Source organism: Chanodichthys erythropterus, chromosome 7 (assembly GCF_024489055.1).
Source record: "Chanodichthys erythropterus isolate Z2021 chromosome 7, ASM2448905v1, whole genome shotgun sequence".
NCBI lineage: Eukaryota > Metazoa > Chordata > Actinopteri > Cypriniformes > Xenocyprididae > Chanodichthys > Chanodichthys erythropterus.
The window spans coordinates 1,795,386-1,867,474 of NC_090227.1; the positions used below are offsets into that span (position 1 = coordinate 1,795,386).

The following is a 72,089-nucleotide window of genomic DNA, read 5'->3' on the forward strand; positions in this document are numbered from 1 at the left end:
TACTGTATGGCTTGCTTAAAATGAACCCAAAATAGTTATTAATGTTTAATAAATGACAATAATAAACATTTATTAAATTGCTTATTAATAAATGTTCACCTTTTGATTATTATTGTTGCCTTTATGTGTCTGATTTTTAATTTCCAACCTATTTTGGGTTCATTTTAAGTGCAATACAGTAATATTTAAACAGTAGTTGAGTTAAATAAAAATAACCAGCACGGTGGGCAAACATTTAACCCAACCGCTGGGTTAGATTTCAGATTATTTTGTCGCTCTTTTGCTTTAATGACAGATGTTTGTGTAAAACCTGATGATCATGTTCTCCAGAATGATCCAAAGAGCGATCAATAACACAAATTTACTTATTTGATTAGTGACCCAGAAATATTGCAGAATTGGGATCAGAAAGATTTTTGGAAAGAAGTCTCTTCTGCCTGCCAAGGATGCATTAAATTGATCAAAAATACAGTAAAAACAGTAATATTGTGAAATATCATTGGAATTTAAAACATCTGTTTTCTATGTGAATATATAGTAAAGTGTAATTTATTCCCGTGATCAAAGCTGAATTTATTGGATTACAAATACAGTAAAAATCACAAAATATTATTGCAATTTAAAACATCTGTTTTCTATGTGAATATCTAGTAAAGTGTAATTTATTCCTGTGATCAAAGCTGAATTTTCAGCATCATTACTCCAGTCATCAGTGTCACATGATCCTTCAGAAATCATTATAATTTGATGATTTGCTGCTCAAGAAACATTTATGACTATTTTAAATGTTTCAGTCTTTGGTCTTTTTTGATAAATTTAATGCATCTTTGCTGAATAAAATTGCCCCAAAAACAACTAAATACCCAGAACTTTTGAATTATTGTGTATATATAGTGCTTTTCTAATCAGATATTCCCAGATATTAATGTGGTTAATAGATAGTTGTTTATTAAAATGACATGCACTTTTTAATTTAGCTTGGCATTGCAATGGATGACAGAATGAGGGGAAAAGTGAAAGAGAGGAGCGCAGCTCTCCTTGACCTGCCGTTGTGTGGCCTCTTGTGTAGGACGAGTGATTTATCGCCGTTTCTGTCTCTCTGTCTCTATTACACAGCCTGCGTGAGCTATAAGTGTGTCCCAGCTACTCTGTTAACACGTGCAGCATATCATTACAGCCATGCTATTCTGAGCTTTATGATTAGCAAGTCAAATAGTCTGAAGTACATGTTATAACACCACAGAAAGTACCTTATCCACTGATGATGGAGGATTCAAAATATCATGAGAGAATTCAAGAAGAAAAACAATCAAAATATGCTTCATGGTCTGCAACAATCTAAGCAACATCCACATGGATGTCAGGACACAAGGTTTCCCAGCAGAACATTGCCCAAAGCATCACACTGCCTCTGCCGGCTTGCCTTCTTCCCATAGTGCCATGTGTTCCCCAGGTAAGAGACGTACACGTGATGCATCAGACCAGGCCACCTTCTTCCATTGCTCCATGGTCCAGTTCTGATGCCCACTGTTGGCTCTTTCAGCGGGGGACAGGGGTCAGCATGGGTCTGCAGCTCCATACACAACAAACTGAGATGAACTGTGTATTCTGACATCTTTCTATCAGAACCAGCATTAACTTCTGGAGCAATTTTGAGCAACACGGGCCAGCCTTCGCTCCCCACATGCATCAATGAGCCTTAACCACCCATGACCCTGTCGCCGGTTCACCATTGTTCCTTCTTTCAACCACTTTTGATAGATACTAACCACTGCCTACCGGGAACACTCCATAAGAGCTGCAATTTTGGAGATGCTCTGATCCAGGCGTCTAGCCATCACAATTCGGCCCTTGTGAAACTTGTTCAAATCCTTACGCTTGCCCATTTTTCCTGCATCTAACACATCTCAACTTTGAGGACAAAAGTAATTGGGAAATATTTTCTTGAATACAGAACATACATAGAAATGCGTAATAGATGATACAACCTTGAAGGAAGATTTAATGTTTCCCTAGTGACAACGTGAGCAGGAACAATCAGCGAATCTACTGTTTAACAGAGAGGCTCTCAGTGTGCTGTTGGTTCCGGCCTGTTCTCACACACAATACGTGGGATTTCACAAGCTTAACCACCTGAGGTTGGTGTCTACTCCGAGTGTCTGGTTTCTCAAGTATGTGGGTGTGTAAGGTGAGGGAGCGTGTCTTTGAGACGAGGTGAGTGTGTGGGAGGTTGGTTTGCTGTTTTGTTGAAATTGTGTGGGTAGACATAATGCACTTTTAGAGTCATCGAAGAATGAATGTGTGTGGATTTGTGCGGATTCTGAGTCAACATAGTTAACCTGTCAGTCGCTACAATGCCATTGTTGTTCAAGAAAACCATTGACTGTTGCATGACTTCAACGGCCAGTGAAGTATCAGTATTAGTGTTAGGATCTTTTATTTTGCTTCTCTCTTTATTTGTCATCTCTCATTATCATCTTATACTGCATGGAAAACACTATAAAACCACATTGAATTTATTTAATATACAGTACAGTCCAAAAGTTTGGAACCACTAAGATTTTTAATGTTTTTAAAATACGTTTCGTCTGCTCACCAAGGCTACATTTATTTAATTAAAAATACAGTAAAAACAGTAATATTGTGAAATATTATTACAATTTAAAATAACTGTTTTCTATTTGAATATATTTCACAAAGTAATTTATTTCTGTGATGCAAAGTTGAATTTTCAGCTTCACTACTCCAGTCTTCAGTGTCACATGATCCTTCAGAAATCATTCTAATATGCTGATCTGCTGCTCAAGAAACATTTAATGTGTACAATTGTACAAAATATTTGTGTACAATATTATTTTTCAGGATTATTTGATGAATAGAAAGTTCAAAAGAACAGTGTTTATCTGAAATCTAATCTTTTGTAACATTATAAATGTCTTTACTGCCACTTTTGATTGATTTAATGCATCCTTGCTGAATAAAAGTATTCATTTCTTTAATTTCTTTTAAAAAAAAAATAAAAATTCTTACTGACCCCAAACTTTTGAGCGGTAGATTATAATGCTACAGAAGCTTTGTATTTCAGATAAATGCTTTTGAACTTTCTATTCATCAAAGAATCCTGAAAAAAAAAGTACACAACTGTTTTCAACATTGAAAATAATCATAAATGTTTCTTGAGCAGCAGATCAGCATATTAGAATGATTTCTGAAGGATCATGTGACACTGAAGACTGGAGTAATGATGCTGAAAATTCAGCTTTGCATCACAGGAATACATTACTTTGTCAAATATATTTAAATAGTACACAGTTATTTTAAATTGTAATAATATTTCACAATATTACTGTTTTTTACTGTATTTTTAATTAAATAAATGTAGCCTTGGTGAGCAGACGAAACGTATTTTAAAAACATTAAAAATCTTAGTGGTTCCAAACTTTTGGACGGTACTGTACGTTTATATGACTTTTATGTTGGGTTCAGGTGGTTTTTAAAACATTTATACTATTATCAATAAATGTTTTAGTTGCCTTGTCATTTTACCACTTTTACCATAGTGCACGATTTGTAAACTAATACATTTTGAAGTTTGCATCACATAACCAGCTCCGTACGTTCAGCGGCATAGTAAACTTGCTCTGAAGCTCAGCTGGTACAGCATTGAACTTGTGATGTGAAGCGCTTGGGTACAAGTCCAGTAAAAACTTGTAGAAGCAGCTAAAATGGCACGTTTACTTCAGCAAATGTGTTTTTGTTTCACGTTTGCTTTTGTTATCACTACTGGTCAGGTTTAGTGTAGGTGGTGTGTTATTTTCAAATGTGATAAGAGCATTAACCTTTTAGCACCACTCACCGGACGCTTCATTTCCAAACTGACGCACAAACATTCATCTGTGAAACTGAATGTGCTTTTGGTGCCACAAACTGTACATTTCACATTTAAAGTGTCATGAAACATGCTAGAAGCATCATAACGTCATTTTGCACAAATGTTGCCATAGGAACGGGTTTTCCAATGAGCCTGGGTTGCATAAACAGCTTAACTGCAGATTTGACTTTATATATTTATATTTACAAATATATTTTTCTAAGAAATTATAATAAAAGAAGCAGGACTACTTAATAAGAATTGCAGATTTGTAAAGCCAATTCTTTCTTCATTATCATATCAGAACATTTGCATTATTCTGACATTTTTGACTTATGATTTATTCATTTTGATTTATGTCACACAAAAACATGCAAAAGAGCAGCTTGGACATTCTGCAAAACATCTCCTTTTGTGTTCCTCAGAAGAGAGAAGGTTATTCGGGTTTCGAAAGACACAAGGGTGCATAAATGATGCCAGAATTTTCCTTTTTTGGGGGGTGAGCTAATCCTTTAACATGTCTTTAGGCCACTAGCTGTCCTTTTTTTCCCTCTATATCTCTTCCAAATCTTGCTGGAACAGAGACCAATCATTATCCCTGGAAACTCTTTCTCTAGCCATGGGCTAGAAAGAGAGAGTCAAAAACAAGAAAAGAAAAGTGTTTGTTTGATGTTTGCCAAGTAGAGAAGTGCCAGTGTCTAACATGACCGCTAACATACTTCCGCCTCAGCTGAACGCGGAGTAACCGGAGGCGAACTTCACCCGAGCATTAGAATTCCAGTCCATACTGGGATCCGGCTCCTGCAGCCAAGGGAATGAAGAGATGTTCGTTTTTACTCACACATCCATGCTAGTTAGCACTTCTGAAATTTAATAACAAAGACCTCCTGAGCGATGATAATTTGATATGAATCTCTCTCTCTTCCTCCTCGCTTTGTGAGGAAAGATCGGGCCTTCGGATTCAGAAAGAAGCCTCATATAACAGGCTATTCACGCCGGGCCAGACTGAGACGTTGCACAATCGCATTCATTTCCTCGCTATGACTGTAGACGTACAAGGTCTTATGGATGGGCAAATGAAGTTAACATGTACAGATTGCATCCACTATTGCAGGTGTCTTGGATGTTTTCACACAAACCTTTCTCTAGTGTGTAGGTGCCCTTATTTACTCTCTGTATATCTACTACTTTTTTTTGACACATCTGAAATAGAAAAGTATGGTTGGGAGGAGGTGAAATCGCCAATCAAAGTGAGTGTTTACTTGCTGTGAGGTCTGAGAGTTCGGCTGAGGTGAGTGTTTTCATCCGGAGGCAAAACTGTTCCATTCTGCAGCATTTTTAATATGAGACATGAGTGTGTCTACAACTGTTGTGTGCTTTATGCCTTGATGATTTGCACCGTGTCCTCCTTGCCTTCGTCCTCTGGCGAAATAGCACACGTCCTACAGAGCGGTTCAAATCCTCGGGCGAACCACCACTGCTAAACAACTGCGACAACAGCATTGATGCAAAAGTCACAATCACATCAGTCCTCTGTTGCTCCTGCTGAGCTTATATGATTGCAACTAATGTTGACTGTAGTTTTACAAATACATGATGTTTAGCTAATTATATCACTACAGGAAGTGAATTATATCACCACAACACAAGTAAAATGAGTATATAGAAACTGTTTTTGTGGGTCAATGACAATATATTCAAAAAGGCAATAAATACAGATCTCCTATGATGAGCATGTTTTAGATTTGAAATTAAAATTCATTTTTGATATTTTTTTGGTGCACAAAGGCAGACATTTCAGGATGACACCCTATTATAACATCCACTCTCTTAATGCCATAATGAAGAAAAAGGCTTCATTACACTCTAAAAAATGCTGGGTTAAAAACAACCCAAGTTGGGTTAAATATGGACAAACCCAGTGATTGGGTTATTTTGACCCAGTGGTTGGGTTAAATGTTTGCCCAACATGCTGGGTAGTTTTATTTAACTCAACTATTGTTTAAAAATGACTATATGGCTGGCTTAAAATGAACCCAAAATATGTTAGAAATTAAAAATCAGACACATAATTACTAGAGGCAACAATAATAATCAAAAGATGAACATTTATTAATAAGCAATTTAATAAATGTTTATTATTTAATTATTATTAATTAAACATATTAATAAATGTTATTTTCCAACCTATTTTGGGTTCATTTTAAGTGATCAATAAAGTGATTTTTAAACATCAGTTGAGTTAAATAAAACTACCCAGCAGGTTGGGTTAAAGATTCAACCCAACAGCTGGGTCAAAACAACCTAATCGCTGGGTTTGTCCATTTTTAACCCAACTTGGGTTGTTTTTAACCCAGCATTTTTTAGAGTGTATTATGATTATTTTTAAGAAAACATTATTAAGTAGTTTGGCATAACAGTTTATTATCATTTATCATGTGGTCTAACAATGTTAAGACCCTCACAAACCTGACCAGTAAAACCAGTAAAAAAAAAAAAAAAAAAGGACCCCAATTTTCACTCAGAAATTGCTAGTAATTTTCTTAAATAATTACAAAGAATTTACAGTTTTACACACTGAATTAAACATGAAATGTTAAAGTAGAAAGACTGATCTTTGCTTTATTTATAACCTAAAATCATTATTTTTACAGTGTACATTCACAAGTATTCAACAAAAAATATTTTTATTTGCCTGATTGTTACACCACAAGACATTTAATGCAATTGCATTTTTTAAAAGTTATTAGTTTTTTTTTTTTTTTTTAAAACCTTATGAGACCGATATGAGTAAAAAGAGCACATTTCTAAGAACTCATGTTTTACTGTCTCACACTGCTCTGACACTCAGGTTGAAGATCCATATGCAGCTTTATTAGGACAATGCAGAATCATAATGGCAATGGGTCAAACAGTCCAAACATAAAACAAGGTCCATTAGACAGGCAAACAAGAAAACACCGGTAACCAGAGAAGAGCGCTCAGACATGCAGTGTAACACTTAACAAGACTTTGCAATGAATGACAAAAAACACAGGGATTATATAGAGGGTATGCATCAACGTCACTTTCCCGTCGGAATGCGTTCCCTCAGCTGGACTGACTGGCAAAAGAACCTGCTGCGTTACTGGATTTAATAGGGGAAACAAATGATTACACTAAAGGTTGGACTTGAAAGTGTTTCTTACAACTTGTCAAATGAACCTAATCCATGGATATTGACATGTAGCCAGGAGTCGTGTTTCCTGACATTTATATGCGCCTGATTTGACGCCGGGGAAATACATAAAGCAAATCTGCCTGTGAATATTTTATATAACTACAATATAGGTAGGTTTAAATCCGTGTAATCGCTTATATCAATGTTATATCGTCATATTGTCCAGCCCTAAAACATATATAGTTTTATAGTATAGTTTTTGTCAGTGTTTATTTTGAAACACACAATTATGCCGAATATAAGATGGTAAATATTTAGTTGATGTGTTGTCAACATAATATATAACAATACAATATATACGGTATGATTTTACCTCAAAATCCAACAATATGACACAAAATAACTGCAAATCCATGTTTCTCTGCTGGAGTGCAGCTGTTTCTGTGAATTGCAGCGATCCATTTGCTTCTTTTTTCCGTAGCTTTCAGCAGTCTTTAAATATATACCTCAGGGTTTGTGTCAAAGCTATTTGTACAGTCAATCACAAAGCTCTTTTTCGTTTTGGATGTGTTTTGTGTGTTTTTTGCACATTCACGCTGAAAACCAATGCCGCTCAGTCTTTTGCCACTCAGCGGGCGTGACTGCAGTAATAACGGTCAACGGTGACGTCACGTGCATACCCTCTATAGGCAGGGTTAATCAGAATAATGAGACACAGGTGGAAGTAATCAAGCATAATGAGTCCAGGCAATGGGTTGTGGGAAATGTAGTCCATGGTGAGATAACCAAGATGGAAGGAGTGCCCTCTGGTGGAAGTCAAGGGCACTGCAGCTGGTGGATGTAGCATTTACGCCATTGACTTTTGCATCAGTCCCTTTTCATTGGTCTGACCTGAGGAGGTTTCTAAAAGCTGGAGACATCCATCCATTAGCATTTCCGTTCATCTCGATGGCAGTTGCTTGGCTGGATCGTGGATGTGCTTGGAGGGGATGATGATGAAGATGATGAAAGTAATTAGCAGTTCTAATAGCATTTAATGTTTTGGCAGTCATGACTGCGACGACTCAATCCCGTGACTGACGTCCCCTGTGTTTGACAGTCTCAGCCCTGTGTCGTCGGAGGCCTCAGTGCACGCGAGGTGCAGGCTGAGCGACGGCGGACGGCAGGCTGGAGACAGCGAAGGACGGAGAGGTTGTGTGGCTGTTTGTGTAATCGGAGTGACATACAGGTCCTGGCAGCCATGGTAGCGGTGACTGCGAGGGAAGGCAGCGCTGATGGATCTGTCAAGCGTGTGTCCGTCGCATGTGTGTCACAGCAGGAGTGTGTTTCTGCCCCTCCTTAGTAGATCTGCCTGTTTGTTTTGGCTAAAGAAAGAGGAATTGTTTTGTGGGGTGAAAGGGTGCACTGAAACAGAGAGAAGGTACAGTTATGCTCTTGGTTTTTGAGGTGACTGTTGATTTTGTTTGTTTAACTGGGACAGTCTTTTTTTTTTTTTTATAAAGATTTTAAGAATTGGCTACATGAATATCATGAGAGTTTGAATTGAACTGGTCACTTGCTATGGGACATTGAAATGGAAAATGGTTTGAAGTCACAGGAAGATAAATATACTGAAGCGCAATTCAACATTCACACAACAGAGACGTTTCATGACAAATATTCATTTATTTGGACAAATTGGGTTTGTTTGTTCCCTGATAAGTAGATATTTCATTGTTGTATTCTCAAACACATACATATGATCAGAGCTGAATAATCCTGTCAATCAAAAGGGGCTGGAAAAACATGTCAGGCTGAAACCTATTTCGGAGTTAAAGGTGCCATCGAACGTTTTTTTACAAGATGTAATATAAGTCTAAGGTGTCCCCTGAATGTGTCTGTGAAGTTTCAGCTCAAAATACCTCATAGTTTTTTTTTTGTTTTTTTTTAATTATTATTTTTTTTAACTGCCTATTTTGGTGCATAATTAGAAATGCACCGATTCAGGCTGTGGCCCCTTTAAATACTCGCGCTCTCCGCCCATGGAGCTCGCGCTTGCCTTAAACAGTGCATAAACAAAGTTCACACAGCTAATATAACCCTCAAAATGGATCTTTATAAAATGTTCGTCATGCATACTGCATGCATGCGTTGGATTATGTGAGTGTAGTATTTATTTGGATGTTTACATTTGATTCTGAATGAGTTTGAGGCTGTGCTCCGTGGCTAAAGCTAACATTACACACTGTTGAAGAGATTTATAAAGAATGAAGTTGTGTTTATGAATTATACAGACTGCAAGTGTTTAAAAATGAAAATAGCGACGGCTCTTGTCTCCGTGAATACAGTAAGAAACGATGGTAACTTTAACCACATTTAACAGTACATTAGCAACATGCTAATGAAACATTTAGATAGACAATTTACAAATATCACTAAAAATATCATGTTATCATGGATCATGTCAGATATTATTGCTCCATCTGCCATTTTTCACTATTGTTCTTGCTTGATTACCTAGTCTGATGATTCAGCTGTGCACAGATCCAGATGTTAATACTGGCTGCCCTTGTGTAATGCCTTGAACATGAGCTGGCATATGCAAATATTGGGGGCGTACATATTAATGATCCCGACTGTTACGTAACAGTCGGTGTTATGTTGAGATTCGCCTGTTCTTCGGAGGTCTTTTAAACAAATGAGATTTATATAAGAAGGAGGAAACAATGGAGTTTGAGACTCACTGTATGTCATTTCCAACTCTTGTTATTTGACTATGCCAAGATAAATTCAATTTTTAATTCTAGGGCACCTTTAAGGCTCAATTTGACCCATTGAATCACCTGTAGTTCAAGTCAGGGTTGCCAGGTCTGTGTTTTTTCCCTACACCAAACATTTGTTGCACCTCCCATTCAATAATGGAAAATATCTTTGTGCTTTGTTATTTCTGATAAGAAGCAAAGTCTCAGCTTTCAAATTCTGTCCATTTTATCATGAAATTTGAACAATAAATGGCAATTTGAAGCTCTTAAATGTGACATGACAGATTGCTGTAACGCCTCAGTTTAAGCGGCAGTCTTTTTCTTTTTCTCCACTTTATTACAAGTTATAGCATGAAACATGCATGAACATCAGAAGGTATGTTGAAAGATACAGTACAACTTACCGAATCATGTCTCATGTGATCAGTGTTTCAAACGCAGAAAGATGTAAACAAAAAAAAGCTTGTGATATATATATATATATATATATATATATATATATATATATATATATATATATATATATATATATATATATATATATATATATGGGGGGGATTTCCCCCCTTCTGGTCTATGTATCCCTGCCCCCCCCGGGTGATGCTACTCCACAAACCACCAACAGAACATATAAAATACCAAAAAAAAAACTTTTTTTTTAAAACATCGCCAAGTAAAATTCTGCGTTTATATAGAACTGTCTCTTTACGACCTCAACAAATGGGACACTTTTCAGACGTGCTTTCCGACTTCGCCTCAGCGCTAGGCACAAGTCAAATGAGCGCGGAAAAGGTAGACTACAGGTGACGAAGAGGGAGCTTCAGTTGAACAACAGTGAACTGCGGACAGATGAGATGATGTCAGGCTATGTCGGTAAAACTCAGAAAAATTAACACGACTGTCCAATCAGCGCTATACTGTGCTCATGGTGCGCACTCAAGAATTGCATGCGCAAATGCGCCGGAGCGCTGCATAATTACTTTATTATAGCTTAAATAAAGCACAAAAGAAACTACGAGCAATGACCATTGTTGTTTTGTTGTAAGTCATGAAGTTGCCACACATGCGATGAAAGCTGCCTCAAAACTGCATGCATGTATTTGTTGACATGGATTTAAAGCTTTTGTTATCCAATTTGTTGGCCTTAAAACGTCTTAAAAATGCACATATGTACACCAGGGAAATCTAAATTTTCTCGCACCCCCCTACCAAACTACATTTTCCTACCTCAGTAATATGATACCCTGCGTACGGCCCTGCTTATATTCTATCTAATGAAATCTGAGGTAAACGTGTATTTCTACAAATTTGCGCACTTTTTGACTAAAAGTTTGTATGTGTATGCACTGTGTTCAAAAATAAACGCGACTGAATGTAAAGGGTTGTGTCTCGTTAATAACTACTTCTTCACAAATTGCATATATATACTGTTGTGTTAATGTATATAAATGTATATGTTGAGTATTTGTTAATGTATACGTATATTCTGCTGTGTATGATAACATGCTCATGCTTAATACATAGTGAATTCATACATTTACAGCAGTTGTAGGAATTTCTACTTCCATAAATTCAATTTCGATTGATTTTCTGTTTGCTTTCATAATGAAGATTCAACAACTGAAAGAGATTCTCAGTTCAGTTTCTCACAGCGCTGCTATAAAGGGCCGCGTTGAGTTACGGATGTTTTTGAGGTGTGATGGTGTGTGTCTTTCACAGAGAAAGGGTGACTTTATAGACTATTAGATATCTCATAAACATTATGGATCTCCATTGCAAGAGAATATTCAGCAAAGGTATAAAGATGCTGTGAAATCTGTCATGTAAATTCAACTACAGGAGGAATAAATCATTGCGGATTTTATAGCTTTATTTCATATCCCCACAAAACCCCATGAGACTATAAACTAGGCTCACTATTTAAATAAAGGTTACTGTACTATTATATATTACATTTTTTATTTCATTATTATTATTATTGTATACTAATACATACATACAGTACAATGGTGTCAGTCAGACCAACACATACTCAGTTCATAAAACATGTTGCAAATCAAGAAACAAGGACACTGAAGTTTATGGATGTTTGCTAACGGTAGGAGGCATTTTATCGATTTCAGCGAGTGACAAACATCTGGGCTGTAACAGCGGTGAAATATTCACCTTTGAGCTTTAATGTGCAGGCTGTGAGGTTTAATGCATGCAGGTGTTGATGCCCTGTGTTTAATGCACTGCAAAGGCTAATTGCCTGGCGAGCGTTTACTCGACCCGTTCTCTTTTAAAACCCCAATTATTCAACACACAAATGGTCAAAGTACAGCAGCCTCGGCCGTTTCCAAACCTCCCACCTGTGTGCATTAAAATCATGGATGGCTGGCCATTACAAGCTACTAGAGAACAAAGCTGACAAAGTCAATCAGATGCATGAGGAGGGAATAGTCAGTTGTACAGTCAACGTTGCATTGGGTAACATGCATTCTAGTACAGTGAAGTCTGACAATCATCCTTTGATAGTCAAGTGAAAACAGCCAGTCCTCTGCGGGACACGAAGTCAGCTAGGGTGGAGAAGTGAAGAGGTCTGTCTTTGTTTAAATATCACAGCCTACTTCTGCTGTTTACTCTGCCGTAAATGAGCAAAGAATAGGCAGAGCAGGGGGGAGAGATTGCGAGAGGGACTGAGGGAATAAGAGCAGTACACAGACACAATCATCATGCATCTTTTTTTGGGCAGGTTAGAGACCTCTGTGTAATCTGCATTACATTAGAGGGCTGTACACACACACACACACACACACACACACACACACTGAGCAAGACGACCTCTCGGATGAAAATGTTATTGCTGTTGTGTTGCACTGTATCCTCTGGAGAAATAAAATACACATGAAGTTATACAGCTGATGTGGATAGCACTGCTCAGATCATTTAGTTTTTCGAGTAAAGCATCTACTATATAATGAAGTGTAAGTGTGTGTGTGTGGTCCTGGTAAACTATATGTTATGGGGACCCTACATGGATAGCAATACCAGTCATTTTTGACCTTGTGAAATGAATTCTTTAAATAAGGGCATGAGAGACAGGAACTGTGTCTATCCTACCTTGCAGCTATTTCTCAATGATAATAAATCCCTGATGGAAAGAACAAAATGCTGAAATATGTTGAACCATTGTGACAGGAAGGACAAATTTGTAGATTTCTTGCACCGCTGCAAATGAATGGCCTCTCATGTGATGACTGGAATAGCATTTTACAGTAAATCTAATTGTAAACAGTAATAGATGATGTTTGAATATCTTTTTGTCCCCCTTTTTTCAGGCAAGCCACCACAGGTTAATATAGGGTGACCATTTTAACTAATAGATATCATCATACTTCCACAGTTAATTAATCACAGTACATTAACATTTTAAATTTTGAATTACAAGTTTAAATATGCAAATGAGGCATAATGTGATTAAAAAGGAACTGATTTGCATATATTTCCAGAACAGAAATCTGAACATTGGATAAAGCCAGATTTAAAATTCTTGTTGAAATTTGTTGACATATTGTAGATATATATAGTCTCTAAAAATGCTGGGTTAAAAACAACCCAAGTTGGGTTGAAAATGGACAAACCCAGGGTTGTTTTAACCCAGTGGTTGGGTTAAATGTCTGGCCAACATGCTGGACAGTTTTATTTAACCCAACTATTTTTTAAAAATGACTATATGTCTGGCTTAAAATGAACCCAAAATATGTTGGAAATTAAAAAATCACCCACAAAATTACTAGAGGCAACAATAATAATCAAAAGGTGAACATTTATTAAGCAATTTGATAAATGTTTATTGAGTAATGTTCATTTATTAAACATATTAATAAATGTTAATTTCCAATATACTTTGGGTTCATTTTAAGAAAGCAATACAGTAATTTTTAAACAATAGTTTAATTTAAAAAAACTACCCAGCAGGTTGGGCAAACATTGGGTTAAAACAACTCATTCGCTGCATTAAAGCAACTCATTTGCTGGGTTAAAACAACCCAGTTGTTGGGTTAAAACAACCCAATCGCCTGGTTAAAGCAACCCAGTCGCTGGGTTAAAGCAACCTATTTGCTGGGTTAAAGCAACCCAACCGCTGGGTTAAAACAACCCAGTCGCTGGGTTAAAGCAACCTAATCGCTTGGTTAAAACAACCCAATCGCCTGGTTAAAGCAACCCAACCGCTGGGTTAAAGCAACCTATTCGCTGGGTTAAAGCAACCCAACCACTGGGTTAAAGCAACCCAATCGCTGGGTTAAAGAAACCCAATAGCTGGGTTAAAGCAACCTAATCGCTGGGTTAAAACAACCCAATCGCCTGGTTAAAGCAACCCAGTCACTGGGTTAAAGCAACCTATTTGCTGGGTTAAAGCAACCCAACCACTGGGTTAAAGCAACCTATTCACTGGGTTAAAACAACCCAACCACTGGGTCAAAACAACTCAACAACTGGGTTAAATCAACCCAACCGCTGGGTTAAAACAACCTATTCGCTGGGTTAAAGCAACCCGACCGCTGGGTTAAAACAACCTATTCATTGGGTTAAAACGACCCAACCATTGGGTTAAAAAAACCTATTCATTGGGTTAAAACAACCCAGTCACTGGGTTAAAGCAACCCAATTGCTGGGTTAAAGCAACCTATTTGCTGGGTTAAATCAACCCAACTGCTGAGTTAAAGCAACCCAACCTTTGGGTTTGTCCATTTTCAATGCATCTTGGTTTGTTTTCAAACCCAGCATTTTTTGAGTGTATGATATATACATCAGGCACATGATATATGAACAAATCCCTCTGTCAAAGCCTCCAGAATATAGATAGGAATAAAACTGTTTGGTGTATATAGAAAGTGTACCTTTTATTACAAAATAAATACGTATTTTGAATGTGTTTTTATACTATAACCTTTTAAATAAAGGTATAACCTTTATAACACCCAAGCTGATCAATGACTATTCGATGACCACAATAAATATTGAATAATGGCCCGGTTTCACAGACAGGGCTTAGCCTAAACCAGGATTAGGCCTTAGTTCAATTAAGGCATTTAAGTAGCTTTTATAAACGTTTACTTGAAAAAAACACATTACTGGTGTGCATCTTGAGACAAAACAATGGAACTGACACATTTTAAGATTTTTAATGCACATCACATTTTTCTAACCAACAAATTTATGTCTGTATAAACCACCTTTGCTGTATAGTCATTTGGCCTTCATAGTCACAAAAATGTCATTTGAATGATTATTTATGACTTAAACTTTCATCACCCGGATGTGCATTTTTTCTGCCTTCCGATCCTTTTGTCGTATGTTACCATGTTTTATGTCTGTACTGTTTTTATGCACACCAAGACAAATCTCTTGTATAATTATACTCCAAAGTCTTTATAAAGTATTCATACGGATGATAATGCATTATGTGTGCTTGCCCTTCATTTGCCGCAGAAAGGCAGCAGTGCAGTACGGTTAATTTTTACACACTGTGTCAAATACCCAGAGCAGCCTGTGTCCTCTCTGAAATATTAATGAATCCTGTCGATATGCAGAGAGAGAGTGAGAGAGAGAGAGAGAGATGCCAGGGCAAAATGTTGACCATGTTGACATTTCATCTTTGCCTAATTAGAACCGCTTCGAGGTGTTTTTAACCACATTTTTGTCCACTTGCACTGAAATTCATTCATGCGTTGCAACGAATTAAATTGATATCCATTTATCCCATGCAGAATAAATCCATTTATTCTCGCATTGTCATAATGACACAACACAGCACAGTATCACGTTGTCAGCGTGTTTCTGGAATTAAACGCGAGCATGGGGCGTCCTAAGGAGGCGGCTGCGTGTAATCATCCTCCGTTTTTCCTGTAATCCTGCCCGTGCTGTGTTTGACTCACTGACTGAGACTGGGAAATAAAAATATCACTGGTCTCAGCCACGGTGCAATATTTGTAAGTCTGTCATGCCTTTCCATTTATACGTGAGGTGCATGTCTATATCCGTGAGGGCAAATGCATATGGCTCTAAAAAGCCGATGCAAACTAAAGTGAGAGACTGCTTTAGTGCTGTTCTTAGTTAGTTGTCTGGATAATGGCTCTCTCTTGAGGGTTTCCGTGACTCTGTTTTCTGTGTGTAATGGAGAGAGGGAGCTTAAGCTCGCCTGAATGCATCACACTGCCACTACACCATCTTGCACTCAAGCACTCCTGTGTCACACTTTACCCGGACTATAGCTCAATGTTCCCTCCTACTGGTTGAGAGAGGTAAAGTACTCCTGGAGATGGGTGTTATAGTCAGAGATCCCTTGGCAGATAAACCGCAGGCCTGAACCTCTTGATATTCAGGATGGATTTGCGAGCAGTGAAAAATAATTGCATTTATGTGCTTTTACATAAAAGTTATTAAAATGGAATGGTATGCACACGCAATAAACAAAGAGCCACAAATCAGATATTAGCATTCGTGCAAAAGCAATGGCATAGAATAATAATTCATATTCTCACAGCCTTTTTTTATCGCCTCGCTGTAACCACATATGAATTTCCAGGGGGGCAGAGGCGGGTGTCAAATATCCTGACTTTCGCACAGCGAGGGCTATTAAAACCAGCCGTCTCCGAGGGTGATGTCCTCCAACTCTTTCTCTCCTTTTCGTGTTCTTTCTCATTGGTTTTGTGTGAAATTATAGCAGCCCCTCCTCTTCATCTCTCTCTCTCTCCCACTGCAGATCCTGCATATGTTACTGAAGGCAGAGACAGCAGTTTTATATAACACGAGAATAGATGCGTGCATTAACACATCCAGACTGCGCGATAATATCTAGTAATCTTGTGTTCAACATCAGCTTTACGAAATTAAATAAGTCTCGCAGCGACTGTGCCAGCACTAGAAACATAATCTTTAAAACATGCAGGTAACACTTGATAAAAGATGGAGTTCACCTAAAAGAAAAAAAAAAAAAATATATATATATATATATATATATATATATATATATATATATATTTTATCATCATTTAGTTACCCTCAAGATATTTTAAAACTATATGACTTGTAGGGCCTGAGCTACCTTTTCCCCATGGAATGTGAGTGGATCAAACTCATTAATGGAGGAAAAAAAGTGTCAAAAGTTGTTGACGGGATTTGCGCAAAGTCTTACAGCTTTATGTGACGAATTTAATTTGATGTGATTCCCTGAGAATCTTGCTTGACAGCCATTCACTTCTATTGTATGGAAAAGAGAAGCACCTGGTGGGACATTTTACTTTGAACTCTTTTTCTGTTCAGTGGAGAGAAAAAAAAAAAAAAGAGAGTCATACAGGTTTCCAAAGACATGAGCGTGAAAGCCTGTTCCTGTTTTGCACTACTGTGCAAAAGTCGTAGGCATGTCAGTATTTCCACCCCCCAAAAATGGTTTTAAGCCAGTTATTTATATATTTTGCTGTAGTGTGTCAGTAGGAAATATCAGTTCAGATTTCTAAACATATATTTTGCTATTAATTTTAATAATCCAGTGAGATTTTTGAATGCACAAGGAGTCTGAAAATAGCCGATCTGATCTGATCTCACCATCATCGAATGACAGATGAAACTGAGACAAACTAAACCCAGAAGAACTGTGGCCGTGTCTCCAAGACGCTTGAAGAAACCAACCTGCAAAGTGAGGATGCATTCAAAAATAATGCCATAAATAGATTGTATGTATCAATTAACTTCTATTAGCCAAATCAAATCAATATTTGGTGTGACCACCGGTTGCGTTTAAAACAGCTTTTGGCTTTTTGTCCAGGTACACTTGGGCATCATTTTTCAGGTAGCTTTGCAGGTCTGTTTCTTCAAGCGTCTTGGAGACACGGCCACAGTTCTTCTGGATTTAGTCTGTTGAAACATGCATCCACCTGATGACAGAAATGTATTTTTTGGGTGTATTGTCCCTAAACAATACAGCTAGAAGAATGGTTTCGTGCATAAAATGCCAGTTTTCAACTCCAGATGTGGAAAAAGCATACATCATGTTGTTATAAAAATGTTAATGTGCTAATTTAATTAGGGAAATGTGCATAAGGAGCAAATACAAGTCCAGTTGGGCGTTTGCTAATTTTTTGATACATGCAAGTAGATATCAAATAGTATAACCTCACAAGCAGCTGCAATGTCTACTCAGTTTAAGCTTTTCCTTAATGTGTCCAACAATCTTTGCATGTTTAATACAATCCTTCCCTTAAACGTGCATGTGAGAGTTTGTGTGTGTGTGTGTGTGTCTGGGAAGGTTATAGAGCGCTAAGAAAGATTCCCAGACAGAGGGAAGAGACTCAGCATGAGAGCTAAACCGTTTTTCTCTGTGCTCTGATTCCTGCAGGAGTGCACCCATGGAGCAACTGCTGCTGCTGTGCCTGGCTCTGTTCTCCATGCCATCCTATGCCATGCTGTGCCCCAAACGCTGCACCTGCCAGAATTTGCTGCCCTCATACACCGTGCTGTGTGCCAAAACCGGCCTGCTTTTCGTACCACCTAATATCGACCGGCAGACCGCCGAGCTGCGACTGATGGACAACTTCATCACCACCCTGCGCCACAGAGATTTTGCTAACATGAGCAGCCTCATACACCTCACGCTCTCCCGAAACACCATCAGCCAGATCCAGCCGTACGCCTTCGCCGACCTGCAGGATCTGCACGCTCTGCATCTGGATGCAAACCGGCTGACGGTGCTGGACGACACCCATTTGCAGGGGTTGGTGAATCTGCGCCACCTTATACTTGCAAATAACCAGCTTCACAGCATCTCAGATGGAGCCTTTCAAGATTTCCTAGAAACTCTGGAAGATCTCGATCTTTCTTATAACAATCTGGTGGATTTGCCATGGGACACTATAGCAATGCTGGCCAGCGTCAACACCCTTAGTTTGGACCACAATCTCGTCGAGTTCGTGCCCGAAGGGATATTTTCGAATCTTCACAAACTGGCTAGACTGGACATGACGTCCAACAAGCTGAAGAAGATCCCCCCGGATCCTCTGTTCCTACGCATTCCCGTGTACGCGAAACTGAAAGGCTCGCCGCTGACCGCGCTGGTGCTCAGTTTCGGTGGGAATCCGTTGCATTGCAATTGCGAGCTGGTTTGGCTACGGCGCCTCACGCGGGAGGACGATCTGGAGACGTGCGCGTCCCCGCGAGAGCTTGCAGGCAAATACTTCTGGACGATCCGCGAGGAGGAGTTTGTGTGCGAGCCGCCCATGATCACTCGGCACACGTCCAAGATGTTCGTGATGGAGGGTCAAGAGGTTAGTCTGCGATGCCGCTCCGTCGGAGACCCCGAGCCGACCGTCCACTGGGTCAGTCCGGACGGGAAGCTGATCGGCAACACCTCGCGCACCATATGTTACGATAACGGCTCCCTGGATATCTTGACGGCCACTGTGAAAGACTCCGGCGTGTTCACCTGCATAGCATCCAATGCGGCCGGTGAAGCTACGGCTCCTGTGGAATTAGTCGTGAACCCTTCGCCGCATTACGACCCCAAACTGGAGCCTGAGCCGGGACCCTCGGACATGCCGACTTCCATAAAGTCCAACAGTAGTGGTAGCGGAGGCCAGTCTCGAGCTGATCAGCGGGTCAGCGTCTCAGAAATAACCTCAAGCTCAGTGATGATCCGCTGGCCTCCACAAAGCCACATCCCTGGAGTCCGCATGTACCAGATCCAGTACAACAGCTCCACCGATGACATCCTCATATACAGGTGAGTTTCATCTCAGAATCTAGAGATTACAACGTAGCTTTCTGTGTATCTGTTATCTTTGATTTGCACCAGTGTTCTTTTAGTCAGGGTTATTATAATTAATTAAAGGGCCTTTTACACAACACCATTTCCAACTAAAAACGGAAACATTTTTGTGTGTTTTGGGCGTTCATTTACATGACAGTGACGTTTTGGGGGCCTGGAAATGCAAACTTTTGAAAACGATACCGTTATCATGTAAACTGCAAAAACGTGAATTTGTGAAAATGGTGATGTCACACGCATGCATGTTACTCGTTCAGTCTATCATGACATCGCCAACTACTGGCCTGACAGCAGAATGCAGCGTTTTTAGACGTTTTCAGATCCGCGTGGACTGGGATCGTTTTGACAATGTTGTCGTCTGTTCCAGTGTTGGGGGTAACGCATTACAAGTAACTTGAGTTACATAATTAGATTACTTTTTCAAGTAACTATTAAAGTAATGCATTACTTTTTCAATTTACAACAAAATATCTAAGTAACTTTTTCAAAAAAGTAACAGCTCTCCTGTCTCCATGTTGAGAGAAAGAAACTGCAGAGTAGTGATGGGAAGTTCGGTTCTTTTCCACGAACCGGTTCTTTCGGACAGTTTGATTCAATAAACCGGTTGAAAAAAAACGGTTCACCGGTTCTTTTTCGCTCCGATGTAATGACGTCATCCGCGATGACTTCGTCTATCGCGGGCCGGGTTGAAAAAACAAGTGATTCAAATATATAAAGTTAGTAATCATAACATCAGTCAACTAAAACATTATAATCTGAAGCGTTTCTTACAATGTAGTTTTGCACCTAAAGCATCCAAACACATATACAGGCAGTGATGTGCAAACAAAGTTTTACAGTTATAAAGTGAATAAATTAGTCTTCATCATGATCCTCTTACATTATGATTAAATAAACTTATGTTTTGGCCCCTCATTCGAGTCCTCTCATAGCATCAGGTGTCCTAGTTAACCGGTGCTGTGATGTTACTGTTCGGTAGCTTCAGATCACAAGCTGAATCACGCGTGTGCAGTATCATCAGCTCACCGGTTCTCAAATCGGACACGTCCGAAAAAAGTGGTTGTTCGGTTGTGTACTGATAATCCGAAAACCGTTGCAACTGATTCTACTCAAGAACGAGATTGAGATTCGAGAACCGCGAGAGCGATTCAAAAGGAGTCGCCAGTTTGCTCTCGCTGTAGTTTGATTACGTCATTTTTTATCTTTATATCACCTTGTTTAGAAATTAAAGCTGTCCATGGATTATTTATGAAACAAATAAATGTTTAGTTTGATAAATCTAATTGTTTTCAATCTTAAAAAAAAAATAAAATAACTTGAAAGCACTATATGCTATTAATCTGCTATGGTGTATTTGGAAAAGCATAATAAACGTTATATTTTCTGTATGTTTTATATTATCACACTGTCCGATATTCAACAAAACATGACTAACGTGCTTTTCGTTCACTTGAAAAGTTAAACGCATGCGCAGTATCATCAGCTCACCGGTTCTCAAATCGGACATGTCCGAAAGAAGCGGTTCTCGGTTGTGTACTGATGATCCGAAAACTGTTGCAACCGGTTCTTGACTCGAGAACGAGAACCGTGACAGGCCGTGTATGTTTGTTCGTGTGCGCCATTACGCATTACAAGTAACTTGAGTTACATAATCAGATTACTTTTTCAAGTAACTATTAAAGTAATGCATTACTTTTTCAATTTACAACAAAATATCTAAGTAACTTTTTCAAAAAAGTAACAGCTCTCCTGTCTCCATGTTGAGAGAAAGAAACTGTTCAGAGGTGTTGGGTGCACTGTGTGAACATGATGGTTATTGTAGTTCTAGACTAAATATCTCACATGCATGAAAACATTCAGTATTCCTCAAAATGAATGAAAACAGTGAAATGCAATCTCAGAATTTAAGGCAAACCTGTAATACTTAACTATATTAAATTACAGAAATATACTTTATGTATTTAATCTCACTTTATTTACCAATGTCTTTGCTGCTGACCTTCAATTACCTAATTCAGTCACACTTAAAAGCAGAAATTACTTTAGATTTAGAAATAAGAGTGTTGAACTTCCTTCTCTTGTATCCTATTCGTCTTTAATCCAGAACGAAAGGTTTGTTTGAGTTACACCCTCTACTGTACAGGCGTAAATATGCATTTTCTTGAGCCTGAGGTTTATTCATTTCCTTTTGATGTGAAAGGGCCTTCACACAAAAATAAAACTTTTTTTTTTTTTTTTTGTCATAAAGGCAGGAGTATTGTTGTCATCATTCCACAAACCTTTCCTACATTGCACTGATTTTATTCATGATTAGACTGTAGACAGTACTCACATTAACGTCTAAAAGGATGTGAGCTGCATGTCAGAACGTGTCGAGGCTAAATTGCTTTTATTTTAATCAATACCGTCTACACTGAAGGTTGTCAGACGCTCCAATGGTATTTTGATGCACTTCTCCAGATACTTTCCCTAAGAAATACAATGATTTTACCAATAATAAAGAAATTATTTGCAGATAGTGTGTAATTTATTTTATTTTTTTAATCAGAGCCAGTTCATGGTTTCTCTTCCCTCTGATCTACTTATTTAAATCAACTTGTGTTTCTAATGTATTCCCAGTTGCAGCAACATCAACATAATAATTATTATAGAACAAAGTTAAAAATAAAGTGGCATACATAGTTATTCACCCATTTTGCTGTTGCTTAAGTCAAACATCGAGCTCACAGCTGATTTTTTTACTTTCTGAAGTATTTTGAAAATATATTTATGAAAACACTGCAATGTGACATGGAGATTACAGCATGCAGTTCAAGATTCACATAATTCTAAATCAAAAATTCAGGCTTGAATGTCCAAATTACAATGAAGTTTAAGTCATAAATGCAAGACTTGCCGATTGCACATTGTTCAAAGCTTTGTAGTAAAAATCTCTTCTTTTGAAACGCAACATTTGAGAGAGCACTGTGTATGGTCTATCCCCCCAAATGGGTTTTGAATCTGGGTAATTCTGCATTAGATAAACAAATTGATTCTGTCTTTGTTCAAAGGGAGAGGCTGGCATCTGAGACTGGGGGTGTTAATGGCTTATGGCGGAATCCTATTCAGATAGCGGATGAAACATTGCAATTCCTCTGATGAATACAAATGGACCTCGATGATTGCCAGCCAACAAAGACACAATAATATCATGAATGCAATGTATGAAATACAGCCACATTTTTGTTCTGTGCTAATCAAAGAACCCTTCTCAACGGGACCAGCTGTTTTAGGGTATCTGTTCTACATGTCAGAAAAGCTCTTGAAGGATTTTCATTAGTGCACAGACAGATTGGCTTCCACTGTAATAGTTTCACCCTGATGCAATTCAAACTGAATTTTGCACAAGCAGACGCATTGACACCCTTCAATAAATCACAGCGCTTGAGGTGCTCTGAGGAAGACAATAATAACAGAATAACAATAGAAGCTGCATGTCAAGTGTTTGCCCCCGTTTCAGATGCTCCGCAAAGATTACAATGAAGCCGTATTTGCATTGATGTTGAAATATGTCTCAAATTCAAAACCCAATCTTTTGCTTTGTACTATATTAAGAGGACAAGCAACCGTCTGGAAATCTGCCCTATATTTTGGGTTGCATGTTGACAATGACGGCCTTTATGCAGAAACGACTACATTAACGCTCCCTTTTTAGCATTCAGTCATGGCCCCACTGTCGGTGACGACCATGATTTCTCATTGAAGGGATCTGTAAGGATGTAATTAACTCCTGCAATAATCCCTGTGGATAGATTAAGAGAGAAGAAAAGATACATACAGAAAGCAATTTGCTATTAATTATGGAAAAGGCGAAGGGAGTTCTTTGGTTTATAGAGCTGCGGAGTAATCTAAAAGTCTTTCAGAATCAATTAAGAATGCATGTGCCAGGCTCCCTGTTGACAGCGAGCCGGGTTAGAGTAGAGATGACTTCGAGATGGTGGCTGAGGTGAGAATATAGAGTGTAAACTTTGAGCTGAAAAGACAGGTTAAATTTGAAGTGATGTCTGGGTGAAAGAGCGCTGGAGGCGCAGTGTGCATGGTGCCAAATGAAGACCTGAATGAAGTGCAAGGTGTGGTGTCAGATGGAGTACATTTACATCAACGTGCATTCTCTTCCCAGACGCTCTCTTAAAGCCACTGACTGGAAAGTGGAGACTCTTCTTGGATGACACTTGGAAGTTTTACTCTACAATGTAAATTTCACACTCCCATATCGGAGAAAAAATAAATAAAAATGATGATGTTTTGTTTATTTAAAAAAAAAAAAAAAAAGTATGTTTCTGATCAGTAGCCAGATAAGTTGTTTGGGGTGTGAGTGTGTGCAGGTTACAGAAAACAAAATGTACAAGTATTGTCAACGTAAGCTTACCACAGACCTTATTTTACTCATAATTTGTAAAACCCTTTATAAAAACCCATACGTAAATGTCTTTCAGGCTTTGACGTCATCCCTTACATGATGTTGCAATTTTAATAAATTTAAAGTACTTTACATGTGCTTCAGTATGTTCATCAACACATCAAAATAAGTGTACTTCTTTAAAGCACGACAGAAAAGTATTAAAACATATGTAAAAAGTACTTTAAAGTTAAACTGTTTTAAAGTAACAATTTGATATTATTACAAAGTGCACTTTTAAAAGTGCACTTAAGGAACATATTCATAGTTAACAACACATAAGTGGCCTTTTATTTTATTAATATATATATATATATATATATATATATATATATATATATATATATATATATATATATATATATATATATTAAGGCCATTAAGTGGTTAAAATCTAATCTAATTATTAATTCCTCCAATTAATCTCAAATTAATCACACATAATGAAACATCAAAGTCATTATTGTGTTAAAAGAAAAAAAGTGAAAAGCATCAAATACATATAAAAAAAGTTATTTATTTATTTATTAAATTGTTATGTAGATATATTTACAGACAAAAACAGTTTTGGTAAATAAATTCTTCAAAATATCTTCTTTTATGTTCCGCAAAAGAAAAAGTCATGCAGGTTTGAAACGATATGAGGGTAATTGTGTAATTGTGTGTGTTTTATTTTTCAAGAACTGAAAAATACTAAGACTCAAGTAAGAATAAATAAGTAGTTGCTGAAAAACTACTGAATTTACTACGTTACAAAGTACTTTAGTGTTATTTTTCTATTTTTATACACTCTCATGTAATTTTTCTGTTTCATTCATACTGGAAGCCAGAGGGCGCCCTCGCCCACAGAAAGTCCACAAGTGAGATTCATAGAAATATTAAACATATGACGTTCCAGGAAATCCCTTATATGGACATCAGATATTGCTACAGCTGAATAACATGCAGATAGAGATGTTTTGACTGATAAAACATCAAACATGAAAAGAATAACACATGATTGTGAGGATATGCCCGTGCTATCTATTTTCAAAAGAATAATGTCTATAATGCTGCATTAATCGTCATAGCCTTTATCATAGAATTTTATATTTTATATATCTCACTCTGTGTTAAGAAGCAACATTGACCACAGAAGTTATTTAAAACCAATTGATGTGTATATATAGGCTATATACAGTGATTTTGGAACACAACATATCGATATTAATCTTATAAATTGTTGTGTTTGACACTATGCTAAGCAAATGTACTAGCTATCCCTGTTGCCAAGAGTGATTGTTTAATAATTATGAAAAGTAAGTCCATTTAAGATCATTAAAAGATGAAATCATCAGAAAGGCAAAAGCAAAGAAGGGTAAGTGAGAGAGACGATCAAACAAATGAGGGATTAAAACAGTATGAATAGAAAAGTGCCAGTAAATACATTTATTTACATATATTTAGTTTAACTGTATTGTTAAAGAGGGCAAGCTTTACATCTCAGCTGAGGTGTGTACATGCATTTAGACACTTAAATTGTTATTTCTCCAAATTGTTTTTTATTTACTTCAACTGCTCAGTGCTCTGATAATATCAATTGTATGACCCATTTCAGGAGCTGCCAGAATATGAGCATACTGAGCATGTAAGTGAGCATACACTTACACTCATTAAATATTGAAATGTTAGCGATTCTGATTCAAAACACGATTGATTGTCAAAGCGTGGTTTGAACACCCCGCCCCCTAGCTAAACTGGAAGTTTTGATTGGTTCCGCACTCAACATCAGACCTGTCTGTTATTGGCTGAAGCGCAGAAAAGTGCCAGATCGCCCTGTTGCTCTGTCGGCACATTTGTCAAAGTACAATAAATGTAGTGAAGTTGAATACTTTATTTTTATTAAACTCAAATAAAATACCACAATTTAATAATATTCAATAAAGTAGAAAAAAAAATGACAAGGGTCTCTGCTTGAGAATGTCACTGTTAGCTGTCATTATGTTTTTCACATTCATCATTTTTTCTCTCTTGTTCCCTTTATTATGTCCCTCTTTATTTGCATGTTTTCATCTTTAATTTAAGCCGCTTTTAAGTGGGTAATTAAGCTGTACGAGCTCCTTCAGAAGACAGTGAGATGACAGGGTCTCTGTGCCAAGTGACACATCTTCAGAAGAGCTCGAACCCCCTTCTCCATTTACAGTGACAGCCCAGAGACAGAGGTGCAGCAGACTGACCCTCGGCAGCTTAAAAGGACCAACGACTGCCAGAAGTGAGAGGAATTTTTCTCAATATATATCCATCAAATGCCCTGTGAGAGGATCCAGAGGAACAGACTGAAGAGATTCCTGTATCTGCTCATTAGCACATGGCGGTGCAGAGTTGTAGCTGCTCGAAACCTAACACTTATTAAAACTCACTGACAGTGCTGTTAACAGTGTTTAACGCTTACGAAACATGAAACAATGTGTGTGGATGAACATGCAAATGCAGTTAAACAAATAATAGGACAGCTAATCAATGGTCACTTAAAGTGTAAAATCAGACACATTTACAGTATTAAGTTAAGCATGGAAGTTTTACTGATAATGCATATTCTATTTCTAAATCTAGTTTAATGAATTATTAATAATTGTATTATTTATTTTAATTATTTTATCAAATTATGTATAATTGTGTATTTTTTGTATGTATAATTGTGTATTTATTTTAATAACTTATTATATATATATTATATTATATATATTATAAATTATTTAAAACACAATTATATTACATTAATTTTAAATGTCCTTAGTAAAATACTATAATAATGCTCTCCTATTTATATATATATATATATATATATATATATATATATATATATATATATATATATATATATATATATATATATATATATATATATATATATATATATATTTAAAATGTCTTTACTAAGATGTTATAATATTCAGATTAGATTTCAGATTTGTCATGCTCTGGTTATTTTTAATTAATTTCTTTCATTTTTTATTATTTATTTTTATTTATGCTATATTTTTATTATTTAATAAAACAATAAATAACATACTAAATAATAATAAACAAATTTTATATATGTATATATATATATATATATATATATATATATATATATATATATATATATATATATATATATATATATATATATATATATATATATATATATATATATTGTTAATATATATTAACATTTCATTAATAAGCTGTTATAATAACATTCAGATTGGATTCAAGATTTGACATGCCCTGGTTATTTTTTATTTATTTACTTACAATAATTTATTAAATAGTTTTTAATAAATTATTATATTTTTATTTTTAGATTTTACAAAATGTTTTTTAACATAGTTAAAAAGCCTTAGTAAGCTGTTATAATAATACTCAGATTTGATCTGACATGCTCTCGTTATTGAAACATAACACTAAAACATAATATTTAATGCATTGGCATGCATTACAATCTCTGATAAAAGTGTATCCCCATCAAAAAGAAAACATTGGCCCGAATCACTGCTGATATGTAATTTCATATGTGGCTGTTTGTCAATAGCAATCAAAACGATCAAGCAGCTCTCCACAGTGTCTTAGCAGTTACCAGTACACACACACACACTCATGCACCGTTACCCTGACCGTCAACCCCTCGCTCGCGAAAGGAGCTCGGCCAATTACCCACGGGGTCAAATGCAAAAATATGCGGTCATGCTCACGGTCACACAAACACACATCACACATACACAGCACGTCACCCAGGGCGAGCCGCGCGGCGTGATTCAGGTCTTCATCTTCTCACCTCAGTGCACCAGAGCCAACCGCAGAGCTGGACAGAGCCTCGCAGAATAATGCATGCTGCACATAACTTCAGCAAACCTGCAAAAACATGATACTCATGCTCACAGGATTAGGGCTGCGTAGGAAAAAAAAATGGTAACACTTTATAATGCCTTTTAAATGCATTAGAAATTTACTCATAATGAATGTTGCAATGCATTAACAGTTAATGCATTATAATATCTGCAGATTCCTTGCTACACACACTTTGTTTTTGAATGCATAATGTATCATAACTGTGGTCACAATTACTCATTAAATCATAATGCATTATAAGGTGGATTAGAAACGTCTCAGGTAACAGATGTAACCCTGGTTCCCTGAGTAGGGAATGAGACGCTGCATGGTAACGCATTGGGAACCTTCTGCGTGATGTCGTCACTGAAGCACTCATGTATCTAACCAATCACGTAGCGAGACGTCAGAGACGGGTGACGTCACGGACCAGGAAACTATAAAGCATACCCGGATGCAGAGTAAGCTAGCTTCTGGATAAGTCTGAGACAAATGCTCGCAAGTATGCAGGGGGTACGGCAGGAGACGCTGCGTCTCGTTCCCTACTCAGGGAACCAGGGTTACATCTGTAACCTGAGACGTTCCCTTTCGTGGGAACTGTCGACGCTGCGTGGTAACGCATTGGGAACGCTATTCCAACTGTGCCGTAGCGGCAAATACTTGCCAAGTTATCTTGACAGAACTGATGACCCCGGAGTGGAGCCGACATCAAGGTTATAAAACCTTACAAACGTGTGCTGGCATGACCAGCCAGCCGCGTCACAGATGTCACCGATGGAGACACCTGACATCAAAGCTTTTGATGCCGCCAAACCCTGCGTAGAATGGGCACGAACATTTAAAGGAGAAGGCTGTCCGGCCGCATCATATGCAAGTGTGATGGCCTCGACCACCCACTTGCTCATCCTCTGCTTAGATGCAGGGCCCCCTTTCTTAGGGGACCCATAACAGACAAAAAGCTGATCAGACTTACGCCACAGGGCAGCTCTGTGGACGTAAGTATCCAAAGCCTTTACAGGGCAGAGCAGATTCAGTCTTTCCTGATCCAAGGATTTAAAGGGAGGAGGATAGAAAGCCTGGAGCACAATGGGACCTGGAACGTGGGTAGGGACCTTAGGGACATAGCCCGGTCTAGGATGCAGGAATGCTTTCACCATTCCTGGGGCAAATTCGAGGTATGAAGGAGCAACTGACAGTGCTTGTAAATCTCCTATCCTTTTCAAATAAGTGATATCAAGTAAAAAGGTAGTTAGAGTGAGGAACCTCTCAGGGACGTCCTCTAGTGGTTCAAAGGGCGCCTCAGCCAACCCTTGTAAAACCACGGACAGGTCCCAGGCCGGAACCCTTGTGTGCACTGGAGGCCTCAACCTCAGTGTGCCACGGAGGAAGCGAGTGACCAGGGGGTCTCGACCCACCGAGAGGCCACCTACAAGGGGAATATGAAAGGCAGATATAGCCGCAACGTAAACCTTCAATGTTGAAGGGGATAAGCCCTCCGAGTTCTTTTTTTTAGAAATGTAAGCACATGACTAACTGAGGCGTGGACAGGGTCCACATTAATGCGTCTGCACCAGGCATAAAACAGATTCCACTTGTATGAATAAAGCTTCCTCGTGGCGGGAGCTCTGGAGTTTAATATGGTTTCCACAACCTCGGTTGGGAGACCAGCATCTACGAACCTGGCCCCCTCAGAGGCCAGGCCCATAGTTTCCATAATTCTGGGCGAGGATGTATTATCAGACCGCCCGCTTGTGACAGGAGGTCCTGTCTGAGGGGAAGCTCCATTGGGGAGCCGTCTAATAGGGACACTAGGTCCGAGAACCATATTCTGGTTGGCCAAAAGGGGGCCACCAGTATTAGGTTGACCCCTTCCCGGTGTACTTTCTCTAGAACTCCCGGGAGCAAGGCAATCGGGGGAAATGCGTACAGACGCCGCCTCAGCCACATCTGTACCATGGCATCCAGCCCCAGAGGTGCTGGATGGGTGAGGGAGTACCAGAGTGGACACTGGGTTGACTCCCCCGAGGCAAAGAGGTCGACTTCTGCGCGACCGAAATTTTTCCATAGGAGATCCACCACTTCTGGGTGAAGTCTCCACTCCCCGGGCCTCGGGCCCTGCCTCGACAGGGCGTCCGCTTCCATATTTTGGCGCCCCGGGATGTAAGGGCCCACGGGAGGATCTGACGGGCCAAGTAATAAAGTTGGCGAGACCACAAACCCCCCTGATGATTTATATAGGCGACCACAGCAGTGTTGTCCGTGCGGACCAACACATGATGGCCTCTCAGGTCTGGGAGAAAGTGTTTTAATGCCAGAAACACTGCCATCATCTCCAGCCGATTTATGTGCCAGGAGAGCTGATGGACCTCCCATGAGCCCTGAGCTGGACGGCCACTCATGATCGCCCCCCAGCCCGTGAGGGAAGCATCTGTCGTAAGCATTACGCGACGACCAGAAGTCCCCAGCACGGGTCCCTGGGACAGGAACCATGGATCTTTCCACATGACCAGAGCACGAAGGCATCGTCGTGAGACTTTGATCATGTGAAAAAGATTTCCCCTCGGGGAAAATCCCCTGGTCCTGAGCCACCACCGTAAGGGTCTCATGTGCAGAAGGCCAAAAGGTATCACGTTGGACGCAGCTGCCATCAGACCCAACAGTCTCTGGAACTGTTTTACAGTGAGTGACTGACCTAGTTTCACCCCTTTCACGGCTGCTAAAATGGCACTCACACGAGCGGGAGACAGATGTGCCCGCATCGTGGTGGAGTCCCAAACTACACCTAGATAAGTGATAGTTTGTACCGGAACTAGCACACTCTTTTTGGTGTTGAGCCTCAACCCAAGCCTCTCCATGTGACGCAAAACAACATCTCGATGCTGGACTGCCAGTTGCTCTGACTGAGCTAGAATCAACCAATCGTCGATGTAATTCAGTACGCGGATGCCCTGAAGCCTCAGCGGGGCCAGAGCCGCATCCACGCACTTCGTGAATGTGCGGGGTGATAACGATAGGCCAAACGGAAGAACCTTGTACTGGTAAGCTTCGCCCCCAAAAGCAAACCTGGGGAACTTCCTGTGAGAAGGATGGATGGACACATGAAAGTATGCATCTTTCAGGTCTATCGCCACAAACCAGTCCTCGGACCTGATCTGTGGGATAATCTGTTTGAGTGTAAGCATCTTGAACTTGAGCTTCTGGATTGAGCGATTTAACACGCGTAAATCTATGATAGGACGTAGTCCTCCATCCTTCTTCGGACCAATGAAGTAATGGCTGTAAAAGCCTGACAGCTTGCTGGGAGGAGGGACCCTTTCTATAGCTCCTTTTTGCAAGAGTGTCATAACCTCTTGTCCCATCACCAGAGACTGCTCGGGGGTCACCACTGTGGGAAGGACCCCGTTGAATATGGGCGGGTGAGACCCGAACTGTATTCTGTAACCCTTTTCTATCATGAGCAGCACCCAATTTGATATATTTGGAAGTAGTTTCCACTCTGCCAAAAAATCTACTTAGGGAACCAGTCTCTCGAGACTGGTCTCTGGTGTTTTTTGAGCACTTGGCTCGGTGCTCTGACGCGGCGCCAGCAGATGACAACCGAATCAAGTGGCCGGCCCTCCTCGAAGGACCGGCGGGGACCGCCGTGCCCTGACGCACACTGATTGGCAGGGTTGACGGACTGATCCCCTGAGGGTGCCGAAGGGGAGCGGGGATTAGATGTACTTTTTCCTGGCTTCCTCCGGAGGGGACCACCCTCATTGGGTCTTGACCCACAGATGTCAGGACCGCTTTGAAGCCTTCCTGGCGATGATAACGGCCCGCAGGTCCGTTTTGCCCTTGGAAGGCTTCTTGTGAGCGGACCGACCCGATCCCCAAGCTGTTTGCGGGGGAGCTCGGGTGGCCACGCTCACTTTTTGTTGCGCTCTGTGGTGCGCTGAGGAGCTCGTGGACGGCCGAGGCTGCTCCCGCTCAGCAGCCTCGGGGGGAATAGAGCGGCGGGGGATGAACCTCTGGAACGCCGCTGACTGTTTTTTTGCCTCCTGGAACCTCTCGACGACTGTATTTACAGCGTCGCCGAAGAGGCCCGCAGGGGACAGCAGTGCGTCCATAAGGGCAGCTTTGTCTCGCTCCCTTTTGTCCGAGAGGTTCAGCCAAAAATGTCTCTCCGTTGCCACCAAGGCTGCCATAGACCGGCCAATTTCTTTGGCCGTCTCTTTGGTGGCACGGAGAGCGAGATCAGTTGCCATCCTGATCTCTTGGATGCAATCATATGTGGCCTCCCCGCTCTCATCGATCTCCCCCAGCAGGTCCGCTTGATAGGCTTGAAGCAGCGACATGGTGTGTAGACATGCCACCGCCTGACCTGCTGCCGTATATGCTTTGCCCACCAAGCTTGATGTAGTTCTTAAGGGCTTGGTGGGCAACGTCGGGGCTTTTAGCGACGATGCCGACTTGGGCGAGAGATAGCCCGCGAGCGTCTCTTCAACCCGGGGCATCGCCGCATAACCGTGCCGTTTCAACCCCACTATATTGCTGTATACAGATGTTTGGGGGCTGAACACGCGATGTTGCACGGGCCTTTTCCACGACCTCGACACCTCAGTGTGGAGGTCAGTGAAAAACGGCAAACCCCGACGCTGGGGTAGCGACCGAGCGGTGCTGGCTCTGCTGGCCAATCGATTTTTAACTTGGCAACAGCCCTGGTCACTACCTCCAGGAGCTCCTCACATGCTGGGGAAAAAGGATGGCAGGTCCACTTCCTCAGTCTCGACGCTCACCACATCAACCTCCTCGGAGGAAGAGAGGTGAAGCGCCGGTGCCTCTCTCTGGGGGGAAGAAACCGCAACGCGTGCTTCAGCCGCCTGAGAAGAGACACTGGGGTCTCCATCTGCGAACCCCACGACGACAGCCGGCGCTGTGCCTCAGCAGCAGCAGGACCCGACCCGCGGGGAACGCTCGCCGAGGCACCCTCCTCGAAGAGTGCCTGGCGAGATCTCAACACTCTGAGGGTCAGTTTCTCGCAATGCACGCAGACAGCTCCCTCGAGAGCTGCCTGGGCATGCTCAACCCCCAGACAAACGTTCCATTATAACTGTCTTTTTTATATATATATATATATATGTGGTGTAGTGCAACTCTTGTCCTCAGACGAAGAGATATTTTGTCAGTAATAAGGAGACAAACAACACCAAATAAGACAGACAAGATAACATAGAGCGCTTTGTTGAAGGCACAGAAGCTAGCGTGCTCTGCATCCGGGTATGCTTTATAGTTTCCTGGTCCGTGACGTCACCCGTCTCTGACGTCTCGCTATGCGATTGGTTAGATACATGAGTGCTTCAGTGACGACATCACGCAGAAGGTTCCCAATGCGTAACCACGCAGCGTCGACAGTTCCCACGAAAGGGAAACACAATTAATGCATTAAAAATACTTTTATAATATATTATATATATAGAGGCTTCAAATTAAGCGTTATCAAATATTTTAATCTTTGAAAGAGTTATGCCGGGAAAATATAGTGCATGTTTAATCAGTAAATTTAAATCAGTAAATCTTTCCTTTAAAACATTTAAAACACCTGCATTATTGAAAAGGGGGAAATCTTTTGTCTGGGCACTTGGGTTGTGTTTTCATATATATGATCAGTGACCTGTTTGATTACTGTATGTTTTTGGCATGAAGTGTCATTTTTTATTGATATGCAGTATAATACAGTATTTATTGTACACTACATGAAGTAACTTGAAACAGTTGAATGAGTTTTATACTAAGTTAAAATAGTTTTCTTTACTAAGCAGTTTGTGACATCATTATGTCATGTTACATTAGCGAGAGTCTGATTATAATTCTTACAGTCCAACATGTTTTATTTACTCACCAAAGCTTGCATTTGCTGCTTGTTGAGTATTCATTTTGGACCTTGATAGTTAAATATAATTACAATTATATTCAAAACCCCCTCTCCTTTTTTGCTAGCGTATCAAAGTTCAACCTTCTGCGAACTCACTGACCCCGATGTAGCCAGTGGAAGTCTTCCAACACTGTTGCACTTCCTTACTCTGTCCTGTAGCACAAAGGTCGGCAGAAAATGCAAAAAAAAAAAAAAAAAAAGGAAGAAAAAAAAAAAAGCGTGCATCCCAGGGCAGACACAATCTCTCTGCTGCAGATGGCACAGAGCACATGTTATGCTTAAATCTACTTTGACACGTGTCTCCCTTTGGACAGCATGGGCAATATTGTAAACTGTGTGTTCATGACAACCATCTGCCCTCAATTGAATTTTGTGGAGTTTAAACTAACACTCTCAGAACATTTGTTCACTTAACTTTCACTTTTATTTACACTACAGTTCACAGTTTTTTTGAAAGAAATCTCTTCTGCTCACCCAGTTTGCATTTATTTGATGTAAATACAGTAAAAACTGCAATGCTGAGAAATATTTATACCATTTAAAATGAAAAAAACATGAAAAATAGGCCTACTTTAAAAATACTTTTAACACATTAGAAATTTAGGTCAGAAGACTATTAAGGAGGCAAAAAGTAGTTTTATAAAGGAACAAATACAAGCAAACTAGGAAGATCCTACATCTTTGTGAAGGTGCTGAATACTGAATACTTTATTAAAGTTAGGATTAGATTTCGATGGTGAGATAGAATTTGATAAAAGTAATAAATGCTAATACATTTGATTCATCATTTGCATCAATTTATTTTATTTAAAACTAGAACTTTTGCCTAACTACTTTTTTTTTTTTACTAAAGTTACAGTAGATGACATTACTAAGATGTTAGAAGATCTTCAAGGGTTCAAGTCAACTGGCCTGGATGTTTTTTTTCCGAGATGCTGCAGATATTATAGCTCCAACTGTTACGTTTATTGTGAATCTTTCTTTGGAAAAGGTGACATGAAGATAGCCAAGATCATTCCATTATACAAGAAAGGAAATAGATATGATCCTTGAAATTCTTAGTGTGGCTTCAAAATTTTTAGAAAGGTTTGTGTATAAACAGATGTATCAGTATGTAATAATCTCATTTATGATTTTAGGAAATCTTATTTGACTGATACTTCTTTATTTGACAGATTTTATAAGGAAGCAGATTGACGAAAGGTGAAATGTGTGGTTCGGTACTCTTGGATCTCCAAAAAGCTTTTGACGCAATTAATCATTCAACACTGTTAGTTCAGACAAGACTACTTTGGCAACTTGAGTTTATTGAAACACAATTTATCTTTGGCGGTATGGTTCCTTGTGGGGGTTCTTGCTCCAAAATTAATTGAACATACAAGAGCTTTAACATTAACCCCCCCGAACCATCAGCTTGGAAATACATAGACAATTACGACACTTAGTAATGTCTTTAAAAGCGAACATGGTAATCGTGTAGATGTGGCAGTGGGATGTCTATACTGCAGCTTGGTTATGAGGATGAGTGTCTCTCAGCAGTGAGGTCCATGCCAGCCAGGATTTGAAAGCCTTAGTGATCGGAAACAAAAGAAGATGACAACCAGAAGGTGCACAGTAATATGCTCATGCTTATAATGGAGAGGGAGGGAGGGTTTGAGCATACTTACCGAGCAGTAATGCCATGTATATATGTCCCGTGTCTAATAGGAGAATGGTAGTGATTGGAGAAATATGACAGCTGACCGTGTCAGCTGGTCGCAGCACTATGCCTACGTGGCCTGACTGAACTAACGCTGCGCTCGGTATAAATTACGTATCATGTTTTTTTGAGTATAGCGAAAGCCTGGTTCAACAGAGGGTAAAAAACAGGGGAAAAGTTGGCACACCAGTGCTCCAAAAATGCAAAAAATGAAAAATGTACTCTCACACAACGGTAACGTTATGAGAATGCAGGCTCTTCATCAGACAATTAAAAATTGAACCAAAGATCACATGACAGGATCACATGACAAAAAATGAAAGAAAGAAAGAAAGAAAGAAAGAAAGAAAGAAAGAAAGAAAGAAAGAAAGAAAGAAAGAAAGAAAGAAAGAAAGAAAGAAAGAAAGAAAGAAAGAAAGAAAGATTCATGTGATCCTTCACCTGTTAGTATAAAGGCTTGTTGGTTCAATTTTTAATTGTACTGATGAAGAGCTTGCATGCTCGAAACGTTACCATTGTGAGAGTAAGTTATTACATTTTTGCATTTTTGGAGACTTGGTGTGCCGACTTTTTTCCTTTGTCGAGAACCCAACTTTCGAGAACCAAGCATTTTTGACCGTGATGTGCGTGCTTTGGTCCTTATTCTGCAGAGTTCAGAGGGTAGAAATTTATGTGATTCTCTCAGACAAAACCATTATTAATAATGGAGTTCCTCAAGGATGTGTCTCAGGCCCCCTTTTGTTCATCTTATACATAAATGATATACAAGCAGTTTGAATGATTTCTGAAGGATCATGTGACACTGAAGACTGGAGTAATGATGCTGAAAATTCAGCTTTGATCACAGAAATAAATTAAAATTTTCACATAGAAAATTAAATTCTAAAAATATTTCACAATTTTACAATTTTTACTTTTACTTACCTTGGTGCAAAAACAACTTAATAGAGTATTTATTTAACTTTTTAATGATCAAGGTGTCATCTTTTCTTTCTCTCTCAGGATGATTCCCGCCTCCCATAAGTTGTTCATTCTGAGCGATCTTGCCTCGTCACGGGACTACGAGCTCTGCGTCCTGGCCGTCTACGATGATGGCATCACGGCCCTCACCGGTACACGTCTGGTCGGTTGTGTGTCCTTCACCACTGAGCGTGAGTTCCGCCACTGCCGCTCCATCCACGACCAGTTCCTTGGCGGCACTATGATAATCGTCATCGGTGGGATCATCGTGGCGTCTGTCCTCGTCTTCATCTTCATCCTGCTGATGAAGTATAAACTTCACAGCCAGCACTACAAGCAGAAGGCCGCCCGCGTCAGTAACGTTTGTTCTCAGACCAACGGAGGCCAGCAGGGGGCGGCATCGGGCCCTCCACCCAGGTCGTCGTCCTCATCGGGCTCCTCCAGCAAGCCCTCTGTCCCGCTTGGGTCAGACAGACAAGAAGGGTCTCACGGCCTAGAAGGGGGTTATGGAGCACTAAAAGGCACCACGGTGGTGGACTTGAACCCAGAATATGGGAAATCCGTAAAAGAGGATGACTCCATATCGCAATAACACAGGGTTCAATCCCGCCTCCCTTCCCATTCTCTTCACACCTCAACCCATTCAGTTTTGTTTTCTGTTGCCGGCATCCTGCAGCCTAACTGAGGATTTTCTCCTGTCCAAGGTGAGGATGTTTTTTTTTTCTCTTCTCCTCTCTTCTCCTCTATCTGTTAAGGTTTGTTGCTAGGTAACTGGTTGCCAACGTGATAGAATCTCCCCACACTACAGTGATGATGCAGAGATGTTCCATTTCTGTTAATTAGACCTCATTTAATGGATAAATTACAGGCATACCGGCTCTGCTGTCTGTCTGCGTCAGGGCAATGGGCCTAAAAAGATTTCCCGAATGGTACGGTGAACTTGAGATCACTATTTAAATTGATAGCCTGACAGTTGTTTAGTTCAATAGGATGCATTTGAATTACAAAGGCGCAAAATTGAAATGCTATTCCTAGTTGGGATGTTTGCAGTGAAAATGGGAGGAAATCATATGGTTTGCACATTTCAGCACATTAGGCTCATATGTATTTTGTGCATATCCCTGCTGAGTATGGAATAGCACATATTACTATTTTTCCTTGCGAGATACAGGTCATGTGTCTAAATACTGGTATTTTTGCAGAGGCTGTATCTGAATTCTCACTTCACCACAGTATTATGAGTCCACATGACTTCATACATATATACTAGGGGTGTGATGAGATACTTAGTTCACAAGAACGAGACAAGGCTGTATGATTTCATATGTCTCTTTACACCTTACTGTACGTGAATTTTGAGCTTCCAGATCTTCTGATTGAGGCTGTGTGTGACCTCCTAATTGAACTCCTTTCCACAAATTGAACATAGAAATAATAAAAAAAAAGTATAAATAACAAAAATAAATAACACTTCAATAAAATCTCTCAATATTCAAAGTGCAAACAGAGACCACAGCAAAGAGGTGGCTACAATAGCCCAGCCTAAGATAGGTTTGATTTTGGAAGACAGGCTATTGTATGTAGCCTAATTTGCGCACATCAGGGAGCTCGCGTTTTACTTTCACTTTCGAATTTGCGATCGCACGTACTGTGTGCTGACTGTGCATTCTACAAGAATGCAACAAATCCTCCGCCATGTTTTTGTTAGTCATCTTCCTGCTGCACTGTGTGCAACTCTGCAGCCCGTGCTGGATGAGCAGAGTTACAAAAGTTTACATTATCATTATCCAACTGAATTTAATGGTTTTTATTTCTATAAGAAAGCAAAACGACAGTGGAGTCGGTGCCACGGTGGGCTCCGTAATGTAATGTAAACGTAGAGGTGGTTTCAGAAGGGGGAGTAAAGTAGAAAACTATATTTCAGTCACTTTTCCCTGCTATTTTCCTTCTTGTTAAACCAACCACCAGCACACCAGCAACACTAGAGGCATTGGTTTGTACTTCAGTTTGTATTCAGTCAAAGCCCTAATGCCCTTAGAGGCACAATCTAAGTTGGCCAGGTTCCTCACTCTTACAGCAGTGTGGATAATACCCGGCGATGGACCACCTCAGCTCTCAGAATCAAGAGTCCATTTAACATAACCAGGAGAGAGCCATCTCAGTGAATTGGTCATGGTTGCCTTCTATTGAGGAGCCTCAGAGGAGCCCTGAATGGGCCAGGATGAAAGCACAGGTGGAAGCGTATCAGTTTCGTTGAGAAACAGCACCTCGAATGGACAGAAATCGAACGCTGCATGACTAAGAGTTGAAGGGCAGAGGTGTATGTCAGGGTCACTTTCAGGGGAAACTTCAAACAGCTTCTGCAGCAAGCCTTGTGCTGCCTGTACAATTAGGTGAACAAAGAGTTACTATCTGATCAGGTTGAAAGACTTTTTCTCAAACATAAGAGTTAAATCCCCTTTTTTGACATCCATCTTTTATTCCAGATCTTGATCTGATTTTGAAACGCCCCGTAGCTCCTGTCAGCACCTCTGGATCATACAGTGTTGAGGTGCTTGATGTTTCGCTTTATTCACCTGTAGCCAGGGTTTGAAATTAACTCATTTTTGACTACTAACGTTTTATGTTACCGGCCATTCAGAATTTCTACAATAATATTTTTTTTACAATATAATAATAGTTCGTTTTTTTGTTTTGTTTTGTTTTTGCATTATTTATTTATTTTGATATTTTAAATGCATGCAAAATTTAAAGATGTGGCACTTTTTTATGCTTTGTTTTGCTAATGTTTGAAGCTCCTGCTTGAAGGGCATCATTTATGAATCATCACCCGCTGGTAATGAGTTTGAGTCATTTATGAGTTATGAGCTAGTGAGTTTATGCGTTACCTGCCACGATTCGCGGGTATTATTTTCAAACCCTGCTTGTAGCTCAATTGAGTACTGATTCATGATCTAACATTTTGATGGACCACAACTGATTGAAATGCAGGTCCTGTTTCTAAAATTAGAGCACAACTGGAGATGCTTCTCCTATTAGCTTCAGATGGATTTACATTTCCTTTTGCTCAGTGTGAAATGGGAAAGATAAGGACGTGGGGATAGAGATAGAAGAGCTACGGAGATAGAGAAAGGCACTATGATTGAAGAAAAAGGGCCGATATGAGTATTGTGATGGGGGTTTAGAGATTGAGATAAGGCCTAGTGTCTCAGATATTGAGACAAATGGGCTAATCTGTGGGGTGGGATTTTGTAGAATACCAGAAGACCAATAGTAAAAGGTAATTACTATTTGTTGTGCGCAAAATGGGCCACAACCTGTCTTCTCCTTCCCTGCCGACAACCATTGCAAACCAGAATCCCTCCAAGCTGCAGCAGAGCACGCTGCGCTAAAAATAGCCATCTGAATGAGGCCTAGCATTAGCGAGCTCACTGCAGATAACTAGCTTGCCGCAACATATCAGGCCTTGTCCTTGCTGCTGCTTTGATGCTTTGTTCTGTATTATATCTGGGAGGAAAGTCTGAGTAAGTTGATGATGGTTGGAGTTAATGAAGTCGTTAAATGTCCAATTAGCATGCACTATGTATAGGCACCCGCTCTGTCTGTTTATGCAAGCTCAGCCAATGTTGTGATAAAATTGTTTGCGCATCCTTGAGTGCCGTTTCCTCTGATACAGATTAAGTTTAGTGTGATAATATTTGCTGAAATAGCACTGTTAAGGTACATGCTGGAAAAAGCCAAGCTACAATTGTAATTATCTAGGTAGTCATTAATTTTACATTATTTATTTATATACATTAGTTTACATTTATAGTTTACATTTACATTTATGCATTTGGCAGCCAAAATGACTTGCATTGCATTCAAGCTGTACATTTGATCAGTTAATGCATTCCCTAAGAATCGAATCCATGTCCCTGCCGTTGTTAGCACCATGAATCTACTGTTTGAGCTACAGGAATTTATAGTTAGAGTTAGTTCGTTAGTTGTGAATTATTTCAGGGTTCCCCAAGTATTGACCTAAAGTATTTACCTCCTGATAGTTTTAGTTAGCTAGTTAGTTAGTTAGTTAGTTATTTCAACGATCCCCAAGTACTGACCTAAGGTATTTACCCCATGATATTTTAGTTAGTTAGTTAGTTAGTTATTTCAGGGATCCCCAAGTACTGACCTAAAGCATTTACCCCTTGATATTTTAGTTAGTTAGTTATTTTAGGGATCCCCAAGTACTGACCTAAAGTATTTACCCCTTGATATTTTAGTTAGTTAGTTAGTTAGTTAATTAGTTATTTCAGGGATCCCCAAGTATTGACCTAAAGTATTTACCCCTTGATATTTTAGTTAGTTAGTTAGTTAGTTAGTTAGTTAGTTAGTTAGTTAGTTAGTTAGTTAGTTAGTTAGTTAGTTAGTTAGTTATTTCAGGAATCCCCAAGTACTGACCTAAGGTATTTACCCCTTGATATTTTAGTTAGTTAGTTAGTTAGTTAATTAGTTATTTCAGGGATCCCCAAGTATTGACCTAAAGTATTTACCCCTTGATATTTTAGTTAGTTAGTTAGTTAGTTAGTTAGTTAGTTAGTTAGTTATTTTAGGGATCCCCAAGTACTGACCTAAAGTATTTACCCCTTGATATTTTAGTTAGTTAGTTAGTTAGTTAGTTAGTTAGTTAGTTAGTTAGTTAGTTAGTTAGTTAGTTAGTTAGTTAGTTAGTTAGTTAGTTAGTTAGTTAGTTAGTTAGTTAGTTAGTTATTTTAGGGATCCCGAGTACTGACCTAAGGTATTTACCCCATGATATTTTAGTTAGTTAGTTAGTTAGTTAATTAGTTATTTCAGGGATCCCCAAGTACTGACCTAAGGTATTTACCCCTTGATATTTTAGTTAGTTAGTTAGTTAGTTGGTTAGTTGGTTAGTTGGTTAGTTGGTTAGTTGGTTAGTTGGTTAGTTAGTTAGTTGGTTAGTTATTTCAGGGATCCCCAAGTACTGACCTAAAGTATTTACCCCATGATATTTTAGTTAGTTAGTTAGTTATTTCAGGGATCTCCAAGTACTGACCTAAGGTATTTACCCCTTGATATTTTAGTTAGTTAGTTAGTTATTTAAGGGATCCCCAAGTACTGACCTAAGGTATTTACCCCATGATATTTTAGTTAGTTAGTTAGTTATTTCAGGGATCCCCAAGTACTGACCTGAAGTATTTACCCCATGATATTTTAGTTAGTTAGTTAGTTATTTCAGGAATCCCCAAGTACTGACCTAAGGTATTTACCCCTTGATATTTTAGTTAGTTAGTTAGTTAATTAGTTATTTCAGGGATCCCCAAGTATAGACCTAAAGTATTTACCCCTTGATATTTTAGTTAGTTAGTTAGTTGGTTATTTAAGGGATCCCCAAGTACTGACCTAAAGTATTTACCCCATGATATTTTAGTTAGTTAGTTAGTTAGTTATTTCAGGGATCCCCAAGTACTGACCTAAGGTATTTACCCCTTGATATTTTAGTTAGTTAGTTAGTTATTTCAGGGATCCCCAAGTACTGACCTAAGGTATTTACCCCTTGATATTTTAGTTAGTTAGTTAGTTAGTTAGTTGGTTAGTTGGTTAGTTAGTTAGTTGGTTAGTTATTTCAGGGATCCCCAAGTACTGACCTAAAGTATTTACCCCATGATATTTTAGTTAGTTAGTTAGTTATTTCAGGGATCTCCAAGTACTGACCTAAGGTATTTACCCCTTGATATTTTAGTTAGTTAGTTAGTTATTTAAGGGATCCCCAAGTACTGACCTAAGGTATTTACCCCATGATATTTTAGTTAGTTAGTTAGTTATTTCAGGAATCCCCAAGTACTGACCTAAGGTATTTACCCCTTGATATTTTAGTTAGTTAGTTAGTTAATTAGTTATTTCAGGGATCCCCAAGTATTGACCTAAAGTATTTACCCCTTGATATTTTAGTTAGTTAGTTAGTTAGTTGGTTATTTAAGGGATCCCCAAGTACTGACCTAAAGTATTTACCCCATGATATTTTAGTTAGTTAGTTAGTTATTTCAGGGATCCCCAAGTACTGACCTAAGGTATTTACCCCTTGATATTTTAGTTAGTTAGTTAGTTAGTTACTTAGTTAGTTAGTTAGTTAGTTAGTTAGTTATTTCAGGGATCCCCAAGTACTGACCTGAAGTATTTACCCCATGATATTTTAGTTAGTTAGTTAGTTAGTTAGTTAGTTAGTTAGTTAGTTAGTTAGTTAGTTAGTTAGTTAGTTAGTTAGTTAGTTAGTTAGTTAGTTAGTTAGTTAGTTCAGGGATCCCCAAGTACTGACCTAAGGTATTTACCCCTTGGTATTTTAGTTAGTTAGTTAGTTGGTTATTTTAGGGATCCCCAAGTATTGACCTAAAGTATTTACCCCCTGGTATTTTAGTTAGTTAGTTATTTCAGGGATCCCCAAGTACTGACGTAAGGTATTTACCCCATGATATTTTAGTTAGTTAGTTAGTTAGTTAGTTATTTTAGGGATCCCCAAGTACTGACCTAAAGTATTTACCCCTTGATATTTTAGTTAGTTAGTTAGTTATTTTAGGGATCCCCAAGTACTGACCTAAAGAAGTTAGTTAGTTCGTTAGTTTTGAATTATTTCAGGATTCCCCAAGTATTGACCTAAAAAATTTACCCCCTTTTTTAGATAGTTAGTTATTTCAGGGATCCCCAAGTACTGACCTAAAGTACTTACCCCTTGATATACTATATAGCCAAAAGTATTGGGACACCCCTCCAAATCAATGAATTCAGGTGTCCCAATCACTTCCATGGCCAGAGGTGTATAAAATCAAGGACCTAGTTATGCAGACTGCTTCTACAAACATTTGTGAAAGAATGGGTCGCTCTCAGGAGCTCAGTGAATTCAAGCGTGGTACTGTGATAGGTTGCCACCTGTGGAATAAGTCCATTCGTGAAATTTCCACACTACTAAATATTCCACAGTCAGCTGTTAGTGAAAAACACAGAGCAGGGTCAGCGCATGCTGAAGCACACAGTACACATAAGTCTCCAACGTTCTGCTGAGTCAATAGCTACAGACTTACAAACTTTGTGTGGCCTTCAGATTAGCTCAAGAACAGTGCGTAGAGAGCTTCATGGAATGGGTTTCCATGGCCGAGCAGCTGCATCCAAGCCTTACATCACCAAGTGCACTGCAAAGCGTCGGATGCAGTGGTGTAAAGCACACCGCCACTGGACTCTAGAGCAGTGGAGACGTGTTCTCTGGAGTGACCAATCACGCTTCTCTGTCTGGAAATCTGATGGATGAGTCTGGGTTTGGCGGTTGCCAGGAGAACGGTACTTGCCTGACTGCATTGTGCCAAGTGTAAAGTGTGGTGGAGGGGGTTTATGGTGTGGGGTTGTTTTTCAGGGGTTGGGCTTGGCCCCTTAGTTCCAGTGAAAGGAACTCTTAATGCTTCGGCATACCAAGACATTTTGGACAATTCCATGCTCCTAACTTTGTGGGAATAGTTTGGGGATTGCCCCTTCCTGTTCCAACATGACTGCACACCAGTGCACAAAACAAGGTCCATAAAGACATGGATGAGCGAGTTTGGTGTGGAGGAACTTGACTGGCCTGCACAGAGTCCTGACCTCAACCTGATAGAACACCTTTGGAATGAATTAGAGCGGAGACTGTGAGCCAGACCTTCTCGCCAACATCACTGCCTGACCTCACGAATGTGCTTCTAGAAGAATGGTCAAAAATTCCCATAAACACACTCCTAAACCTTGTGGAAAGCCTTCCCAGAAGAGTTGAAGCTGTTATAGTTGCAAAAGTTGGGCCAACTCCATATTAAACTCTACGGATTTAAAAATGGGATGTCATTAAAGTTGATGTGCATGTAAAGGCAGGCGTCCCAAAACTTTTGGCAATATGGTGTATTTGATATTTTAGTTAGTTACTTAGTTAGTTAGTGGTTAGTTATTTCAGAGACCCCCAAGTATTGACCTAAAGTATTTATCTCCTGATACTGACTTATTTCAATTTTATGATTTAATTAACTATTAGCTTTCCATCAATTCCCGAACCCCAGTTTGGAAAGTCAAAAAACGACAGTCATACGAAGGTGTTTACATTAGTTTTAAATTGTTTGTTTAGTCTGACTGAAGTTTGACACTGAGTCTGACAAACACACTCAGAGATTCTCCTAGGCCCAGTTTGTACCTGATATCAGATCATAAGTGGTCAGGAGAGACAGGTCACTGTTTATACACCACAAGTGCATCTTCTGTCGCCACTTGTGATCAGATTTCAGTGGGAGCCACTTATAATGTCAATGTTCCCTGGGAATCGATCCCATGACCTTAGTGTTGCTAGTGTCATGCTATGCTTTTTAGCTACACGAACGAGCATATAAAGGCTTAAACACACGAAAAGTATTTAGTATATAAAATGTACATAAAAAGAATATAGATGTGTAATAATCACATTATCAGAGGTGGAATGTCTTCTGCAAGAGTTCACTGTCTTTTACTTTTGAATGCATTCAGACCTGTCCGCTCAGACCTCACTTATTCCTTTGCATTTTATTTGCCGATATACCCGTTTAAATGTGTTGTACTGCTGAATCTGATCTCTTGCCTTTGTTGTTTTTTCAAGGCAAACTCACTGTCTGGAAGCTAAAAACAGAATGCCAGATTAAATGGGATTGGATCCAATCTATTAATAGGACAAGCTGGGGTCGGAAGGCAGATACAACAAGCTCTCCGTGTTCAACTCTTTATGCAAGACTCTCCCCAGACCATGGATATTATTATGTACCTCTTCGGTGCATATGAGCAGTGTTTCATTTTAAAACCAGAGGTTATTGCCTCGAGAGAGAAGAATCATCCAATAATTTTATGGGACGAAACAAGAAAACTCTTTGGGAATACGTTGCGGTTGTTTTTTGTGAAGATGTGGGAAATATTATGACAAAATATCATTGTTAAATAGAAGAAGCAGATCCGATCTCTGCAATGGTCCAGTGCCAAAGGATTGAAATGTGTGGATTTAATGTTCTCCCGAAGGCTTGTGTGGATTCAAACTTATCATAGTTCAATGAAATATTGATGAGTCAGTATTGAGTTAACATTTGTGGACCTTCTGGAGCACTTTATTATGGATTCCTCTGTATTGTCTCGGCTAATGACTCTCTCTTTCTTCTCTTATTGGGAAACTGAACACATGGATCAATATTCAGCTGATTAACAAACATGGGGAGTGTGTTCTTGGGATCTGGAGATTAGGTCAAACAGGGGAGGCATCGGCTGAACATTGATTATCACAATGCACTAAAACTTTCAGAATCTCCTGTATCAACGAGGATTGACGGTAAGGCGCTTTTGAGAACTCTATATCTGACTCTGTGAAAGCAGTGTAGGCCATGCTAAACAATCCGTAGGCCTGTTTGACAGCTGACCTGCTGAAATAAATACTGTTCTTTTTTTTTTCCCTCCAATTGACCGTTGACGTATTTGTATGTGAAGTACACCTTCAGCCATCTCTGATTTTAATCATTTGATTTCAAGGAGAAAATAATAAAAAATATGGGATGGAATTTTATGCTTTCATAGGTACTCTATGTGGATTTATAAAGAAATAAAATATTTTTCTTCAAAGCTTGTGGAGAAGACTTTTCATTAACCCAGAGAAATAATACAATGATACACTCTAACTTCCCTCTTCTGCGCAGTGGTGTGATTATTTTCATAATGAAACATATTGAAAAGGTTTCTTCCAGCAGGTCTTTAGGGCTGAGTGTAATGGAAGTTAAGTCAAGCATACTACAAATCATATGCTAGTGATTTTCAGTTCTATGCATTACTCATAATCTCAATATTCTAGAGAGAATGTTTATCTTGCTGCACTATGGAGTGTCAAATGTTTACAAACGCATGGATTATTTGTAGCCAAGAGCATTTATGCTAATAGAATAGCATAAACAATAGAATAGAAGCTGTAATGACTTGTATCACCACATGATGTCACTGCACACGCACTTCATGCCGATGTCCCGTCCTGACGCATTGCGTGGGGTCTGGACCGATGACTTGCAGATTTGAGATGTGGTGCTCAAACATCCTGATCATGGTACTTTACAGAGGTCACAGCACAGCACTGTTCTTATCAGCACTTTAATACTTTCTTAAGGACTGAAAACTTAAACTGTTTTGGTATTGGTTATATAATTGAATATGTTCATACTACAATAAGAATTAAAATAGTATGCATTATATGAAACTATAGGAGAAAGGAATTGTCTGTGTTGCTAGTTTTATTTTATTTTGGCCATTTTCAGTAAGATCCCAGAAGGAAACACCACACCTTATCTTATTTTAAATTCTGCTCTGATTTCTGTTATGATGATGGCAACAATCATGCGAAACCCCTGCTGATACTTAATAGTATGAATAAAAATCACAATGTTTGTGGATTCCTTTAGACTAATACAACAGAGAGGTTAGAAATCAGCATGCTGTGGCAGGCATTACCCAGAATGCCTCAGTTTGTCGTTATAGGGCAGTTTATCAGAGTGAATGTGTGATGCAGATGCCAAAGGCCATAAAAAGGAGAATGATGCCTTCTGATAAACATGCAAATGAATCCTAATGCAAAAATTACACAAATTTAGTTTCGCTACAGGGCAGCGTAGCTTCTCAAATAATCTGTCCAACACACAGACACAGATGTTCTGAGAGACCGGTCACTTCTGTGCTATTTTGAACTCACCAACAAAAGATGCAAAAGTTCAAAGCCTGAAGCATTTAGTCTAATAGTAAAATCATCATTGCCTGATCTCACTTGAAAAATAAGTTTATTTTATTTTATTATTATTTTAGTTTAGTTTAGTTTAGTTTATATAGCTTTACTTTACTTATTTAGTTTTTGTCTTATTTTAGTTTTATTTTTTTTTCAGGCAAATATCTTTAATAATTGTCATTATAATATATATATATATATATATATATATATATATATATATATATATATATATATATATATATATATATATATATATATATTTTTTTTTTTTTTTTTTTTTTTTTTTTGCAAATATAATTTAAATGCCTAAGTACATGCAGAAACTACTAAATAAACCCCACTCTCTCATGCTGTCACTTTTATTTTATTTTATTTTATTTTATTTTATATATATATATTTATTTAATTTAACATTTATTTAATTAAAAATACAGTAAAAAACAGTAATATTGTGAAATATTATTACAATTTAAATTAACTGTGTACTATTTAAATGTATTTGACAAAGTAATTTATTCCTGTGATCAAAGCTAAATTTTCAGCATCATTACTCCAGTCTTCAGTGTCACATGATCCTTCAGAAATCATTCTAATATGCTGATCTGCTGCTCAAGAAACATTTATGATTATTTTCAATGTTGAAAACAGTTGTGTACTTTTTTTTTTCAGGATTCCTTGATGAATAGAAAGTTCAAAAGAACAGCATTTATCTGAAATACAAAGCTTCTGTAGCATTATACACTACCGTTCAAAAGTTTGGGGTCAGTAATAATTTTTATTTTTTTATTTTTTTTAAAGAAATTAAAGAAATGAATACTTTTATTCATCAAGGATGCATTAAATCAATCAAAAGTGGCAGTAAAGACATTTATAATGTTACAAAAGATTAGATTTCAGATAAACACTGTTCTTTTGAACTTTCTATTCATCAAATAATCCTGAAAAATAATATTGTACACAAATATTTTGTACAATTGTACACATTAAATGTTTCTTGAGCAGCAGATCAGCATATTAGAATGATCTCTGAAGGATCATGTGACACTGAAGACTGGAGTAATGATGCTGAAAATTCAGCTTTGATCACAGGAATAAATTACTTTGTTAAATATATTCAAATAGAAAACATTTATTTTAAATTGTAATAATATTTCACAATATTACTGTTTTTACTGTATTTTTAATTAAATAAATGTAGCCTTGGTGAGCAGACGAAACTTCTTTTAAAAACATTAAAAATCTTAGTTGTTCCAAACTTTTGGACTGTACTGTATATATATATATATACACATATGTATTATTTTACAAATTTAATTCAGTGCCTAAACTTACATGTATGTTGGAACTAATGAATAAATCCCTCTCTCTCGCTCTCTCATGCTGTCACCTATGGAAAAGAAAAATAGCATGCCTTTATAGATAATTGGAATACGGGAAGGGACTGAGGGAAGCAGAAACACTAGATGAACATTGAAACAAACTATGCTTTTAGTGACTGGTCATATTTCATATTTGTCCCATGGGGACCAAACACTATTAGGCCCAAATATGTGGCTGTTTTCTGTAAATAATCCACAAATATTGCAAACTGTGACTGGCCGTATTTTTAAACACCTTTTGAACAAGACCAAAGCCGCTATAATCACACATGAGCTGAAGAGTAAGAGTTTACATCACAGAGCGCTTTCCATGCTCTCTCTTGTCTCTGCATAATGCCGAAGACTCCCACACACGGCCGCGGTTAACAGTGTAATCTGAGAAGAGTCTAAACAAGCTTGAATAAAGGAAAGAGTTTTTCCAAAGCAGCTGAGGACTTGCCCGTCTGAACGTCATTAGCAAATCAATGCGTCTGATGATACATTTGTCTGGATACAGACATGTCTTCAGGTCATATTTCATGTGGAATGCTGCACATGTAAGTGTCATGTATCATGAAGATGCCAGAGACTTCACAAGCTCTATTAAACCCCATGATTAGTGAAGCTTTGTCGAGCAGCTGGCGAAGTGTTTGCTTTTGCTGTTAATTAAACTCCAGATTGTAATTTTGAGGTGCTGTCGAGGAGAGCCTAAAGATATTCAGCAAAACACATTTTGTGTTGTTTCTTCTCAATTTAACATGGGGATTGATGGGAAGCTGTGGAACATTTCTGAAGCACTGGCTCACTTCCAAACTGTAGTGAGATGTTTATTGTGAACATATGGGGGTTGTTTTTTAATTATTTTATTTATTTATTTGCTGTGTGTGAAGTAAAAACAGTGTAATGTTTCAAATGCATTTCGAGACATTGACTAACTGTTTTAAATGCAAGAACGTGTCTTAAAAGTGACACACAATATGACAATATGCATACATCAATTTAAAAAAAAAACACCACTTACACAAAGCACATGGGAGACAAGTGAATGATTTAGTCAAAGATTTCAACAGAGTTTGGTGTTTGCAAAAGTAAAATAGTTGTTTTACCCTTGTGGAAGAAAGTACAATTTAGCATTATTTTAAAAAGACTTATTACTGAAATTATATATGTGTTTACAGTAACACAAGTGTGAACTGAATGTAATGTTGTCAGACACTTAATGGCATGTTCATTATAATTAAATGAAAACATAGTGTAGTTTACATTTATATTAAATGCAATTAGCTGAATTTTAGAGTGCTTTTTGACCCACTTAAGTACAACTTAAGTGCATTTTTATATGCAATTTCCTAATTATTTTGTCTTTGAAATATGGTGTATAAATAATGTGTTCTGCTAAATGCACTGACAAAATATACTTTTGAAGTTATTTATATTGAAGCTTGTATGTCATGTATTTAAATATATACTATAGTTTAATCACACATTTGTAAGGATGAAGTTGTAGTTTAGTACATTTTAAAAAAATATATTAACTGCAGTTAAAATTATAATCAAGTACTTTACATGTGCTTTAGTATGTTAGTCAACACATCAAATTAAGTGTACTGCTTTAAAACATGACAAGATTATTAAAATAATGATTTAATTATTTACTACATAGGCAGTTCACTAGGTTTTGGAACACAGCCAGTGTCTTGGGTACAAAATCATTAAAGATTTTTTATTTTTATTTTTTTTTCTTCAGTCAATTTAAATTTACAGCTGTTATGTCAGTCATGTTTTTTGCAAATTTCATGTCGTTTAAAATGTGTTATCTCTGTTGTTGTTTTTTTTTGTTGTTGTTGTTTTTTTTTTCTTCTTTTATGGTTGCAAACATATGGCACTATCTTCAGTTGGTTTCCCTACAGAGATTCTCACACAGTAATGATCATTTTGAAGCCTCTCACGGTTACCAGAGGCTCGCACAGTCAGATTAAGTCTTAAGGGAAGATATTATCATGATTGTCTTGTGCCTGTTGGCTATTTAGGGGAGTTTCCTCTTTTTGCCTGGGACTTTCCCTTCTCTGTCCCTTCTCAGAAATCTAGACAGATACCCATCATGCACTGCACACAGAGCCACATGCTATGCTAATGTAAGTCTTCCCCTTCCATCAGAAAATTTAAAATCAAATACAAAGTGCACTTTTCAACTTTAAAGAACATGCACAAGATAACAAACTAAAGAAGATAAATGCCAGTGCAAGGGATGCATTAGATAGTCATTTGAATGTTCATTAGTTTAAGTTTGCCTTTCGCTTTAATTGATTTTGCCTTCTGAAATCTTAGCAAAGTCTGCAATTTGTATGGCCAAAACAGCATTTAGCAACTGCACCAGAAACGCTACCATTAAATTTTAATTGTGAAGTGACCTTTTAGTGGAAATCACATGAAAACACAGAAGATTAATAATTTCTTGATTAATTTTGAGTACTTACATTTGCTTCTTATCATCTGCTGCTTCTTTTCTTTCCAGAGCTGGTGTTATTGTGAAAGTCGGCAGTCTTTTAGAAGTGTCAATCTGGAGGTCTTTTAGAAACGGCAAATGCCATGCCATTACAGACGGAGTGCCAGGCCCAGTGGCGAGCTGTCTAATTGAGAAAAGCCTGGAGCAATCCCATCTCGCCACTTTCTTTATTAATTTCTGTTGGGGTATTTTAGGCTGTTCAATTGTTCTGAAACTAATGTTCTGCACTCAGAAGTGGCAATAGTCTCTTATTCTGCTGTGTGGTAGAGTTTTATGGAAAGCTGTAATGTAATTTCTAAATGTGCAATGTTAGTGTTAGTAAGTCTGATTCAGTGTTCTCAGTGAACCAAATGTTTTGATTCTGTCCACTGAAAAGATTCATTCATTGACTGATTCAGCAGGTTACAACAGTATGTGGTCTATTTGACTTTTATGAGTGAGTCATTGAATCATTCAAACAATACAGTTGTTCACAATCGAAACAAGTACTGAAAAATGGACAAATATTGTTACATCATTTTAACCATGTTATCAGTAATATATACACATTCCTTTGTTCTTGCTAAATGCAACTGAAAAGAAAATATCTCCCTTTGCATTGAACTTTGAGCGTCGTAACTTTGCAGATGTTGTTTATGCTCAAACAGTAACATTACACACAGTTAAAAAAAAAGTGTAATCACAATTACAGATCCATTTTTTCCAACTAATATTTATATTTTATTTTAATTAAAGGTGCCCTCGAATGAAAAAATGAATTTTTCTTGGCATAGTCAAATAACAAGAGTTCAGTACATGGAAATGACATACAGTGAGTCTCAAACTCCATTGTTTCCTCCTCCTTATATAAATCTCATTTGTTTAAAAGACCTCCGAAGAACAGGCAAATCTCAACATAACACCGACTGTTACGTAACAGTCAGGATCATTAATATGTACGCCCCCAATATTTGCATATGCCAGCCCATGTTCCCAACATTATGAAAGGCATTAGACAAGGACAGCCAGTATTAACGTCTGGATCTGTGCACAGCTGGATCATCAGACTAGGTAAGCAAGCAAGAACAACAGCGAAAAATGGCAGATGGAGCAATAATAACTGACATGATTCATGATATCATGATATTTTTAGTGATATTTGTAAACTGTCTTTCTAAATGTTTCGTTAGCATGTTGCTAATGTACTGTTAAATGTGGTTAAAGTTACCATCGTTTCTTACTTTATTCACGGAGACAAGAGCCGTCGTTATTTTCATTATTAAGCACTTGCAGTCTGTATAATTCATAAACACAACTTCATTCTTTATAAATCTCTCCAACAGTGTAGCATTAGCCCGCTAGCCACGGAGCACAGCCTCAAACTCATTCAGAATCAAATGTAAACAATATAACAGTATACAATACTCACATAATCCGACGCATGCACGACAAACACTTTGTAAAGATCCATTTGAGGGTTATATTAGCTGTGTGAACTTTGTTTATGCACTGTTCAAGGCAAGCGCGAGCTCCGTGGGCGGAGAGCAGGAGATTTAAAGGGCCAGTAGCCCCGAATCGGCTCATTTATAATGATGCCCCAAAATAGGCAGTTAAAAAAATGAATATAAAAAAAAAAGAGCTGAAACTTCACAGACACATTCAGGGGACACCTTAGACTTATATTACATCTTAAAAAAAAAAAAAAAAAAGTTCTAGGGCACCTTTAAGTTTAATTTTAATTAACAGATTTTTTTAAAGTTTTAGTTAATGATGATAACCCTGCAGTCAGTATGCATGTGGGGAAAAAAAATCAACCTTATTTGTCAGTTCATTCATGGTGCACCGTGTCCCTGTTCGTTTCATATGTTCGTGATTAATATGTCTAGAGCTGTCTTTGAAACACTATTGTGTTTTTATGTGTGTGTACGGGTGACTTCTTTGATCTCAGCTCTGTCTAAATCCCCTCTGTCGCTCTGAAGGCTTAAGGGTCTCTCATGCTGTGGTGGTAACTGCTGGACGCAAACAGTTCTTGAGTAACGAGAGCACTGAATTCAGCTGAGTGACTCACAGTTCATTACAATCAGCTAGCTGAAAGGAAAACGCCCAAATAGTCTTTGGGTCAGGCTGAGCCCATGCCTTCCTAAAAAAAAAAGAAAAAGATAATTGTGTGTGTTAAAGTTAGAAATAAAGCAATAAATATAACGTCATAATTATGAGGGGGTAAACATTTTTGTGTATTTTAACTGAGGTGGAATATAAAAAAAGTGTAGCCGGGGTCAGCAAGCAAAAATTGTTTTTTCTGAATAGCGATGATAACATTTCAGTATGCTACATTAAGATTATTTTGTTATATTTTAAGTCAAGTTGCAAGAATGATGTCAGTCACATGCTGCAACTCAATCATCTTCTAACATTTTCTTTAGGCCTTAACCATCTTAGCCAGTTTTAAAACCATGGTAGACCACAGACATCAGAGCAGTTTCAACTGTTTTTTAACATTATAATCCTCCGAACGCACACACTAGATGATTCAGCCAGACCGCGAGACCACACACCAGCCGATTGTAGTACCGATTTCACAGTGGCAATTCCACAGACATGAGATCTCACAGAAACTTGTGTGATCAAACGTTACTTCAGAAGAACAACAAATGTGATGGACAATTGACGCTGTCAGCTGGATCTCCTGGCGTGCGTTCTGTTTTGCAGCAAAAAAAAACAAAAAAAAAAACAAAAAGGGATAAACCCCCATCCCTCACATCGTTGTGAAAATTGGGCCCAAAATCAGGCTAAAATAAAAGTGTGGTGCCAGCATAAGTGGGTAATTTAAAATTAGTAAAATTTAAAGAGATAATTTACCCAAAAATGAAAATTCTGTCGTTATTTAGAGAGATGTCTATTCACCCAAAACTCTGACACTTCTCACACATAAATCAGGTTGAGCTTCTGTTTATGTTCACTGATCAATGTTTATATGTGAATAAAAGCCTAAATTAAATCTGTTCGTCACATAAAGTCTCTTCAGAAGGATTAAACCACTTGATTCATAAGGATTTATTTCACAATCCCTTTATGAACTTTTTGAAACATTTAAGATAGTTTAATAGTGTGGAATGACATGAGGGTGAGTAAATGATGACAGAATTTTCAATTTTTTTAAGAAACAAAATCACAATGTGTCCTTATGTGTTTGTGATGGATTTCACCAAGAGACTTGCTTAACTTGAAACACAATGAATATGCTGTTCATTGTGATGGGGCCAAAAATATATTTGCAATAGAGTAATGCAGAATACTGATAAAATAAATAGTTATGGCTTGCACATAGTATTATTTATGGCTTGCAAACACAGTTATGCATATAAGTTATAGTTATATAGTTATGTCATAGTTCCTAGCATTGGCAGGTATAACATTTATGTTTGTAGCCATCCTGAAACCACAGCTGACCCTCGTAAGTGTTCAAGCACATTACAAAACCTTGTGTACATAGATGAACATCAGCCCTAATTCAAGCCATCTAAAAATGCAATAGACATAAGTCTCTACATAAGGGCCACAATCACAACATTCCTCAAATAAAAAAGAAACCTTTCTGAAATCATTATCACCCAAACAGCAATTGCACATAAGCCATGTCAAAAAGGTTTTGTAATGAACTGAGAGAGCGCTATATATTTCTTCCGAACATATCTTTGAATACTGAATACAGATGTATTTATCAAAAGCACTGTCATTTGTAGTGCTTTCTTTTCATCTGTTAAATGTGAAAGAGAAACACACTCACACAAACACAGACTCTTTGTAAACATTCTTTCATGCCCACTGTGTGTGTGGAGGGAAAAGAAGAAAAAAAAGGTTGTGAGGCAGATGCTTATTGCTGCATGTTGAGATGTGAGTATTATGAGTGTCAGAATGCATGTGTTAAAACCTTGTGAAAAACAGGTACACTTTAGCATACCTTTACAAAAAAAAAATACTTGTTGTACTTTAAAATAATATAATTTAGTGCAAACTAAATATAATGTTTTTGTACACTTTAAAATGAACAAAGTAAAAAGTACTTTAAAGTAAAACTTTTTATTTGGCATTATTATGAAGTGCACATTTTAAAAGTGTGCTTAAGTGCATGAAAGTTAGTCATGAAAGTATACTCTCTTTAAGAGCACCTAAAGGGTTAATTCACACAAAAATTAAAATTCTGTCATTAATTACTCACCCTCATGTCGTTCCACACCCGTAAGACCTTTGTTCATCTTCAGAACACAAATTAAGATATTTTTTGATAAAATCTGATGGCTCAGTGAGGCCTGCATTGACAGCAAGACAATTTCAGATTGTCCCGCAAGATGCGGGATGGGTGGTCACCCTAATTTGAAAGCGTTAATTGTCTTGTTGCCTCACTGAGCAATCAGATTTTATCAAAAAATCTTAATTTGTGTTCTGAAGATGAACGAAGGTCGACAGGGTGAGTAATTAATGACAGAATTTTTATTTTTGTGTGAACTAACCCTTTAAGTGGTCTTTCAATTAATCAATGAATCAAATTGTATCATCTCCAAGAACAGATTTTTTAAATATACACTTTAAAAAATGCTGGGTTAAAAAATGGACAAACCCAGCGATTGGGTTGTTTTGACCCAGCTGTTAGGTTGAATCTTTAACCCAACCTGCTGGGTAGTTTTTATTTAACTCAACTGATGTTTAAAAATCACTTTATTGATCACTTAAAATGAACCCAAAATAGGTTGGAAAATAACATTTATTAATATGTTTAGTTAATAACAATTAAATAAGAAAAAAAACATTTATTAAATTGCTTATTAATAAATGTTCATCTTTTGATTATTATTGTTGCCTCTAGTAATTATATGTCTGATTTTTAATTTCCAACATATTTTGCACTCATTTTAAGCCAGCCATATAGTCATTTTTAAACAATAGTTGAGTTAAATAAAACTACCCAGCACATTGGGCAAACATTTAACCCAACCGCTGGGTCAAAACAACCCAATCACTGTGTTTGTTCATATTTAACCCAACCTGGGTTGTTTTTAACCCAGCTTTTTTTAGAGTGTACTTTTAAGATTGGAAGTACACTACAAGTGCACGTTCAGTACAAAAAACAAACAAACAAAAACAATCTATAAAATTAGATAAATCAGATTTTGGGAAATCTAAATATTGTTGGGTAACAACTCTAATCTGAATATTGACAAATTCCAATTACTATCAGTATAATGGTGTGCATGTAATGTAGAGTCTTTTTGCTGTATTTGCAGGTTATATATTAGCATAATCATTATCCAACTCGTGTCATTATTCAACTCTCAAATTCAGTGTAACAGCAGTCTTTGCTCTTCCTGCGGTTCCCTTTTCCCCCTATGGAGCACCAGCTCTGACACCAGCAGTATTTTTAGGGGGCATGTGTGTATGTGCTGCCAGGGACTCCTCAGGCTAATGACCGCTAACAAGAGCAGATCCTGAGGCCCTTTAATGAGTCAAAGGGAGATGGCAGGCGCTGTCTGGCCTTCGGTTCATCAAGCGAACACGTTCAGCAGCCTCTATGGGCGAGTGCTCTAGGCTGTCTATACTTATCAAACGGCCTGCTTGAAATCAAAGAAAGTGTTTGTGTGTGTGTGAATGTCCATCTGGGTGAACTTATGGGTGCTCGTGATCTGTCAAACGCCATGGAGCATGCATTATCTAATTATTAAAAACTTACCTGCATAAGAAAGAACATCTAAATAGAATAACTGACAACAAACCTTTGTATAATCTAGAATAACCCCAACACAATATCATATGGAAGAGAAATAATTTCCTTTTCAATCAGGATTGAGTAACATATGCACACACACAAAAAAACAAAACAAAAAAAAAACAGTAATTATATAAATGAACTCGCATTGCGGGAAGTATAAGAGAATTTTTGTTTTGGTTCCCATAGGCACTGAGAGGTGAGCGAGTTAAACGCTTTCCTTTGTGCCGAAGCGCTTGTGAATGACATGGACTGGCAGTAATGAAGGACTCTGCTCGTGAAACAATGATAGCTTTTTTGTGGCTCTCCAGCTTTGTGCGAGGAAAGCTCTTTGAGTAACAGCCACATGCTTTGTGTCCTGAAATAGTATTTTAATGAATTGTGTAACCATCTAGGAACACGCTGGGATCCGTGCCGGCCAAGCCCTGCTAAAAGAATGAGGCTCCGCTCCACATTTGAAGGGGGTCAGAGGGACCGTGTGCCAGGCCGGCACTCACACTCATACATCAGGAATGAGGGAAGGGGAATACTATTGCATTGATAAATGTCAACTATTTAGCAAGGCAGGGAGAGTAGAATGAGATGACATTCTGAAAACATCAAACCAAATGACATTTACATGCAGGGCCTAAGATCAACACTCACCAAAAATAAGAGTAAAAATAGTCGTTGGCGAGTATATGAAATGTCATGAATTCTAACAATGCAGTGTTGTGAGAACATGAATGTGAATGACCCACGCAACAGTTGACGGGTCAGTGCGGCATCATCACGAAAGTTTAAGAATTGCTTCGTTAAATATTCAAGCGCAAGAAAGCTCAAATTACAAACACCTGAAGCGTGCGCCCAGAAAGCCGAGTCCCAGACAGCGCACGGATACTGAATTGAGCTCTCTTTTACGTCTTTTTGCACTTGAACGTACACATAAGTACAAATTATGTCCAAAAAATGCCAGTCTTGACGAGTATTCGAGTAAACAGTAATTAATATAAACAGTCGAGAAAGTAAAAGCATGTATCAGTATATTGGATCCGTGCATTTGGTTTTAAAGTGACAGTAGCCTAATACTACTGTTAGACCTAGGGTGAATTGCCCTAATATGGGACATTTTTTTGCATTTCAAACTTCTGTGAAATATTGCGATTTGTAGCCAAAACATTAAATTCACACACAATACCATTTTAAAAACCCCAGGATGTCTCTTAATCAAATCAAAAGAGAATATGGAGATAACACATTCATAAAAGAAATTATAGACATATTAGTAAAAGGTCTATGAAAAGGCCAAAGTCTATGATAAAAGGCCAAAATCATTTGATTCACGCAGAATAGTAAAAATCTACTTAAGTTAGTAATTTTCTTGGTTATGGATGGATTAATTGATAATTGAACATCATCAGATAAACAATAGAATATGATAGTTTTTATGCATTTATTGTAAAGACATTAGGCAACTATTTTCATAGGTTATGTTATGTTATGTTATGTTATGTTATGTTATGTTATGTTATGTTATGTTATGTTATGTTATGTTATGTTATGTTATGTTATGTTATGTTATGTTATGTTAAATGCACAGTCAGAATTCTTCACTGTTCTTTTCAACAGGCATAGCCTAGGCTTATTTGAAGGCAAAATATAAAATATTGCAACCTGGAGAAAAAATAAAGGCTAGACTTAACCTCGAGTCAAAATTCATAAAAATGTTGTGAACTGCATAAATGTTTAAGACCATTTGGCCAAATGTTTTCTATTTTACTAAACAACAAACACACACAATCATTCTATTATTGAAAAGCAACACTAAAACACTGTAAATAACCATTGTTGTCCCATAAACCATGCCCAACCATACATTTTTGACTGACTGAAGTATTGTCCCACATTAGGCAATCATACTGTCCCACTTTTTGAAACCACATTTCATAAAGTGGGACACTAGGAAATTTGATAAAAATATAAAATATATAATTTACACATACAATGTTTTTTTTGATGGACATACATTTCATAAGCACATTAGGCCAAAAGATATCATGATTTTTTTTTGTTTAAAATTAATGTATACTCAATGTCAAGTTTGTCAAAACTCTATGTCATTGACCTTTGGGTGGATTTCACACAAGATCCTTCCATTTTGAAGATTGCTACAGTCTCATATATGACTGGACATTTGAGACATGATTTTGATCACATGGCACCACAGCTTCAGATAACCTATAGTTTCACTGACATTCATGTATTTATGCAGAACCCACAAGCACCCCTTAGGTGTCCCACTTTAGGGCAATTCACCCTACCTAAAAAAGCACTGTTTATTTCATTTGTGTCTTAGCTCTATTGTACTTATTTTTGTTTGTAATTTGATTAGTTATTTAAATCATTTAATAATCTTTTGTCATGTTTTAAAGAAGTACACTTATTTTGATGTGATGACTAACATACTAAAGCACATGTTAAGTTGATTATAATTTTAACTAGTGTGTTATTCAGTGTTACATTTAAAGTTAATATATTTTAAATGTACTAAATTACAACTTCATCATTACAAATGTGTAATTAGAAATATATTTAAATTCATGACACAGGTTTCAATAGAAATGGCATTAAAGTATATTTCAGTTTATCATAAATGCTTGTCAGTACATTCAGCAGTACTTTAACCAAATTTCAAATACAATATAAGTAATTCTGAAATTACAAATAAAGATGTATTTAAGTCCTACTTGAGTTGGTCAAAAAACACTCTCAATTTCAACTAATTGCAATTTAAAATTAAACTTTAAGACAGCGGTGTCTAACTCATTTTAGGATGGAAAAAACATTTCCGTCCTTTTTTAAACCTTAGCCTTAGACACTTATCCTACCTTAAAATTAACCATAAACTACAAATTAATTGGCAAGAAATATGGAAAAATACACTGCTCTTTGAAAACTTTTTTTTTTTTTTTTTTTTACAGTGAAAAGAATTTTTAAAAACTTTTAAAATTATGTTTTGTTTTGTTTTGTTTTGTTCTTTTATTAGGGATGCCTAGTTTATGATTTTTCATGGCTGATTCTGATTTTTTACAAGCACATTGTCTGATTCCGATACCGGTTGGCATTTTTTTGTTTTTTTTTTTGTTTTTTGTTTTTTTTTTTGTTTTTTTCTCTGCTGGTCTTAGCCAAAATAAAACTTAAAACCGTTCCAATTTATGGCCTATTTTCTATTATTTTTCAAATCATCCGCTGGGCCAGATTGGACACCCGTATGTTTGACCTGCACTAAGACATTTTCAGTCAAGTGTAAATGACATGGAATTACAGTCAGTTTGCACTAAAGTATATTCTTTTACAAGTACATTATTTCTGTAATAAGTACTCTTTTTAAAAGAATGCTAAAGTGTACATCTTTTTCACAAGGGTTAACATGATGTAATGAAGCTTGTGAAGATACTAGTGGGTTTAACACTGTCTGTACAGATGTGTGACTGTGATATTAAATGTTTGGTCTGCATTAGTGTGTCAATATGATACTGGCAGCATTGGTATTATCAGCACTGATCCTCATTACAAACATGATTCATATTTTATGAAGAGAGTCTACAGAATGAATTGTGGAAATATAATAAACATTGAAACAGCAGATCTAATTTTTGACTAAATCCTGCTAATGATAATATCAAGCTAATATGTTCCTGTTTTATGTCATTTCCTGCACTTGTGAAAGTAGTACAACTAGTATCTGGCATTCACACGTTTGAATCTTTATGAAATTGATTGTTCCATGTTCAAAACTGTTGTAAAATGCCACATTTATTCATATGTGATTGGGTCAATGACGTGACGGGTCATTTGTTTGTCCAAAGGCCTTAATAATAATATAAAAAAACAAAGATATGCCATCCAAAGTATGTAAGGTAGTACAACTAGATCTCTTTTATTGAATCTAAAAGGTTTTAATTATATTTTGCTACATTTAAATGTATTTTAAAGATGTTGAATTGTCAAAAGGTCATTCGGTTTAACCATCCAAAGGCAAATGCCACTTCATTTGTGATTAAAATATCTTAAAATGTAATAAATGTATATATATATATTTTTTTATTGTGGCATGATTTTATAACATCATATATCAACATAGTGCAAATTGGTATTAAAATTATATATAGAAGCCGTTGATTTTTTATGAGAAAGAATATCTGGAAAAATGAATTTCATTGATGTCATTCGGAGTAACCAACATAAAGGGACCATTTGGATCAAGTCATGTGATCAGTATCATGTGACAGGATGTGACATCATTCAGACACCTGCAAAGGACCACATGGTCGTGAAGCAAAGTAACTCACTCTCTTTTAACTATTTGAAAATTCATGTTTTCACTTGATCATTCGCATGTCCCGAAACATCAGGTCATTCGGTGCAACCGCTATAAAACATGGAAAATGTTGTAATATTTTAAAAACTTGTGCTAAATATAAAATGTTTGATTGTTCTTTTGTTAGATATCAGCCTGTTAGCATTGTTTGAAAATATCGTCATTTGGTATAACCAAAAGTGTCATTCGGTAAAACCATAATTTTGGTTAAACCGAATGACTTTTTTTGGTGAAAAAAGTTTTTCCATCTTGTAAAATTAATTTTAAAAATTAAATTTTTTTTTCAAAATTAATTATATCTCCATTATGTTTTTTTTTTTTGTTTTTTTAACACTTTAAAAACCTTATCCGTTAATGACCCGATCACACATACTATTTATAGTAAAAGCGTGTAAAAATGACTTTTTTTGGTGAAAAAAGTATTTCCATCTTGTAAAAAATGACAAAAGCAGTGTTCATTGATTAAAAAAAACAAAAAAACACATAATCTCATTGTTAACACTTAATAAAACTTCAAAATTAATTATATCTCCATTATGTTTTTTTGTTTTTTTTTTACACTTTAAAAACCTTATCCGTCAATGACCCGATCACACATACTATTTATAGTAAAAGCGTGTAAAACTCCCAAAAGTTTCTTACAACTCACTGAAGTTTATGCTTATATTGTAGGTGTCGAAACTTAACTATTATCGCTTTTCATAAAATATAACTCATTACAGTAGCTCTGGAAATACCCAGGCCAATAACAGAAATGTGTGTATGTGTGTGTGTGTGTGAGGAGCAGCGTGAGAATGCTGTGACCCTGCTTTGTGCTGCAGATGAGATGAGGAGGGGGACGGAGAGCACAGCCGCTACACTGTGACAAACGCCACACGGCATTGTGCTGCTCCCTCGGGACGGCGGGGAGGGGACAGTGTGTAGGAACCCAGAAAAGAAGCACACAAAAAGGCAGAGTTAAAGTGATAGAGATATATTGACAAAAGAGTGAAAGGATGAAGAGTGACAGTGAGAGAGAGAGTGACCTAGTGCAACACTGAAAAGTTTTCAGAAACTGTTATGAAACACTGTTGGGGAAAAACTCAACGTTACTGTCAGAATGACTGACATGTTTTTTTTTTTTTTTCAGTTTCTGGTTATATAACGTAGCAGTTTCCCATACTAGAGTGTGAAACATGTTAATTGCATTTAGGAAATGATGAAATCCTTTATATAATCTGCCCTCCAACAAAAGAGCTCCTCTCGTTTGGTGGTGCACCTTTGCTCTTTTTATCAAGCGGAAATGCCAATTAATCAAGCTCATTAAAACAATTTGACCCATTTTCCCATCTCAGTCTCTCTCTCTTTCTCCCCGTGCCTGGTGCGGTTCTGTCCTAAATGCTGGAGATTAACCCAGATGTACTACACTTGGATTTCCAGGGTCTTATTTCACGTGCCTTCTCCTGAATGCTTAATAAGGGTGAGCCGTGGGAAAGCAGGTGAACTGATCTAAAGGGGCGAGGCAGAGCAGGATCAATATTAATGACAAGCTCCTTTCTCTCCCTAATTAGCCTTGAAGATGCATCACGTTAACTGTTCAATCAGGCTGGCGGAAAAGTCACATCTCAACACAGGCAGCTGAAATTCATTAGCCGAAAATTAGAAAGACACAAGGGAGGACAATCTAGAGAATTGAATAAATACTGGTTGGGGAGCTGTGTTGCTTTCAGAGCTTTGTTCACCAGTTAATGTGGATATAGTGGGCTGTTATCAGCTTGATGAATTACTATTAGGGCAAAATGGGGAGTTCTGGTTCTAGCCGCGTTCAAAGCCGCGCACTTTGTGTATTAATGTGCTACTTTGCTTAGCAAACGTAAGCGACCTACAGTTTGAACTGTAATAGTTTGGCAGAAATATTCTCTATTCCTAATATTACACTCTAAAAAATGTTGGGTTAAAAACAATCCAAATTGTGTTGGAAAATGGACAAACCCAGCGATTGGGTTGTTTTAACCCAGTGGTTGGGTGAAATGTTTGACCCAACCTGCTGGGTAGTTTTATTTAACTCAACTATTGTTTAAAAATGACTATATGGCTGACTTAAAATAAACCCAAAATAGGTTGGAAATTAAAAATCAGACACATAATTATTAGAGGAAATTATAATAATCAAAAGGTGAAGATTTTTATTAATAAGCAATTTAATAAATGTTTATTGTTTAATTATCAAATGTTAATTTATTAAACATATTAATACATTTTAATTCCAAACCTATTTTGGGTTCATTTTAAGCCAGCAAACATTTAACCCAACTGCTGGGTTAAATCAACCCAGTCACTGAGTTTCAACCCAACTTGGATTGTTTTAACCCAGGATTTTTTTAGAGTTTAATTTTAATAAAGCAGCTATGGTAACACTACATGATAATTTTTAATTGGTTAACATTAGTACACTCTAAAAAATGCTGGGTTAAAAACAACCCAAGTTGGGTTGAAAATGGACAAACCCAGCGATTGGGTTGTTTTAACCCAGCGGTTGGGTTAAATGTTTGCCCAAGCTGCTGGGTAGTTTTATTTAAACCAACTATCGTTTAAAAATTGCTATATGGCTAGCTTAAAATGAACCTAAAATAGTTGGGAAATTAAAAACCAGATGCAATTAGAGGCAACAATAATAGACAAAAGGTGAATGTTTATTAATAAGCTTTAATATTTTATTAATATACATTTAATAGTTTAATAGTTTATTAATTTACATTTATGAATGAGCAATTTAATAAATGTTTATTGTTTAATAATTATTCATTGAACATTAATAAATGTTCATTTCCAACATATTTTGGGTTCATTTTAAGCAAGCAATACAGTCATTTTTAAACAATAGTTGAGTTAAATAAAACTACCCAGCAGGTTGGGTCAAACATTTAACCCTACCGCTGGGTTAAAACAACCCAATTGCTGGGTTTGTCCATTTTCAACCCAACTTGGGTTGTTTTTAACCCAGCATTTTTTAGAGTGTATGCAGCCGCTAGTGAGAAATTCCAATAAACAATGCTTTTAGAACATTTATTAAACCTAGATTACTTTTCATTATTGCATACTAATACATTTTGGCCCGGTTTCACAGGCAGCGCTTAACCTAAGACAGAATTAGGCTTTAGTTCAAGTGGGATAAGTAACTTTTATAAATGTGCCTAGAAAGAAACATTACTGATCTGCATCTTGAGACATAACAATGGCACTGACATATTTTAAAGGGAACCCCTGGTGTTAAGACTTAATATAACGTAAATTATGTCTCTTACTGAAATATGTAGTAGAAAACCCATGAAAGATTTACATTATCTAAAAAATCCATGACATATTTTGGACAATGGGGGGCGCTGTTTTGTTTAGGGCTAAATTACAGAGAACAATGATGTGGATCCTTCCTATCGCTAGAAAATCAGTGAAGACTTGCATCGCTTCTCTTGTTGTCCATTGACTGAAAATTACAACCAAAAGCTGCACAATGTGCATCGTATATTATATTCCAGCATCAGTAGCTCACCTAAAGCAACCATGTGACGTCATCAACGTAGATAAACAAAGCGCCTAAACAAAATACTGTTGCCCCCTATTGTCCAAAATATGTCATGGATTTTTTTTTTTAAAATAACGTAAATCTTTCATGGGTTTTCTACTATATATTTCAGTAACAGACATCATTTACATTATATTAAGCCATACAAGTCTTAATACCAGGGGTTCCCTTTAAGATGTCAGTACAAGTTGCTTTCAGTTAAAACAGCTTAAACATGCATTTTAGTCTAAGACTAGCTAAGCCTTGTCTGTGAAACCGGGAAAAATATTGTATAACTTTTTATATTTAATTCTATGCTGTTTCTTTGAGACAGTTTTCATGCTAGTATACTTCACAAATTACAACGTATAGAGACCATATTTATTATGCAGTATTATGCAGTAATAATGAACGGACATGAATTATTTATAAATTAATATTGAGCTAAATTTACAAATGCTGTAAAAATGTTCTTTGTTCGTTCATGATGCCTAATGCTTTAACTCATGTTAACAAATTGTGAAGTCTGACTGTATTTATTGAACATCTGTGTCATTTTTCACCAATTTATCCAATTTAAAAGCAATAATCAATTCAAGACTGTTTGTTAGTTACTGTAAGAGGGATTTTGCATCGCAAACACCCATTATTTGTGATAAAAATAACTGAACTGATCAACTTTTCAAGCTTTTCTGTGTGACAGAAGTAGAAGAAAATGATGCAAAAAAAAAAAAAAACCTAATATCAATGCTTTTTGTGTTTATATTTTATAGTTTATCTAATGTATAAAAACATTCATTCTGAATGATTCATTATTTTGGAAGTAAGCACACACACACACACACACACACACTTGCACATGAAATAAAATGTCAAAGTTCTCAGCAAGTTCTGTGTGTCTTCAAGAAGCAAGAACCTCACAGGGAATTAACACAGCTTTCGGGGCGACTCTGAGGCCTGTGGGATTTGGCAGAACAGTCTTACACTGCTCTCAGGCCTGTCTGAGAAAACGCTGGAGCGAGGCAGAGAAAGGAGGGGATTATGAGGCTGGGACTCATTCAGAGATCCAGAGGGGCAGCTGTCAGAGGTCACGGCCTCTTCCTCTGCTCCGGCTGCGGGGTTGCCATGGGCCGCAGGTTTTGTGCCGCCGACTCAGTGTGCCACTGGAGCATGAAACACACAGACACAGACATGCACTAGAAGTGTGTGTTTTGCCTACGTCACCACCTTTGTTGTGGCTTGCAGATGTTCTCCAGAAGAGCTAAAGAATGCCACTGACATATTAATGAGAATTTCATGCTGGACGAGCAGAGGAAACACGTGAAACTGACCCAAATGATCTGCCGTCCACAGCAAACAGATGATCAGTCTTATTAATGCACATACAGGGATCTGATTATAGCAGAATTATAGCAGAAAAATGACCAGGTAAAAGTTTGGAATAATTAAGAAAGGCTGCATTTATTTGATATAAAAAATAAAAAAAATACAGTGATATTGAGAAATATTATAACAATTTAAAATAGCAGCTTTCTCTGTGAATATCTTGTAAAGTGTAATTTATTCCTGTGATCAAAGCTGGATTTTCAGCATCATTACTCCAGTCTTCAGAGTCACATGATCCTTCAGAAATCATTCTGATATGATGATTTGCTGTTCAGTTATTATACATTTTTATTGGTGCTCAATTATTGATACTGGTTCTTATTATTATGAATGTTGAAAACCCCACATTTTTGAATGGTATAGTGTATCACGGTTTCCACAAAGAAAAAAAATAAAAAATATATATATATATATATATAAAGCAGCACAACATTGATTTTAATCAGAAATGTTTGTTGAGCATCAAATCATCATATCAGAATGATTTCTGAAGGATCACGTGACACTGAAGACTGGAGTAACGATGCTGAAAATTCAGCTTTGATCACAGGAATAAATTACACTTTACTATATATTCACATAGAAAACAGCTATTTTAAATTATAATAATATTTGTCATTATTAGTGATTTTACTGTATTTTTGATCAAATAAATGCAGCCTTGGTGAGCAGAAGAGACTTCTTTCAAAAACAAACAATAAAAAAAGAAATCAATTATTCCAATATTTTGACCGGTAGTGTATATATTCCTGTATATTATCTGCATGTTTTGTTTGTTTGTTTCCATTTTTTTCTTTTTCTTTTTTACCCAGTGTTAAGATATACAAAATAACGAGTAACATAAAATATAAACCAGTTTTTAAAAAGTTGAATGAAACATTTAAAAACATATATTATATGTGATAATTTTATATATTAAGTAAATAATAATTTTTTATTTATTTTTGTTTTATTGTACATTTTAAACTATGTTTCTCCAAACTATTACATGGACCCCACAGCACCCCCTTGTGGCCCTCGATCTGAAAGCCATCAGCTATAGCAATCACCTCCAGAACCCCCTCTCTGACTGAAATTATAAAAATACGGTAATTATGAACAACTTTACGGGTCATGGAAATGTATCAGAATGAATCTTTACATGAAAATCTCTTAAAATCAGTTTTAGCTCAATAAATGAGTTGCATCATGAGGTGAAATATATGACATCATGCTTAAATCCCTGTCGGTTCTACCAGTGAAAACACTTTAACCTTCATATGCAGTCTGAATGTCCAGACCACGGTGTGAAAAACCTCCAGTGGGGGAAGGAGAACTGTAACAGAAGAGGCTAAAACAACATCAGGAAAGTACGCACGGAAAACCTGAATCCTGCAGGTGTCCCGAACACCTGAACCAATCCTGGCTGAACAAGCGGCCACTGTCTCCCTGCCTGGCCTCTGTTTGCATGAGCCCCTCTCCCTCCTTCTCTTCATCCAGGTGTATAGTGGTAGTGCTTAGTCAGGGCAGAAGTTTTGGAGCTGAAATAGGCTAAATCGTTGGGGGTTGGGGGTGCAAACACTGTGCTTTGACTCCGGAGCGGATTCTCTCCCACCACGCAAAAGGCATCATTGTGCGCGGGTCCCACTGGGACCGGCCTAAATGCCGCTTTTCAGCTTTCAGCCGCTCGATGGCGGACAGGCAAACTTGTTTTGGGGGTGGTTGTTGTAAAAGATTTATGTGAAGCCCCCTTTTTTCCCAGGACACATGGTAATGTCCAAAAGGCCCTTGGGGCAATTAGGCAACAGATAATTAACTTCATTGAAATGAATGTGTGAATGGGAGCTTTCTTCTGCTGCTGTCCTTTTCTTGATTCTTCGTCCATCACCAGCATAGCAATGTGGCGTCTATTTGAGAAGCTAAGAGTCCAATATGAGTACCATCTTGATGCTGAACTTTGTTGTTATTGTTTTTTTCTCAAAAAAAAAAAAAAGGCAGGGAATTTTTTCTGGAGCAGTTGAGCAATGTAACCATTTGTAGATATTTCATACTTCTTAAATTATGCAATAAGACAAACACAACAGAACAAAGCTCTTAAATGCACCATTGCAACATTTAAAGGCCATTTGATCTTAGCAAAAACAAAACAAAAAGGAGAACTGAAAACACTGGCATTTCCTCGTCACCATAGTGGCTTATTCAACAAAATGAAATTCAACAACTAACATCCCAGAACATTAAAGAAGATCAGTCAACAAAGGAAATTACCACTGATCAGTACAATATTCTCTCAGACTGGTGAATGTTTTAAGCAATGACATCACCATACCTGCAGGAGAGGAAGTTAAGATCAAATCATATAACATTAGATGACTTCTGCTAACCAACTGTAACTGAAACCAAACCACTGTTAAACCAACATAATGATTTTCAATGGTTTATTTAGTTAAGAGGATTAATTCACTTCAGAATTCAAACTGCATGACAATTTACTCACCCCCATGTCATCCAAGATGTCTTTCTTTCTTCATTTGAAAAGAAATAAAGGTTTTTGATAAACATTCCAGGATTTTTCTCCATATAGTGGACTTCACTGGGGTTCAACGGGTTGAAGGTCCAAATGTCAGTTTCAGTGCAGCTTCAAAGAGCTCTACATGATCCCAGACGAGGAATAAAGGCAGGAACACACTAAGCCGACGCCGACAAACTAGTGGCGATGGAAGCAGAATGCAGGGTTGGCTCTTGTTGGCAGCGTCTGTGTCCAAAGTTGCCCTGACACACCAAACCAACACTAGACAGCCGACGGCCAAGTAGCACGTCAGTTCTGCGCCTGCGTGAGATGAAATGCCTTTCTGAACCAGCAGGTGGCAGTAGCTGAACAGCCAAGCTGAACAGGACCGATGAGCTCCGACGACGATTCGACATTTCGAATCGGCCAGAAAAAAGGCAGCGAGGACCAACTTCCGCCAACAGTGCGAAACACACTGAGAAAACTTAGTCGGCCGACGAATAAAAACTGCCCGACGGCCGACCGTCGGCTTGTTCCTGCCTTAAGGGTCTTATCTAGAGAAACCATCTGTCATTTTCAAAAAAAAACAAAAACATTGATATACTTTTTAACCACAAATGCTTGTCTTGCACTGCTCTGCTCTGTGTCACGCATCACGTAATCATGTAGAGCGAAAAACTCCATCTCATTTTCTCCTAAAACTTCAAAATTGTCTGACGTTGTTGTTGTTGTTTTTTTGTTTTTTTTAAGGCCGTTAGACTTAGTCTTTGCATGTTTGCTTTGTAAACACTGGATCAGTATTTCCGTGTGACCTTTCCAACATGATTACGTAATGCATGGCACATCGCAGAGCAGTGCATGATGGGCATTTGTGGTTAAAAGGGATATAAAATGTAGAGCCCTTTGAAGCTGCACCCGTTGAACCCCAGTGAAGTCCACTATATGGAGAAAAATCCTGGAAAGTTTTCCTCAAAAACATTTATTTCTTTTTGAATGAAGAAAGAAAGACATAAAAATCTTGGATGACATGGGGGTGAGTAAATTATCAGGAAATTTGAGTTTTGAAGTGAACTAATCCTTTAATTTTTTTTTTTTTTTTTTTTTTTTTTTATATTAATAGAACTAAATTTGTACAATTGTATACAATTTTCAGCCACTTTATTTGGTACACTTTACTATTACCAGATTGGACCCGGTTTTGCATTGAATAATTGATATGAGCAAGCTGCTGGAAAATTCCTCAGAGATTTTGGTCCATATTGACATGATATCATCACGCAGTTGCTGAAGATTTTTCAGCTGCACATCCATGATGCAAATCTCCCATTCCAGCACATCCCAAAGCCCGCTCTACTGGATAGAGATCTGGTAACTCGCTGCGGAGGCGGCAGAAATCCAGACTCATCTGCTTCAAGGTTGGATGTGTTGTGTTCAGAGATGCTCTTCTGCACACCTCGATTGTAACGATCAGCTGGAACCAGTCTGGCCATTCCCTAGAGATGGTTGTCCGTGAAAATCCCAGTAGATCAGAAGTTTCTGTTTGCCAGCCCACCTGGCAAACACCAACCATGACATGTTCAAAGTCACTTAAATCACCTTTCTTCCCCATTCTGATGCTCAGTTTGAACTCCAGCAGATCGTCTTGACCATGTCTACATGGCTAAATGCATTGCTGCCAAGTGATTGGCTGATTAGATATTTGCATTAACAAACAGATGAAGGTGTACCTAAAGGGGCCAGTAAGTGTATAAGTGTGTATAGGCTATTATTTGAACATAAAGATTTTAAGCGCAACTGATTAAAAGACCAACAGTATTTATTTTTATTTGTATCATTTTCTTTGTACACGTTTCATCCCACACACACAAAAAAGGTCAATGAACCAACAACAAATGAATTATTTTTGAGGCTTCTGCAAGTGCATAAATTATGCTCATGTATATTTTTACTACACCACAGTGGTATAACTGTAGATGGCTGCCTTGCTAAGCTTACATAACACAATTCATCTGGGCTTTGATGTGCTTTGCCCTCTGAGCAGCAGTTACAAAACCTCGACTTCAGAAGTCATGACCAAGTTAACTGACAGTGGTTTAGGTCGTTAGCTTCTGATGTGCTCGTCGGTTCAAACCAAGCTAAAACTAACCGCAACATCTTGCATGGTGGTTATGGATCTGCGCAGGGTGGAAGTGGGTATGAGGAAGACAGTGACTACAGGGCTGGGCTTATCAACAACCCAGGAGCAACAGTAACCCACACTGCACCTCCCCGAGCCAACCAACCGCCACTGTCTGGCAGGATTTCACTGTAAACTCTAAACATTATTCATAGCTACTATGAATTATTGTATGCTATTGAGTGTGTGGTTACATCTAGAGCTAAATTATATTTCATCACATCTAATAACAAGAACCTACCCTTGTGCAAAAGAAGTGTGCTTTATTGTATTGGTAGTGTACTTCAAATAATAAAAGTATGTATTAAAAAATAGTACTTGCAGGTAAAGTAATATTATTGAAATAATAGGCCACTTAAGTGCATTTGAAAAGAGTAGACGTTCATGACTATGTTTCTTAAAACACTTAATGGATTAGTTCACTTCAGAATTAAAATTTCCTGATAACTTACTCATCCCCATGTCATCCAAGATGTTTATGTCTTTCTTTCTTCAGTCGAAAAGAAATGAAGGTTTTTGAGGATTTTTCTCCATATAGTGGACTTCACTGGGGTTCAACGGGTTGAAGGTCCAAATGTCAGTTTCAGTGCAGCTTCAAAGAGCTCTACATGATCCCAGACGAGGAATAAGAGACTAATCTAGAGAAACCAGTCATTTTCTAAAAAAAATAAATAAATTACATACTTTTTAACCACAAATGCTCGTCTTGCACTGCTCTGTGATGCGCCACGCATTACTTAATCACGTTGGAAAAGCGGAAGTACCGCGTTAAGGTGAAAAACTCCATCTCATTTTCTCCTCCAACTTTAAAATCATCTGACATCGTTGTTTTACCTATTTTTGCCATTTGACTTAGTCTTTGCAATGTAAACACTTGCTTGGTACTTCCATCTACGCCATGCATGACCTTTCTAACATGATTATGTAATGCATGGAGCATCACAGAGCAGTGCAAGATGAGCATTTGTGGTTAAAAACTATATAATTTTTATTTATTTTTTTAGAAAATGAGCGATGGTTTCTCTAGATGAGACTCTTATTCCTCGTCTGGGATCATGTAGAGCTCTTTGAAGCTGCACTGAAACTGACATTTGGACTTTCAACCCGTTGAACCCCAGTGAAGTCCACTATATGGAGAAAAATCCTGGAATGTTTTCCTCAAAAACCTTCATTTCTTATCGACTGAAGAAAGATAGATATAAACATCTTGGATGACATGGAGGAGAGTAAATTATCAGGAAATTTGAATTCTGAAGGAACCAATCCTTTAAGGAATATTTACTTTTTTTTAAGTGTATTATTTCTATAATAAGCACT

At 37.7% G+C, this 72,089-nt stretch overlaps 1 protein-coding gene across 1 annotated transcript; it reads left to right on the forward strand.

Moving 5' to 3' along the window:
• Positions 1–18,162: 18,162 nt before the first annotated feature.
• Positions 18,163–37,032, forward strand: si:cabz01090165.1 (uncharacterized protein LOC100333421 homolog). The gene is made up of 2 exons (XM_067388919.1): positions 18,163–19,532; positions 36,483–37,032. The coding sequence occupies exons 1-2, from the start codon at positions 18,163–18,165 to the stop codon at positions 37,030–37,032; spliced, it is 1,920 nt and encodes a 639-aa protein (XP_067245020.1).
• Positions 37,033–72,089: the final 35,057 nt, after the last annotated feature.

Bases quoted from the DNA above. Each gene is read 5' to 3' on its own strand.
- si:cabz01090165.1 (XM_067388919.1), top strand. From the start codon at position 18,163: ATGGAGCAACTGCTGCTGCTGTGCCTGGCTCTGTTCTCCATGCCATCC. The intron at 19,533-36,482 runs GTGAGTTTCATC...TTTCTCTCTCAG, and splicing joins GATGACATCCTCATATACAG to GATGATTCCCGCCTCCCATA.